Source organism: Carya illinoinensis, chromosome 1 (assembly GCF_018687715.1).
Source record: "Carya illinoinensis cultivar Pawnee chromosome 1, C.illinoinensisPawnee_v1, whole genome shotgun sequence".
NCBI lineage: Eukaryota > Viridiplantae > Streptophyta > Magnoliopsida > Fagales > Juglandaceae > Carya > Carya illinoinensis.
Window position 1 is genome coordinate 10,241,433 of NC_056752.1, and position 72,089 is coordinate 10,313,521.

Consider the following 72,089-nt stretch of genomic DNA (forward strand, 5'->3'; position numbering starts at 1 on the left):
CGAAAGCAAAACACTACAACTGGATCGTCAACATCTATGAGATCACCATCTGAGGAGACAACTACTAGTGTAGCACCCTCTAGTTCAGCTCAAGTTTCATTCTGCAGTGAAGGTGGAAGCAGAACAGTCATTTCTTCCTTTGATGGTACTGAAGAGCTACCAATTACAAGGAGAAGGTTTGATGAGGAAGGGAGCTCGAATGAATGCACTAAATCTTCAAGGAGGTATCCTCCTGATTTAGGTTATTCATCCTGCTCTTCTAGTCTAGCGCTTGACATAACTTGTTCTTCATCTGCTAGGTATGAGGGGAGTGTCAATGAGTGAGAGGTAAGCTCATTCCTCTGTTCAATGAGAATCTTCATCATTCATTATCATTTTTCAATGAAAAAATCTTATATTTGATACATTTCTATGTTAATGAGCATTTTACAATTTTCAAGTTACAAGTTGAGATCTTTGAAACTAATCATCTTACTGATTCAAATGTTTGTGGCAAGGTTTCTAAACTTGCATATTTGACTAATTCTAGCAGCATGGAAATATAAATGACACTCTCGATGCTCAACCTTAACAAACTATGGCTAAGACTGAAAAGGGTAGCCGAGAAGCTCTTCAAGAGGCAGAAAGGGGTGGCAAAGCCAAAAACGATGCAGTGGAGACTATGCACAGGGTAAAATTACTGTTATCTTTACAGGCTCGACCATCAGAAAGCTCAAGTGCTGAGGAGTTGAAGCAAAGCAAAGAAATTGAGGTAGCTCTTGCAAAAGAGAGAGAAGAACACAGAAAGGTGAAAAACTAGCTAAACCCAGTCATGAAAGACCTCCAGGTTGCTTTAGATAGACAATCATCACTGGGGAACCAAATTGTAGAATATGATGAGATGGTAAAGGGGTTGGAGCTAAAGATTGCCTCTTCTGTGGAACTCTTGCAAACTCTCATAAAAGAAAGGGACGAGATGCAGGTAGAGCGTGACCAAGCACTAAAAGAAGCTGAAGCGCTAGGAAATAAACAAGAAGAGGTCTATAGCACAGATATGGTTCAATTCACCTTCATAACTCAGGATTACAACTCCTGGTAAGGTGGTTGAGATTTTCTGTGTTAATATGAAATTGAGCCATTCCATTAGTATTATCGCGATAAAGGAAGATTATTCATCATTTTCAAAATTTATTGGGTATTTCATTTTTCACAACAATGAAAGGAATCATAGGAGAAAAAAAATATATCCAAAGCTGAGCTTGAAATGAATCTAACATTGAGCACTAAGTTCTATTTCAGGTTGATGCATTGAGTTAGTTGAAGCATCCCAATCTTGTCATGCTTGTTGGATCTTGCCTAGAAGCTCAAGCTCTTATCTTTGAGTATCTTCCTAATGGAACCCTTGAAGATCGACTCAGCTCTAAGGACAACACTCCCTCATTATCATGGCAAACTCGACTATGTATTGCAATAGGATTGTGTTCTGCCCTTTCTTCACTCCTCTACACCTGTCAGCATTTTATATGGTGATTTGACACCTGCCAAAGTTCTCCTTGGTGCCAACCTTGTTGGCAAACTCTGCGGCTGGTGTCCACTATCTCAGGCAAAAGTTTAAACAAGAACATAACAAGGTTTTGGAGTACTGAGCGGAAAGGCATTACTTTCCCATATCTTGATCCCGAGTTCCTCTCTACGGGAGAGCTTACTTTAAAGTCAGATGTCTATTCATTTGGAATAATATTATTACAGTTGCTAACTAGACGGCCACCACTGGGGATAACAAAGGAAGTGCAATATGCATTAGACGTTGGAATGTTACAAAGCCTCTTGGATCCTTTGGCTAGAGATTGGCCATTTGATCAAGCTTAACAGTGGGCTCACTTAGCATTAAGGTATTGTGATATGAACCGGAAGAACTGACCACACCTTAGGTCAAATGTCTGGACAGTACTTAAACAAATGAAGGTTTTCAATGGATGTCCACACTCATCCTAGCTGGGTTATGAAGTGTACTCCGAACCTCCTCCATATATTCTCTGTCCCATCTCCCAGGTAAGTTCTCGGCTTTGCATTTGTTTTCCATTGTCTTAGATTCACAGTTACTACATCCCAATTGTTGTCATTACGACAATGTTTCCTGGGTATCTCTGATGGTCAGAGATCTTAATTTTCTGAAATTGCTTATCGGATTAAAATAGTTTTGCTCTGTTTCATCTTTGAAACTCCTCCTGCCACAAGCCTACTTTGCTGGATCCCTATCATCAAAGAAACTGAATCAAACAAAAATACATTCTACTTTTTCTTTTCTTCTTTTCTGTGAATGTTCTATCCACAAACTTGCAAGAAGTCATGCAAGATCCTCACGTGGCAGCAGACAGTTTTACTTATGAAGCGAAGTCTTTAAGAGAATGGTTCGACCGTGGACATGACACTTCACCCATGACAAATCTAAAGTTTGAGCATTGCCATCTTGTACCTAACCACGGTCTTCATTCCACCATACAGGAATGGCGGCAAAGCCATTGAAATCTGAATGTTTTCTTTTTCCAGTTTTGAATATTGTATTTTTACACTTTTTTCGTTCTGATCCGCAAGATTGGACCAAATCCCAACCCCCACAAACAATACCAGCTAAGTAGCATAAGCCAACTTATAAACACATATTAATGTACCTCATTGCTTATGAAGGAAAAAGAATTAAGCACGAAATGGGTTTTTCTTTTTGTTTTGCATGAGGTTTCTTTCCTTGTTGAACTTCTTGATTATATATCCTGTAGCATAATCAAGCATGATGTTGAAGCAAGATGCTCATCAATTGCGTGTCATGTGCCAAGATCAAACGATGACGAACAAAATGAAATATAGTTTCTTCAACCCTCAACTAATTTAATAAAGAGAAATTATATATGCAATTTTAGAATATACAAGTCTCGCGTACTTCTTTTGAAAAAAATAGGTAAATATGGGACTCACATAAAAAAATTATTTTTTTAATGGTCCATTATATATTTTTTTAATATGAGTACACGAAGCTTGCATATCCTAAAAATGTATATAGTATTACTCTATACTAAAAAGAATTATAAAATTTGAACATCATGCATAGTATGTTTGTTAAGCATTACCAAGAGGCAAGAAAGGTATGAATGTTTGTTGACAATGACAAGTGTTTATGGATGAATTGGAATAGGGAGGGCCCTATTTATTGGCAAAAATAAATATTTTTGTTGTTGTTGAAATCCCCATTCTTTGCATAAAGGCATGTCATCTACGGCATGCTTCATCCACCCGAAGTTCCCATTGGTAAATGGCTTTGTTAGTTGTAGCTTATTTTACTGAAGAATAAGTCAGCAACATCATATATATATATATATATATATATATATATATTATAACGCCATCAACTTTTGCTTGGGATGGAACGGAAACTTGGAGTGTCGGGACATGCGACACAAGATTATATACATCCGTTCATGATAGTTAATATGCAATGTATCCTAATATGTAACTAGCAATATACAATAATCGCAACGAAAATAAGTATAATAAAAATAATTGATGCTAGAATAAACTAAACATCCCAATGATTTATAAACCATGAATAGGTACGTTCTTACTTGAGAGATCCACTTGAGTTTAATATAATGTGGGAGATAGAATTTCCATAAAACAAAATCTACATAATCAGTCTAACTCTCACATCCGCTCTATACCATATAGAGTTATTGCTACGAAAGTTAAAATCATGTTCAACCTCATTTTCAAATTAGGCTCCTCCTCAACCATCTAAAGCCAACTGTTCATGTTGTTCATCGAATGCTAGTCTTTACACAATTTCTACCATTCCGATGGGGGAATGATAATGGGTCTACAAATGTGAGATTTACTTGAATCTTAGTTAGTTAAACAACCAACTTGTATAGAGATAAAATATGCATTATTAATTATAAACATGATATGCATGCTATGCAAAAAATAAAAAATAAACATATTTGTCTCCATCCAGATTCTTCAACATTTCTCAAAAAAACTTTAATGCACTTTTTCTTCTAGAGAACAATTTTCACTTTCTCTTTAAAAAAAAAAAATTGACATTTTGAAAGAGAACATTTCATACTTCATTGATTTAAAAAAACATAACATTTCATCGTTATTAACCATCATTAATATAACATAACGTATGATATCATCACAAATCTTCATTATGCACTGTGAGTACCTACCGATAACCGTAGAACAACTCATGATGAAACTACATCTTTGGTTGTAGACATTGTAACCCAATGCATTGGTCATAACCTTTTATCATAACATAACATCATAATGTATGCACCCACCAGCTTTATGTGCCATATATGACTTCACTCCGATATTCTTTAAAATGAATCCGTTTAAAACCTGTTGACTGTTCTTTGTCAATTCAGAGATTATTACTCTATTTTTAGTTACTCTAGAGTGGATAGAGGAGTTCCACTAGGATAATTCTCAATACTAGCCTTGGGGATTGTGACAAAATTTATTTTCATGCTATACTTGAAAAATATATTTCATGACATATGCATATGTAGTAAGAAAATGACATTTATATATATAATATGCTAAAATGGTAAAAATTTCACGTCATGTAAGCAAGCAATCAAATTCTCATTGATGTATCATATGATATTTCATGCTCAAAATGACATTTATAATATGAATATAGCATCTATACAAGAATCATAAATAAATTATCTAAGACTATAATAAATTAGAAGCTAACTTACAAACTTTCCGGGTGCTTAGAATATTAATGCAGCTATAATAAGAGTTATTCTAAGTTAAGAATTGCATAACTAGGAAGATGTTCATAATCAAAGTGTTCAAAAACTCAGTATTTACAAAACTAGCCCTACAATTTTTCAAAATTGCCACTAAGACCCTAAACTTTCACTATTTGTAATTTGGTCCCAAAATTCACCAAAGTCCACGACTCATATTTTCTACGTTCTAAATCCATATATGATCTTAGAATATCAAAAATCAAACAACTATCATATCAAAACCATCCAACCCATGGCAAGCAATTTGGTGACCCTTTTGTGATTTCAAACCTATGGCTTCTTTGCATACATGTGTGATCCAATTCCATTAAGCATAAATCCATAAAACTGATCTTGGAACATGTTTACAACTTTGAATAATGCCACACAAGTTCATCCCAACACAGGCATTGAACAACACTAAATCATCCAAAAACCTTCAAAGTTCAAACCGTGTGTATGCATGATGTTTCTAACTTCTCTTTATCAATGCAAGTTTTAAAGCCTAAAGAAAACATGAATCTCAATGCCTAACATGATGATAATTGGCTCCTTAAGGTTCATAAGGCCACCCTTGAGGCAATAGAACATGATATGCCAAGATCATTCTCATACAAGTGCAAACCGAATACTTAGATGATCAACACAAGATATTGGCTCATTTTTTATCATGACATGTTGTTTTCCTCAAATTTAAAATTCCAATCAATTACCCAAGATATTAGTAAAACATATAGGATCATATCAAGACATGTCATGGCTAAAATTCTATCCCAAAACAATTTATTCAAGAAAAAATCCAAATCTGAACTGATATACAACACCTTGAGTAAAACCTTTTATAAGTCAATAACATCCTCACTCTCATACCATAAATCAAAGTCTAACATGCTAATCTAACACCCAATAAGAAATAAGGCAAGATTACTTACAAAATTCATGGCCCTTGAGCTCTAAAAACTCAACTCACTCCAAGACCTCACTCAAGCTACTCGGTTTGCACCTTTTATCATACTTTGAATGCTTTGCTCTCAAAAACACTAAAGGAAAGCTAGAGAGTGTAGTGTGAAGGAGTTAGGGATGAAGGAAGGTATTTATAGGACTTAATAGAGGGTGAGAGGCAAGGGGGCGTCAATTTTGGCTCCAAGGAAGTGAATGTGATTGGTGTGTGTGGAAGGTGGTGTGTTGATTGCATTTTTAGCTTTGGGTTGTGGCTTGGTCAGCTGAATAATGACCTGAACCTTCATGATTGAACCTTGGAAAGGAGGTAGAAGAAGCCAATAGTGTAGTGGGCTACATTGGTGCAGAAAAATAAAACAAAAATTCACAAAGAAATCAAACCATGGCCTACGGTTTTGGGCTCCTACAAAGCTATCAAGATTTTTTATCCTCTTTTGTCCCATCCTCTTGGCCTTAATTACCATTATTGAGTGTCTTTCTCTAGTGAGTAAAGAGACATGAGTGGTGGCGTGGGGAAGGTGGCCAATTTGATGCAGAAAATCTTTGAAGATCCAAGCGTATCTTGTTTAAATCCAACTAGACTTCCTAGGGGAATAGTTGAGTTTATCGCTTTTGTTTCTTGGAACCATTTCGCTCCTTGCTAGGCCCAATTCTTAGGTGATGTGGTGAGGTGTGAATGGTGAAGCTGCCCTTGAAAAAAAATGGTGAAAAAGACATGGGCTAGAGGCTGATTTGGTACAATACACATGAAGGTGCACCTAGGTGCCAATTGGTGGTGATTTGGACACTGACATGGCCATGCTTCTATTGACATGTGTTGGGTCAAGTCTAAACTTCCAAATTAGTCTAAGAAGAATACAAATCAATAATAAAATCAACAAATTTCAGATTATAAGTGTGGGAAATAAATTAAAGAAAAATTAAGCTAAAATCATGGTTTAGATATTATTAATCATGTATAAGATGATTAATGCTTCTTAACTCAAGTTAAAAACTTAATCATGGTTGGGTGGGAACCCTAGAGGCGTGTGGCACATCTTGGACTGTAGGAAAATCAATAGTATGGTGTATGTAGCCTTCAATTAGAAGGATAAAAGGACCTTGTTGGTTGGGCTAGTTGTGCCATTTGTGTATGCCTTGGATGCGGCGTTGGTGTGAGGTATTGAATAGACCTTATTTCCAGATTTGAGGGCTCATCTAAAGTCTCAAATGCCTACTAAATTTGGGTCCAAATGACAAGCCATTCCAAGGTTGGGCCAAAGGCCTTACTCTATCCAAGTTAGACCCAAAGACTTTATGTCTATTATATTGGGCCTCATTTCTAGTGTCCTTTATGAAGGGCTGAGAACCTTTATCTCTCCCAAGTTGAGCCTAAAGCTTTTCACACTTATCATTAGCTCATCACATCCTTAGTGAATTAGGGCCTAAAATCCTTCTCCTACAAATGCAGACTCGCCAATTTCACCACCTGGCATCTCTACACCAACTAATTACTAGCATTTTGTTTCCAAGTGTCACCTGCAAAATTATTATTTTTTTTTTATTTTTTGCAAGTAAGATTAAAGGGCGTGACACATTGAAAGGAATTGTATAATTTCTCAAACTTGTAACCTTAAATTCATGGCTATTTAAAACTATACTTACAATTTGAGCAGTGCTACATTCACAAAAGGATGTAACCTGAAAACTCACCGAATAAGCTAAATCTTTTTTCATTCATTCTTTTATATTCTTAAATATTTAAAAAAAAATATTCTATCCTTTCTTTTATCTAATAGATGCTTCCCAAACCAATTCTTAGACAGACACAAAAACACATGTAGTAAAATTCTGTGTATGTCCATATTTTGGGCATGTACGATCATTGTCAAGTTTAAAAGTTGAGGTTTTGGCTAAAACTAAAATCAATGGAGATATTAATCTATATTGAACTATCCATCCCAAAGTTAAAATAATAATATAATATTATATATTTTAATCATAATTTTTTTTAATATTTTACAAATACATTTTATATATTAATAATTTATTTTTACTTAAAATTATTGTTTCCCAAATTTTCTTTCTATCAACCTAATTATTCAACAAACACATTTAGAAATACTTTTAGAATAGAATATTATTTTAGAGATGAATAGTGGCCGACTAAATTTAAAAAATATTTTGAAATTGCTATAACTCAAAACTCAAACTATAGAGTTTTGGCTCCTCTAATGCATATCACTTTTATTCAAATTAGTCAAAATTTAACTAAGCACAGTGCTCAGTATCATCATGCAGTACTAACTTCGAATTCAATTTTTCAACCCTTTTGCATGAGTATTAATTATCATCATCCAATCTCTTGTCACATGGCTATATAGTCTAATTTTGGATCTACATGGATTCCAACGTACATTTTGATTGCTACATGGATTGTCAATGGAAAATGCATGTGGGAGACGTTAAAGCGAAGCTTCCTGGAAGTTCTGCTACATGAGATTAGATAGATAAGCATAGCTATAGTATAGCTCTGCACAATCCTTGGATTGAATATATATTGGAATCTCATCACCAGAAAACTGAGGGAAATTAACAATCCGTGTATCCCTAATTTGCACAGAAGAAGATATTTTTTGACTAAAACCTTAATTTATTGGTCAGGCTCCCCATAATTTCCAAGATATTTGTAGAATAGCAGAAGTTTACAAATCATTTACGTTCAAAAATCAAAACAGTTGATGATATTGTTCAACAGTCCAAACCGCGTCCAGGTACATAATAAATTAAGAAAATATATTTATAATTTTGAAATGCACATGCAAATATCGTATAGTTATTTAAAATAAAAAAAAAAAGACTTACTCATAGAGAAAAAAATAATAAATTTTACTCTTTTTTAAAATAATTACACGATATTTGTATATTCTATAATTATATTTAGCGTTACTCATAAATTAATATGAGTAATTATGAATGGTTGATTCTATTAGATACAAATAATTACACGATATTTATATACTTTATGATTATATTTATATACGAATATATTTATATACAAATTGGTGATTCTATCTATCTAATTATGTTATAGTTTTTCTTAACCAAGAATTTAAGAGAAAAATAATATGAAGATCTTCGTCAACAATTCCGAAACATATGATTGTAGTGCTACTTTCACGGATGCGGATCTTAACTGCATTCAACAAATCCACCAATTAAATTTTATAATCGCTATTGCATTGATCTTCAAGGTTTGGGTCCAATTTACTGGTCTTGTTGCCTTTTTTTGTACTCTTTTTTGATTTTCAACTATATGCACTGTAATTTTTGTCACATCCTCCACCCTCTCTTCTTTTATCATCCTCTCTTTTAATTTATTGCTAGTTTGATTAAAAAAAAAATACCATCACTCATCTTCAAACTAAAACTTTTCAATCTAATTTATGCAGTATCATCATCATGAGATCTCTTCAATCTCACGAGGCTATATAGTCTAGTTTTGAATCTATATGCATTCCAACAATCATGTAACCCATATTTTTCCTTACATTTTGATTGCTAAATTCCCACGAGTGCAAACACATGGGAGACTTTAGAGTGCAACTTCGTGGAAGTTCTGCTAGCTACAAGAAAGGTAAGCCTAGCTATATATAGCCCTGCACAATCCTTGAATTAAACGTTGATTTTCAAGATATGGAGTCTCATCAACAGAAAACTGAGGAAAAAAAACAATTCGCTCGAGTATATTTCTTTCCAGAAGAAAATATTCTTTCCAAGATATAAATATCTGCAGAAGTACTGAAGTTTACTACAGCCTGGTCGTTTACGTTCAAAACAGTATGAAATTAATACTAAACTTCAACTCACAAAGACTCGATACCTCGGTACACGTGTTTCTTCTTTAATTTCGCCGACAGCATCTCCTGATATTAATCCAAACTTTCAACAGTCCAAACCGCGTCCAAGTAATTAATATAAAGTGTTTGGTCTATTTTGGGACAATTAATACAATTTAGGAATAGTTACTTTTAAAAAAAATAAATAAGATTTATTATTAAAAATAAATTTTTTATATAATTTTTATATTTATATATTTTTTTTTAAATAATTATATAACACTTATACACTCACGACTGAAATTATCATTTCTCTATTAAGACAGTCTCGCTGCTACTTATTCTCAAGAAATTACTTCATGGTTTTCTTCTACAATTATGCATGTTTCAGAACTGAAACACAATTAAAACTATATCTAACATTATCAATTAATATATTAACAAACTTGAGATACCATATACGATTCGGTATCATATTAAACTTAAAAGGCCAATTTCTCCAAATCCTCAATAAAAACTAGTTACAAATTAACGCCTATATACAATGTGCATGAAGAATTAAAATTCTTCAACAAAAATAATATATCTAAGTTAATATGATCATATTGTATAAACCTTTAATAGATTAACGTCGAGGTCAATTATCTTGATGATCTCTATTTTAGATTGAGCACTTTTGACTTTTCTGATCTACTTTCCTTGTGTTTGTATTTTAGTGAGGAGATAATAATAGTTTATAATATGGGGTACCAAAAGAAACTCTCGTGCATATCAAGAGTCATAACCTCGTGAATCTATTAATGTTTAGAAAACTGAAAACGTATGAGTTAGCATATCAAAAGATACGTTTGAAAACTTAAAAAAACTCTATTTAAGTACTTTGGAAAACTACATGCTTTATAAACGACATATGAAGAAGAAGATTGAAAAGAACAGAAATCAATAAATAGTAAAACTTCAAAAATTAAATATTATAATATATATAATAACAATATTAGATATAATCTTATTAGGATATTTATATATACTAGATGAGAGTAACGTGCAAAGCACGTTTGTCTAATTTTATGAAATGATTATTTATAAAAAATAATATATATTTTATAAAAATTATTGATGTCACTTAATAATTTAAGGCATATTGGAGAAAATAAAAAAATTAGTTCAAAGTATCATATAATCTAATACATGTTTAGAACATTTATAATTTTAGCAAAGATGTATACGAAAAATTTAATAAAAGTCTAACACAAACGGTAGTTCAAAATATGTGTCGTTTGATGTTTGTATTATAATTCATCAATTTATGTTATCCTGTAGACAATCAATAGAGACAACATTGAAATTCTTATTTTGCTGTTGGTTGAGTCGATCAGGGACAACATAAAGTTAAAACATAATCTTTTTATAAAATTTGTGGTATAATATTTTTTATATATAGCATATATATAAATCATAAAATATATTTTGAAATTGTTGGTTGAATTTACTCTTTCTTGATTAGCTCAAGGATCACAGCCTTTGTCACGTGCCTATCATAGCAAGCCCACTTATGGAATATGACTTAGCGGAAGCTACGTCCTACTACCATGGGGAAAAAAAAAACACTTTGATTAAACACACTTATATTATATATTATATGAGATTTTTAAATTTGGAATAGTCAATAATCTGAATTAATGAAACATATAATACACGTATATTATACTTAGGGATTCACGTCTTATGCACCTAATACACATGTATATGTTAAGGAGAAAGAGAAAAATATAATAACTAATCTTTAATTACTTATTATTATATAAACTATTAAGTATTATAATTATTGAGATTAATAAATCATATAACAACATTGAATGCTATCTCTCTCAACATTTATGTCTTCATTTTATATGTCAAACCATTAAAACAAACGGTGTTAACTTTAACGGAAAAACAAGAAAAACCGTTAAAACAAGATTTTCCGTTTCATACACATTTTTTATATATAGAAGATATATATATAAGAGCATCCTTAACGGCTAATGCATATTTAAAAATAAGCTCACTTTTTAACTACTAGACATAGAAGCCACCTACAATAGATTACGCATTATCAAATTTTTTGGCTTTTAGCTACAGTATTTCTAAAAATAAAATCAAATTTGATATTTACTGTTTAAAGAGCAAATCTTTATTTTATTAGTTATTCGTAACTCTCCCTCTCTCCTTTTGATAGTTGTTGGGTAGAATAAAATATAGACAAAAAAAAAAATAGTTGGATGGGAAATATAGAATTTTGATTTGTAATTAAGATATTTATATAGAATTTTAGATGGGTTTAATTAGACATTTGTGGTTATTAGCATTAAATGAAAATTAAAAAAATATAAATTTTTAACCAATTAGAATATGATTACTAATTAACATATAATAGGTAGTAAAATATGATAAAATAAAATAAATTAATAATTTAAAAAATTAAATATTTTTTAAATTATTAATTAGTCATTACTATATAATAAATAAATGGATAATCGAACGTGGAGATTTGATATGAATAGCTAAAGTCAAATTCATCTTTTATTATTTTATTTTTATATAATGAAAAAATAGATATTCTAATGTAGAGACTTATATAAATAGAATAACCAAAATTTAAATTTATCTTATATTCATCAAAAGTGTCCTTTACATGTACATAATTCATTAACAATGCTCTAAGGTTCTCTTTGAATAATGAGTTGAGATGAAAGTTGAAAATTGAATAAAATATTATTAGAATATTAATTTTTTAATATTATTATTGCTTTAAAATTTAAAAAGTTGAATTGTTTATCACATTTTATGTGAAAATTTGAAAAATTGATAATGATATAATGAAATGAAACATTTCTTGTATCCAAGCTAGGCTTCACGAACTTCTTTTAAAACAAGTAGTCTATCATGAAAATATTAATTTTTCTATCGTGATTGTTAGAATAAGAGTCTTTATTCTGTTCTAATAAGCAGAATTCAAAATAAAGATATTAAGCAAGATTTAATAAGAATATATTCACGAACAAGAACCAAACAGATTCAAACTAATCAACAGATTAGATCTAACAGCAGAATCAGATTATATATAGATTCAGACTAGCAACAGATTCAGTCTAACAAGATATTCAACCTGACAGATAGATTCAGATTATCTACAAATTATAACAAAACAATATTAACAAGAAATTAAACGTAGCAACATCAATAATCAAAAGATTAATAGAAATAAGCAAAAAATAGGCAAGAAAAGAACAACACAACTGATTTACGTGGTTCGACCCTAATGGTCTACGTCGACGGCAGGAATGGCCTCAGATCTTTATTGATAATCAGTGTCCTTCACAGAGAAGCCTCAGAAACCACTCAAAGATTTACAAATCTCTCATCTCACTGTAAAATCATAAAGATTTCCTTCACAACAGTGAAACCCTAGTTTCTCCCTCTCAGATCTCTCTCTAAGACTCTCTCTCTCAATCGACTGAAGTAAACACAAATGAAGAGATTAGGTTTTCAGAAAACCCATAGCGATACATATATAGGGTAACACAGATGGCTCCACGTGTACAGATCCTGCGGCTGAAGTTTAACTTCACTTGATGCTGCTTACGAGTCACGTGCTGGTCACGTGATCACCAACTCAGACTCTTAAACTTCACAGCTCCAGAATCTTCTGAGTATTTAATCCATTCAATGTCATAAAGAGAAGGGTCAGATCACATATAACAATGAGAAATAAATTAATTGCCATAATACATTACAGTGATCAATCCTAAATTTTTCATACTTTTTCTAAAAGAGTTACGCAAAATTATTTTAAACATTCTAAAATTGTATAAATGTTTTTTCATATAATAGACTTGCCAGTCAGGCAATTCGTGTCTTTGGGTCTCATTTGGATTAAAAATAGATAGATAATACAAGTGGGTGCTTCTCTCTCTCTCTCTCTCTCAATTATCTTAACATTCAAATTCACATATCTATTGTTGAGTTGCTTCACAACTAGCATTCTTCGGGTTACGTCGAACCTCTAGTTTTTCATCTCTATTTATCCTGTTGCTTTCCAGTCTCCCTTGAACGAGAACATTGAGGGAGCAAAAATAGAAATCTCCAATTAAACGTGTCAATTTAAAGGGTTGCAGTACTGTTGTTTTATTAATTACGCAGCTTCTAACTTCAACTAATCATTCAGTTGTTTGGATTAATACAGCAAGCTGCTTCCTCGCCCCTTCCAAGCGTTGTTATTATTGTAAAAAATAAAAATGCTTAGCGTTGTTACTGCTCAACTTGTAATCACCCGCGAACTCTTTTAAAACATAATAATAACAATGTTATGTATAATCATAAAGTGCGTAAGTGTTATGTATTTATTTTAAAAAAAGAATAGAGTTTATAATTAAAAATTAATTTTTTTCATATATATTCTATATTTATTTACTTTTTTTAAAAAGATTATGTAGCACTTATATATTATATAACTGTAAATATCATTTCTAGCAAAAAAAAAAAGGGCAATATTTCCCCTTTTCCTGTACAAGGGACAAATTAAAATTCTCCTCTAAAACCCTCTAAAACAAAATATCGAGTTCATTTAATAATTTTTCTATATAAAGAATAAAATATAATTATTTTTCAAAAAGAAACTTATTAAAAATTATTTTCTAACATTCATTTTCAATTTTTCAAAAACAAAATATTTTTTTCCGAAAAAACATTTCTAAAGGTTTAAAAAAAAACAATGAAAGAAATTATATGATATTTTTATAATATATATACAAATAAATTATCAAGAAACGAATATTTATCAAATGATGAAATATCATTTTAATTAATATTGAAATTGACTTAAAAATTTAATTATATGATATGTTATGATCATAGGATAAAAATATATGATTTAATAATATTTTTAAGGGAGTAGATTTTATTCTACCCAAACCCTAACTTGTCTTTATTATTGGAAAGGTTGTCTGTGTAATCCAACATATTTAACAGACAAAATACACCATTGACAGGCGTAACGCTTACGCAGAACGACCTCTAATATTAGAAAATAAGTAAATAAATAAATCAGATTGCTTACGTAGGCAAATAGAGATTGCATAAAATACTTTATCTGATAAATTAATCTTAATTTGTAAAATAATTAAAAATTATGATATCGACTTTGAAGACAAAACCTTAGACGGATACCAAAATAATTAATTTAATAGCCACGTGGAAATAGTGGCGGTGCGTTTTGTCTGGTGAAGTGTTGCGCGAAGAGAGGATCAAAAAGGTGTTTAAGAGTATATTCCTTATGCAGCGCCAATTCGTCATATTTGACTTTTACATCAATTTTTAATAAATTTAAGTAATTATAATTATATAAAGAGGAAGGATACGGACATGTCCCAAATCAATAAAATTTAGGCAAGTTTTATTTTTTATTTTTTAAAAAGTTGATTTCCCAAAAATAATGATCTTTTATATATTTTTCATGGTGGGATTTATATAAATATATATATATATATCATTATTTTTATATAAATAAATAATTCTTCGGATTGGTTCAAGCAATAAGATTTTTTTTTTTTAAGAGATATATTGGGAGAGTGGGTCGAACTCGAAACCTTTATTTTTAAGATTTGGGTATTATGCCATCAGGCCATAAACTTTTGGCAGGTGATAAGAACTTTAATCTTAGGTCTTGTTTGGTTAACCAAAATTAAAAATCTCATCTTATCTCATCTCAACTCATTATTACATTTTTTTCAAATCTCAATATAAAATATAATAAATAATCTAACTTTTTCAAATTTTAATATAAAATTAATATTTAAAAATTATATTATAACAATATTTTATTTATTACTATTTAAAACATCTTATATCATCTCATCTGTATAACTAAGTGGGGCGTGAGATTATCTTTTCAGGTTCAAAGTTTAAACTCTTAGGTTTAAAAATTTCTGGAGATCACGTCTTGTTGATAAAAGATATGATGATTTACATGATTCATATAATAAAAATGCATACACAAGTCTAGAGTTTAATCGAATTAAAGACATGTCGTATTTGTATATACTGTCTCCAAAATTCTTCGTCATATAAAAAAAAATTATATTAGTATGCAATTTTTATTTTGGCAACCAGGTAACAAAAGTTACAATGGATTTATTGGGATTATCTTTTTCATTCTACGAGACATTTATAAAGAGATAGGTTAAGAGATAAGGACAACAAAATGAAGCATTTTGTATGAGTATACGAGTAAAAATGACAAAGATGGGTAATTTAGTATTTTTCTTTTTTTAAGATATAAAGGTATTATAAGAATTTTGAACTATGGTTCTGGTCCTTCTTATTTTTATTAGAGAAATATTTTAACTACAAATTTTTTTTTATAAAAGAAAATTTATAAATTGATGTGTTTGACATGATACGTTAAATTGTAAAATTATTTTTATTGTAAATTATATATCATGTATTATATAAAATCATATCAATTTATAGATTTATTTTTATACAATCTCTTTATGGCTATGACACTCACTTCCCTCTTAATTAAGCATCCAAATATGAAAATATCCATTCCATTCCGGAATACTTTAAAATCAAAATGCAATGTAAAATGTGATGTAAATAGGAGTGTAGAAAAAAAAACGATACACCGGTAAACCAAACCAAACCGGTGAGATCGGTCCAATCTGGTTTCGAGTTTGGTTCAGTCTGATACAGATTTTATTTTTCTTAAAATCGGTAGAAATCGGTTCAGTTCCAATTTTTCTTTTTCTAAAATCGGACTGGACCGGTTTATATATATTTTTTAATTTTTTATATTATATATAATATTTATATATAATATATAATTATATATAAAATAGTTTTGTATTATATGATACATTACTAATTAATATAATATTAAATTTTAAAATCTTATATCATTTTGTTTATTGTATTAATAGTTATACTAATATTATATAGTGCATATTAATAGTTACTAATACTATATTACTATATATTATAATATACTATAATATATTATTATATTATATATTATATTATAACATTATAGTCTATAATACAATTATAATATATATTATAATATACTACAATATATTATCACTATAATATTATATATATTATATATTACATAATATATAATATAGTACATTAAAACCTATAAAACTGAACCGAATCGGACCGAAAACCGGAGTACCGGTTTATAAAAATAAACGGTATATAATCAATTTTGAAAAATACAGAACCGGTGCATACCGGCTCGGTTCTAAATTTTGTCTAAAATTAAACTTAAGCAGACCAATTATACTCCTAAGTGTAAAAGCAAACGTATAAACCCTCCAATAAGAAGTATTCACATCAGCTTCTTCATCAAAACTAAAACAAAAATTCTATGTGCAGTCCTTTTTGTGCACTCTTTTGTGCACTCTTTTGTGCACTCCAGTGATATGATTGGTTGGATATTAAAAAAAAATTAATCCAGCCAATCATATCAGTGGAGTGCGCAGGGAGTACGCAAAAGTGACTGTATGTAGCATTGCTCAAACTAAAATATACTCATCCATATGCAGTCGTCAAGACTTATAATTTTTTTATTTAAAAAAAAAAAAAAAAAAAAAGCAATACTATATATACTTATATTTTTATTTATAATTTTATTTATAAGATTTATTTTGTTCTAATGTAGTATCCGATACATTATATATTCTCGTTCGGTTTGACTTTTTTTGATCTACTTTCCTTGTGTTTGTATTTTAGTGAGGAGACAATAATAGTTTATAATATGGGGCACCAAAGAAACTCTTGTGCATATCAAGACTCATAACCTCATGAATCTATTGTTTAGAAAACTGAAAACGTATGAGTTAGCGTATCAAAAGATACGAGTTTGAAAAATTAAAAAACTCTATTTTAGTACTTTGGAAATCTACATGCTCTATAAACGACATATCACGAAGAGGATTGAAAAGAATAAAAATCATTAAATAGTAAAACTTCAAAAATTAAATATTATAATATATATATAATAATATTAGATATAACTTTATTAGGATATATATAAGATGCTCTTTAAATAATGAGTTGAGATGAAAATTAGATATAATATTATTAGAATATTATTTTTTAATATTATTATAACTTTAAAATTTAAAAAATTGTATTTTTTTATTATATTTTGTGTAAAAATTTAAAAAATTTATAATAATGAGATGAGATGAAACAGTTCTTATATCCAAACTAAGTCTCACAGACTTCTTTTTAAAAAAATAGTCTATCATGAAAATATTTATTTTCTTATCATGATCGGTCTTAAATTTTTCATACTTTTTTTTAAAAGAGTTATGCAAAATTACTTTAAACATTCTAAAATTACATAAATAATTTTTCTTATAATAGACTTACGAGTCATGCAATTCGTGTCTTTTGGGTCTCATTTGGATTAAAAATAGATACATAATACAAGTGGGTGCTTCTCTCTCTATAAGAATAGTCTTTTCGTTACTATAAATTAGTCGCAAAAGTCCGTTTTTCTTGTAGTGGATCTCTTAACCTATCTGGTGTTGAGTTGCTTCACAACTAGCATTCCTTGGGTTCCATCGAACCTCTAGTTTTTCATCTCTATATATCCCGTTGCTTTCAAGTCTCCCTTAAACGAGAACATTGAGGCAGTAAAAATAGAAATCTCTAATGAAACCTGTTGCAGTACTATTGTTTTATTAATTGCGGCTTCTAAGTGCAACTAATCATTCGGTTGTTTGGATTAACACAGCAAGCTGCTTTCTCACGATTACCTCATTGACTTCACCAAGTAAGATGGGATCTTATTTTTCATTGTTCCTTTGTTTCTTGGCCCCTTCTGAGCGTTGTTATCGTTGTAAAAAGTAAAAACGGTTAGCGTTGTTACCAAAATTTTGAATATTATTTTAGTACATGGCACTGAAACGAAATATTTTGATATCAGTATCATTTCGGAATAGTCTATATTTAAATAAATTATATATATAAACTACATTCTAAAATAACAATAAAATAAATCATAAACTCAATAATATTTTTCAATACAAATTTTAAGTTTTAACAACACACATATAATAATCAAACCTATATTATATATATATATATATATATATATTAGGAGCCCATTAATTTTAGGAAATGAAATACAAATTCATATGAGATGTAAAGGGAATGCAAGTAACATTCTAATGAAATGCAGCCTCTAGAACACATCTTTATTTAAATGTTGGTGCAATCCGGGCCCTTAATCTCATCAACGGCCCAAAGCCTTCCCCCCTTTTACCTCCCTTAATCAAACCGAAGTCCATTTCTTCTCAGACACTTCGGCCAAATCTAGAGATTTTAATTTCTTTCTAATTTCTTAATCCTTTGGGTCGTAGATTTCCTTTCTTGATCAGAAATTCCTCATTGTCTGTTTCAACACTTTCCTCGTATAAGTGGTTCTTCCATTGCAGCCATTGTGTGGTTCGATCTCGAATATCAAAACTTTGAATCACTCAAATCTCGGATGATTTACAAGTATCCTCAATTCCTCTATGATGCTGACAACAAAATGGGAAGGAAAAGTGTGTTTGTCTAATGAAATTTGAAGTTTAAACAATGAAGAAAAGAAAGTTATATCTGGAAATTGAAATGAAAAGAAACGATTTCGGAAACTTGCTATCATTTCTACGAAAATGTCTCTCAGATTTCAGTTTAATTACAAACCTATCCAACCAGCTGCTAGCCCATGTATATTTCGAAATATGCATATCGGTCAAAATCTAAAGAGTACTTCTATACGCAGGCATGGTGCGGACGAATAAGCGGATGAAAATGACGTGGCAAGCTAAAAAAAAAAAGCAAAACAGTGTTAGGAGGGAAAAAGCTGAAACGTGTTTGAGAAGATTTCTCTCTCTCCCGTCCACCATCCACGTCCATTCGCTGCAGCTCTGCAAGAACGTTTCATGCGACCCAGCCCGCGACCCAGCCCTCCGAGTTCAGCTCACAGATTTTCTCCACCATTTTCACTATCGTGAGCAACTCTTGTTTCACTTTCTCCACTTTCATTTTTGAGTTTCTCGTTTTTTATCTCTCATTTATCTGTTCCGGTCCATTTTCTGCCATTAGAGGACATAGTAGAACTCAGAAGGAGAAACATTCGGCTTTCACACGTAAAGATCATCATCCGAAAAGGTATTGGCTTCCATAGTTTTAGTTTTTTTTCTTGTTTATTTGAACACAAGCATGTAAATTTTCTGCATTTTTTTGCTCTTGTATAACGAGATACCAGATGGTGCTTTCCTTTACCTCACAAAGTATTATTTATTTTCATTTACAACCAAACATAGTGTACATACGTAAGAATGGAGGGAAGGAGTTGAAGATGGGGTGGTTGAGGCTGTGTTGGTTGGTTTCTTGAAAGCAGGGGAAGGCACGGCCAGAGTGAAGTTGTGTTGGTTGGTTTCCTAGAATAGAAAGTAATTTTTATCATGATTTAAGAAGTAGTTCGAAATTTTTATTTGGCCAATTTGAAAGAGTATATCATGATTTCCCTTGTAAGTAGTTCATAAATTATGAAGTTAAATTATGTCTACAACTAAAAAGAGAAGCATTATAGGAACAGAAGCTACGGTTTGAGTAAGCACATTTCGGCTGGTAATTTATTTGCAAGTGGGCTGGTAATTTATCTGCAAATGTAAATAGAGAAGTTAGTTAAGGTCTGTTCATTGATACAAATTGTATGTGGATTTGCAAGAGAGGATGAGTTCTAATTCTGTAATGTGCTTTATAGGGAAAGGAAATGTGAATCGTGCTTATGGATATATAGGAACCGTGAGTACTTTGTTGAAATCACCAGAGAAATATACTAATATGTAATGTTTTAGAAGGATATGTCTTTTGGCAAGTCAAGGATTTTCACATTATGTGTATCGTATTAGAAAAATGTTGCTCTTGTCATTTTTTAATTATATTCATATAATCCTTATTGATGTGGTATCAAAATTAGATTAGTACAGGATACACATAATTCCCGTCGTATAAATTGATGACAAATATGAGGTGATCAAAGGAAGACAAACTAAAAATATCATAAATATCATTTTTCATTGGATTAAGTTTCAATCCCTGAAAAGCCTAATAAAACATTATTACAGCAAATAAAATCATATTCATTGTATTGTTTTCTTGCATTTGTTAAGTAAAACATTATATTTTGGATAACTAAACTTGTTATCCAAAAACTCAACACTCCAATGCAAGGTGCATTCTAGATTCAAGTATCAGATTCTGCTCTAGAATCAACTAGATTCACTTCTATGTGAAGTGAATACCATATTTAAATTTCTATAAGACTTTATTAATTTTGAATAAATTTATATTCATGGAGTTTTAATGTTCTAAAATATTCCCTAGATGGAGAAAGGGAAGGAGAAAATATCTTCCTCTACACCTCCTACCATAGAGGAAGCAACAAATCCTCTGTCTCATGTAGGAATTTGAGCTGTAGCAGATATTCAGCTTTTAAACCATTATGTTGACTGGTTTTGTTTCATAATCATTACTATTTTATGTGCTAGGCTATACCAATTTCTTTTTATCCGGAATTTCCCAACTATATGCATGGTTTCCATCCACCAATGCCACATGCGTGGTTACCTATGCCATTTGTGGAGCGTCCTGATGCCAACCCATCTACTAATACTAATCAGGTGATAGATTCGTTTGATAAGTACTACGCTTATTTTTATCCATGTTTGTACTCAAACAAATTTTTTTGTGGGTGTAAACTACAGGGAAATGAAGTGCCCCCATTTCTCTCATCAATTGCCTCTTCGATTGGTTTACACTCCACAAGTTCAAGCCATGTGGATGAACTCCAAAATATATCGCCCGACTCTACTGGAAAAAGTATGTCTACGCCCTATATTGATGATACTGTTGAACCCAGAGATGTTGGACAGTCCGGGCTACAAAATACTTTCCATACTGAGGGGGCCAATATTGTTAAGGAGCCGAAGTTGGGAATGATGTTTAAATCTGAAGAGGAGTTACTTTCTTATTATAAAAGATATGGGCAACAATGTGGTTTTGGGATTATGACACAAAGGAGTCATAAGTTTGAGGATGGGAGCATTAGATATGTCACATTAGGGTGTGCTCGTGGTGGGAAGGCACGGAACCGTATGACAAATGTTGCGAGGCCACGTCCGACATCGAAGACAGACTGTAAGGCAAGGATAAATGTCATATACGAAAAAGGGGTGTTGACGGTGTCGAGTGTTAACAATTCTCATAATCACGGCCTAAGTCCACAAAAGTCGAGATTCTTCCGCTGCAATAGAGAAGTGAGCGAGTCTGTTAAGAGAGTCTTAGATATTAATGATCAGGCTGGGATCAGAATGAACAAGAGTTTTGCCTCCCTTGTGCAAGAAGCGGGTGGATTTGAAAACTTGCCATTTAATGAAAAAGACTGTCGAAATTATATTGACAAGGCACGCCACCTTCGACTTGGGAAATGTGGTGCTGGAGCCCTCCGTGAGTACTTTGCTCGGATGCAATACAAGAATGATGGGTTCTTTTCACTAATGGATATGGATGATGACGGACGGTTGAGGAATGTATTCTGGGCGGATGCACGAAGTAGGGCAGCCTACAAATATTTTGGGGATGTCATCACATTCGACATGACATATTTGACAAATAGATATGGGATGCCGTTTGCACCGTTTGTTGGTGTAAACCACCATGGCCAGTCAATTCTGTTGGGGGCAGGATTAGTATCTAGTGAGGATACGGAAACATTTTCATGGTTATTTCAGACTTGGTTGACCTGTATGGATGGTGAAGCTCCCAAGGCTATTATCACAGATCAAGATAGAGCCATGAAAAATGCAATAAGTCTCGTATTTCCAAACAGCCGACACAGATATTGCTTATGGCATATATTGAAAAAATTGCCAGAGAAGCTAGGTTCACATGGTGCATACAAAACTGGGTTAAAAAGTCAGTTACTAAATTGTGTGTATGACGCTCACACAAAGGAAGAGTTTGAGGGCTCTTGGGAACTGTTAATTACGAAGTACAACTTGGAGGAGAATGCTTGGTTGAAGAGTTTATACGCTGAGCGTATGTATTGGGCACCTGTGTACATGAAAGAAGTTTTTTGGGCAGGAATGAGTACAACCCAACGAAGTGAGAGCATGAATGCTTTTTTTGACGGGTATGTTCATGCTAAGACAAACTTAAAAGAGTTCGTCGATCAGTTCGATAATGCAGTGAGGAAGAAGATTGAGAATGAAAGTGAGGCGGACTTCCACTCATTCAACGTCACAATTCCCGTCGTCTCTCCCTCTCCACTTGAGAAGACTTTTCAAGACATATACACTTGCAATAAATTTAGAGAAGTGCAAAAAGAAGTAATAGGGATGCTTGCAACTCTTCCAACTCTACACCGGAAAGATGGTGTAATTGCAACGTACCATGTAGAAGATGAAGTTAATGTTGATGATTTCATCAAGGAGGTGACCCATATAGTGTACTTTAATGAGGCCGAATGTGAAGTGAAGTGTTCATGTGCCTTGTTTGAGATGAGAGGGATATTGTGTAGGCATGTATTAGGCATTATGAGAGTTAACAAAGTCTGTTCGGTTCCAGAAAAGTACATACTAGATCGATGGAGGAAAGACATAAAAAGAACATACACTCTTATACGAAGTAGTTATGACATGGTTGATCAGAGGCCTGAAGTTAGCAGATATTCACGCATCATCAAGAAATGCTACGAAGTAGCCACGAATGCATCTTCATGTGATGAGCACACTGAGGATATGCTAGCTAAGTTAGATGCAATGAACTTAGGCTACCACACCAACAACCCACCCTCGAAGGTTATAATTTATAATGCCGATGCAACGATAGATGCGAGCTCTAAGAAAGTATTGAGTCCTCATGTAGTGAGAGGAAAAGGCAGACCGCCATCTCTTAGAAAAAAGTCAATGATTGAGAGAGGGAAACCCATGACGAAGAAGTCTAGCCAAAAAGGAAAACGTAAACAGGTTAACGAAAAAATCCAGCTCATATATGTTCTCCCTAATTTACCGTAATAAAATACATATATAAAATTAGCTCTGTTTATTAATAAATATATATATGACTGGATTTTTTTTTTAACTTTGTAGCCGCATGGAATAGAAGGCGAAGTTGTTGGAACGTGCAGGAATTTATTTGGCCAAGCAGATGTTGGGACACAACAAAATGTTCCAGTTCAGGTAGGCAGTACGGGTCTTTAATGATAGCAGAAAATATATTGTGTTGTTAATACATGTTGAAAATTTAAACACTACATATATATAATGTGTTACTATCTTCACTAATATTCTGCTTATTGGATTGGTAGCCCTCACAAAACTTAAGGGAGATGTTGGACTTTAGTGCCACCGAGTTAGGCTTTGCAGTGAATGAGACTCAAGAAAGTGTAAATCGTCTTCTTTATGTTTGACCAATTCCGTGTAAATGTTCCATAATAAATTTACAAGTTGGTTTGATTTTTAACTAATTCTTTATGTTCACAGATGCATATGGGGTTGGATGGAACCCAGCCGGAATGGTTGCGTGAGTCACAACCGTCGCAATAAAAGATATTATAGGGTTTGGGAGCTATCCCATTACTTATGCAGTAATATTCTACCTAAATTTTACACATATAGGATGTACATACCAGATCTGACTTTATGGGAAAGGTTGTAAATCTAGGTTGGTTATGCCCAGATTGAGTCTACGAATATTGTGTAAATCTAAAGGTTGCTTATGTCAGGACGTGGTAACAAAAATATTAACTAATTATAGAGGTTGCTTATGCCCATATTAAGCTAACTGCAATATTCTGTTCCATAAAGGTTGCTTATGCCCAAATTTAGCTAATCCTAAGAATGTGTATATGTTAAGTATGCTAGCTAGGTTTGATATTCATTTATGGGAGTTTGATAAGTGTCTTCATTTTGAGTGGATTTGGTGTGCTGTGCTTTGCAATTGTATAAGGGTAGATTCATGAAAGTTTTGTACAAAAAAAGCTGTACATGTCTTATGAGAGTTGTCTTCATTTCCCAGATATGATATGCAAAATTCAGCTCATTAATAGACACAAAAGCTGTACATGTCTTGGAGTTACTTTTCAACTTTAATGAGCTTGAATGACCAAATATTAACTTTTCGAATTGAGTCCTAATAATCGTGCATGAAATAGTGGTTGTTATTATAAAACAGGGCAATTTGCAATCGGTATTATCACAAGTAAGAAGCACATATTATCTTCACAAAATAGGACTATCTTCACAACACAACACAAGCATACTTTCCAAATGTCCCATAATAAATTTGCTGCAATGAACTAATGCTAAAAAAACAACACAAGCATACTTTCCAAATGTTCCATAATAAATTAGCTTCAATGAACTAATGCCCAAAGACACAATCAACAGTTTCCAAGATCAGTTGTAACTTGTAAGTCAGCTGCCTACTTTTTCAAAACAACTGAGCAGACACTAAATACAGAATAAAGACTTGTTCAAGTTAATTTTGTAGACTGTCGGACTACAGCTACTCTAAAGCACATATTATCACAAGTGATCAACTTTATACATGAAGTTGCCCAGATTATTGGGTATTCACTACGATTGTGAGAAGTACAAATAAAGTAGGATACAAATTATACAATAGAGCCAAACACTTGGGCATTGACGCTGGACTCCCAAGTCCCTCTTGAAAAGTTCGCCCTCTCTTTCTCGAATCTCTTCCATCCAATTTCGAATCTCTTCCATCCAACTTTGAACCTCTTCCTCTCTTCTTCGAACCTCTTCCTCTCTTCTTTGAACCTCTTCCTCTCTTCTTCGAACCTCTTTAATATGTTGTTGAACCTCTAACTGTGTTTTCTGAAGTTTTTCCTCCTTCCTTAACATCTCAATTTCTTTTTCTTTTTCATGGCAGCTATCGCTATCTGCCCATTTGAAATAGTTGCAGTGTGGTAACCCCTGTATAAACAAACAAACAAACAAACAAAAGGCATAGTAAAAACTCACGGCAATTCTGACTCACACCCAAATATTGCAAGTTAAAGCACGGAAAATACTTTTTACCTGAGAATTGTACTTTGAACACCCAAAGAATGATCGACCTGGATTTCTTGGCGTATTCGATGTTCTAAGTGAAGCGGGTGACCCACAAGTACACATTGGATTGTTTCTCAAAGTATGAGTAACAAGTGAAGAAGAAGAATCTTCACTCGATACCTTTTCTCCAGACAACATTTTGCCAAAATAGGCAATGGAGTATACTGTTGAACTGTTGATAAGGTGCAAATTAAGTGTCTTCATTTTTAGTTTATGTATAAGGGTTTAGAAGTATTTTTTTAGAGAAGAGAGGTGGACCAACTTACTTACTGTTAGGGGAGTGTTAACGAAAAACAGATAAATCATGTTAGTGTTAGGGCAATAAGAGAGGTAATGTCATGAACACAAACAGAAACAAAAATTTATTATTATCCATAAATAATAGACCCACCCCCGCAATGAACAAAACTGCACAACACAAAACTGCACAACACAAAACGAGCTAACTGCTCCTCTTATTTCATTATTTTTCAATTTGTCTTCAATACTTTTTCTGTGTTCAAACCTTTACTTACTTCTCCCATTTCCTTTGGTGTAAGAAAGAGGGAGATGGACTTTTGTTGTACATTCTATTTCTTAATACTCCACAAATTCTTTAATTATATAGCGCTGATCACTAATATAAGATCTTAAGCGATTTTCTTTTAGCATTAAACCAAGGACATCTTTATTGCCTCTATCATGTTTCAAGATGTCAGAGAAAGGACTAAAGAGACTATAGGTCTATCATGACAGGAGTCACTTAGGATCAGGCCAGGCTAGGAGACTAGCCCCTCCATATTATAAGGAAAAACGCAAAAAGTAAGATGCATTCATATATGTCCACCACATCCATATGAATCTGCAATGTCATCTCTTGATGGCTAGCATCTTGGAAAAAGCTCCCATGTAGAGAGAGCTAAGAAGAAAATGGACACTGGACATTGGGTAGTACAAGTTTGTCCTCCAAAATCTCCACAATGGTTGCTGATAAGAAACAAGCAAAGAGAACCTTTTTTTTTTTTTTTTTGAGATAAGTAACAAGCAAACAGAACTCTAACAACTTTCTTTCTAATAGAACACATTCTGCACAAACATTTTACACATTCTACTTGAAGGGCGTCAAGCATGCAATTGAATAATAATATTAGAGTTCGATATAATCGGGTTCAGGTCGATGTGGGTCAATCTAAATCTGAATCAATTATAATCCGGTTGAAGAGCCGGTGGCTGCTTGACATGTTGAAACCAAATAGTTTTACCAAAAAAAAAAACTGAAGAAACAATATGACTGACTCTAAAGCAACGATCAAGCATCTTTGATATCCAGGTTGGGTGGATTGACCCAAACACATCAAAACCCAAAACTATATATTAATTTTTGAACACAAACCCTACCAAAATGTGTTCCTACAGAAACCAAAACTATAAACCCTAAAAAAAAAATTCTTCATACAGATTTGGAGCTTCTAGTTTATTCATCATATTAAATAACAGACCAAATCACCAAAAGCACGATTGAGAGAGAGAGACCTGTTGGCTTGATTTAGGGTTTCCAGAAGCCGGATCTACATCGATTTAACCTGTTGAAAACAAAAAATCGCAATATATCATAAATAATAGACCAAATAACTAAAACCATGAGAGAGAGAGAGAGAGAGAGAGAGAGAGAGAGAGAGAGAGAGCTTTCAATCTCGATTTAGGGTTTCTCAAAGTCTACGAATCTACGACGAGGAGTCCACGAAATACAATCATTTTCAGTGAAGAATAAGCCGCGGAGGGGAAAGCATCAAAACTCTAGTTGGGGAGAGATCGATAGAGGAGAAGAGAGGAGAAGAGTTTCATACGGGGGGGAGAGATTGATAGAGGAGAAGAGAGGAGAAGAGTTTCATACGGGGGGAGAGATTGATAGGGGGGAAGCTGAAGGGGGGAGGGGAAAGCAAATGGCTACTGGAAACGCAGTGCATATTTTTTTTTCGAGTCCTGCTATATGCAGGCACACGGCGGACGAAAATGCGGACGAAAGATGATGTGGCAAGTGAAAAAAAAAAGAAAGAAGATCGAAAAACAGGAAAAAGAGGAAAACGCGAAAGAAGCTTTCAGCGTTTCGTCCCGCGTTGCAGAGCTTCTTCCCCGAGCCTGCAAATCCAGCAAACCTCCCACCTAGGTTTTTGATCATAAAATCTTAACTCAGAAACGAACCCCCTTCCTTCCCATCACTAAGGCCACCAAAAAAGGTTCTTTCTTTCTTTTTTTTATTTTTTTCTTCCTGAAAGGATTTTCCGGATGTCTGCGAGTTTGGACGACGCCGAGTTTTGGCTACCACCTGAGTTTCTCACCGACGACGACTTGGCCGTTCTGTACAAAATCAAAACGAGGCGACGAGGCGACGAGGTATTTGTTCCCCTTCGAGTTTCCCTACGGGTTTGGCTCTTTCGGCACTTCGTCGGATCTCGATTCTCCGGTTGAGTCCGTTGTCAGTTCGAGTGAGACTGAGAGCGACGAGGAGGACTATGTCGCTGGGCTGACCCGCCGATTGGCACACTCGACCCTGGCGTTGTGCCTGCATTCAGACTTGTCCAAAATGAAGAGACTCATTCCCGTTCTGTACAAAATCAAAACGAGGCGTTTCATTTACAATGAAGATGGAAACAGATCAAAACGTTTCGTTTTATTAATCCACGTCAGCTGCAGTGCGCAAATGGGTGCGCATTGTGCCTGCATTCAGACTTTTCCTTTTTTTTCCTGCTGAACTTAAAACGCACCGTTTCATTTATTAACTGACGTCAGCAATTGGTGCGCGATTCGTCCCCTCCGCGCCTGCAAGTAGAGTTTTCCAGATTTATATCGACTAAAACAGGCCGGTACAGTCAGTATTTGATCAGGTATGAAGCAGAACCCTCTCCTATACCAATTATTATTCAGGCACAGCAAATACAGGCCGGTATGGTAGAAATTGAAAACTTTGGTTGTTACCTCTCAACTTGTGATCACCCACAAACTATTCTAAAAAAGATGATAATAATAATAATAATACTATGTATAGTTATAGAGTGCATAAATATTACGTATTCGTTCGAGTAAAGTCTAATTTTTTTTTATATAGATCCCATATTTCCAATACAACAAATATCATTTCATAAAAAAAAAAAAAAAAAAAAAAAAAAAAAAAAAAAAAAAAAAAAAACCGCAACGTTTCCTCCATTCCTTTAAAAATAACAAATTCCCCTCTAAAACCCCTCAAAGACAAAATATGAGTTCAATTAATAATGTTTCTATATAAAGAATAAAATATAATTATTTTTCAAAAAGAAACTTCTTAAAAATATTTTCAAATATTCATTTTCATTTTTTCAAAAACAAAATGTTTTTTTCCTAAAAAACATTTCTAAAAATAAAAAAATAAAATAAAATAAACAATGAAAGAAATTATATGTAGGATTGTAATCGGTCCGGTTTGGATTTGAATAAAATTTTAGACTGAATCGATATGCACCAGTTTTGTATTTTTCAAAACTAGTTACGCACCAGTTACTCTCTTAAACCGATACTCAAATTTTACCAGTTTTTGACCTATTTTCTGGTTTTAATTTACTATATTATATATTATACATATAATATATAATATATTATAGTATATAATACTATAGTGATAATATATTGTAGTATATTATAATATATAGTGATATAGTATTAATATAACTATTAATATACACCATATAATATTAGTACAACTACTAATACAATAAATAAAATTATATAAAATTTTAAATTTTAATATTATATTAATTAGTAATTTATCATACAATATAAAAGTATTGTATATATAATTATATATTATATATAAAAATTATGCCCAATAGAAAAATTAAAAAATATATATAAACTGGTCCGATCCAGTTTTAGAAAAAAAAAATGAACCAGACCAATTTTGACCGGTTTTAAAAAAAATAAAACGGGTACCAAACCGAACCAAACTCTGGACCAGACTGATCCCACCAATTTGGTCTAGTTCGGTCCGGTTTACCGGTTCATCGATTTTTTTTTTTACGCCCCTAATTATATGGTATTATCATACTCTCAGGATGGCACGTCTGTCACAATCACTTTATTTGTAATTTTTTTCCTCCAATGTTAAAAATGCGGATCTATGTCTTTCCAAAATATAATTCATTTTTTTCATGTATCTTTAATTTATGCTGTCTTTTGTTTTAGAAAAAAATTGTCTTTTAGACTTTTATCTATAAAGTGTGTCTCTCAAACTTTTATCCATAGAATGTGTTATCTACTCCATTTTAGATAGCGTATGAGGCTTGCTAATTTTGTTTTGTACATAGTTGTATTGTCTCTCAGACTGTGGTCTATAAAGATTTGTAGCATGAACTAGACTATATTAATCATAATTGTGGAACAGAGAACTATTAATATTATAGTTCACTTGTAATATATGTTTTAAGTTAAAGTTATAATACCTGTTATTAATAAATGTAGTATAATTTATTTAAAAAAATGTAATTATACGATAAGTTAAGAAAGGATAAAAATATCTGATGTAGTTAATAATATTTTTGATGGAGTAGATTTTATTCTACCCAAACCCAACCCTGTATTTATTATTGGAAGAAAAAATCTAATTGTAAGTATAATTATGTATTAATATGTGTATCAATTTATTATGATTAGTCAGAAAATAGATTTTATTGAAAACAGTACTAATTTAAATTTTAAGTATGAAAGAATCAGTATTGGTATATAGATTAATGCGTAATTTTATTTATATATAACAAAACTTTTATTAGAAAAGCTGTCCGTATAATCCAACATATTTAGCTGACTAAATACACCGTTGAGAGGCGTAACACTTACGCAGAACGACCTGTAGTACTTAGAAAATAAGTAAATAAATAAATCAGATTGTTTTGTCTGGTGAAGTGTTGCGCGAAGAGAGGATCAAAAAGGTTGTTACGAGTATATTCCTCCAAAAGCTGGGCCACCAATTCGTCATATTTGACTTTTTGTTAAAAATTTATGTATTTATAATTATATAAATAGTAATATTAGGAACAGATTTTATATGCATAAATTTTTAAAAAATTTATATCACGTGAAGAAAAAGTGAATTTTTTATTTTTTTTATTATAAGATCTAATTTTTTTTTCCTTCTAATAAAAGACCGACGTGAATCTTGCATATTTAAGACTTTAATATATAATTATTTTTATATAAATAAATAACTCTTGGAGTTGGTTGAAGAGGCAAGAACTTTGATCTTAGTGATGTGATCTTTTTGGGTTTAAGGTTTAAAAATTTCTAGAGGTCACGCCATAAAAGATATGATAATTTACATGATCTCTATAATAAAAACGCATTAAATGATCTAATCGAGACGTTTATAAAAGAATAATAGGTCAAGAAAGGAGAACAACATGAAGGTTTTTCTATGTGCATACGAGTAAAAATGACAAAGATAGATAATTTAGTATTTTAGTAAGATATTAAGGTATTAATATTATAAGAATTTTGGTCAATATTTTATTAACCATCATTCCGGTCTTTCTTATTTTTATAGAAAAATATTTTGATTACAAAAAAAATTTATAAAAATAAATTTATAAATTGACGTATTTTGATGTGATATATTAAATTATAGAATTAATTATATCATAAAATAGATTTAACATATCATATTAAACTATATCAGTTTATAAATTTATTTTTATACAATCTCTTTATAACTATAACACTTCACTTTCCTCTTAATTAAGCATCCAAATATGGGAATATCCGTTCCATTCCCGAAAAGCTTTAAAAATCACAATGCAGTGTAAAATGTGACCACATTTTAATAAAAATTAAATGCTCCTTCACACGTAGTCAAGACTTATAATTAAAATTAATTAATTTAAATAAATAAATAAATAATAATAATAATAATAATAATAAATAAAACACGCCTAACTAATGATGGCTGCCAACAATCGGACTCGGGTGGTCGGGGACCGGTCTCCAAGTGTCGGTCAACTCCAGTGACCGATTAGATTGGTGGCCAGAATAGTAACTCTTCCAAGTTATAAGTATTAAGGTTTTTAAGGTTGATATTTTGAGGTTTTAAAATTTTCCTTTTAACAAATATTAATTTGGTATGATTTAATTCATGGTGGAATTGATAGAATTATCAAGAGGTGTTAATACCATAGTTTTAAATTTTGCTATACTCTGGTCGAATTTTCTATTTCAATGTAGTATCCGGTATATTATATCTTTTCATTTTATTTTACTTCAAATTCTAGTACGTTTCGGTATCGTTCTGGTCAAATTTCAACTATTTCGGACCTTATTTCATTTCGAACTGTTTTTATAATCTTTTTGTATTTAGATTGTATTTTTATGAATTTTAAATATAGATGGTACTTAATTAATTCTATAATATAAACTATATTTAACTAATTTTATTTTTTTATAACTTTAAATAATGTCTCATTATTCTCTCATTTTTAAATATAATTATTTTTATAATTTCTCTATTTTAATTTTTATTTTCTTTGGTTTTTGTGTCTCAACTCAAGTGTATATTTTTTCAAGGTATATTTATTTTATAAATCATAAATTCTTTCATATATATATATATATACATACATGATACACAATACTTATATATACATATATTTATTGTATTAATTATTAATTTATATATATAATTAAATATTTATGTATAATATATAGTTAGAAGTAATTCTATATACAACCGTGAAGTGCATAAATATCGCATAATCGCTCTGAAAAAAAAATAGGGTCTATTATTAACAAATTAATTTTTTTATATGGATCACATGTTTTATTCACTTTTTTTTATATAGCGATTGCATAATTTATAATTGTAAATATCACTTATCTATAATTTATTTCAAAACAGTTTCCCATAGGAAGGATAATTGATAAGGAATTTAAAACATTAGACTAATGAAAAATTTTAGTTGCAAGTATAATTGTGTACTAATCTGTACATCAATTTAATATGATTAGTTAAAAAGTAGATTTTATTGAAAATAATATTAATTTAAATTTTAAATATAAAAAAATTAATATTAATATATAAATTAATATACGACTTTGTTTATACGTAACAAAACTCTTAGCTAATACATGATTGAAATAGCCACTTTGCGCTGCGTCATCGTAAACAAAGGTGCACCCAATTCCATTTCCTTCGTATTAAACGAGAAAAAAATGAGATATTCTATTTATAATCTCCAACATCATACGATATGTAATTTATTATTATTTTTATTTAAATACATATATATTAATATATATTTAAATAAAAAAATAAAAATAATAAATCACAATATGTAAGAATTGATAAAAGAATTTATATCCTTAAAAAGTTCCGTAAAAGGTGCCTGTGAACGTATGTATGCTGCGTTTGTTCTTCAATTTTTTTTAATTTTTTTTATTTAATTATTATAATTTTTTAATTTTTTAATATAAAATATAATAAATAATTTAATTTTTTAAAAATTTTAAAATAATAATAATATTAAAAATAATATTTTATTTAATTTTTAATTTTTATTTTAACTCAATTCAAGTAAATATCCAGACCGACCAGCACGTGAAGTCTACACATGCAAGCTTCTCTCCAAATCATCGATTTCGAATAGCATCCGTTGGACCCCACTCGCTCGCCGTCGGAAACTAGCAAAGGAACGTATATGTGTATGAAAAATGCTTCTTGCAACCGGCCTGTGCAACCGGCCGGAGTCTCCACGTCATTAATGAAATGTTGTGTTTCATTTTGACATTAAAGTAGATAGAAAGAAGAAAATCTAACACTGGTGGAATTTTTTTTTTTTTTTGAGTGTGTCTTGCAAATTGGAAGCTGGTTTTAAGAGGGAGAAACTTGAAAGGGGTAGTTTAAAGCTTTGTTGGGAAAGTTTCCTAATTGGAGAGGAGAGAGTGTCTTTTGGAGAGGGGCAAAGAAGGAATACAATGGTATGAGGTGTTCTTGGTTGAGTTATCCAGTAGTTCTTATCAGTTATCATGGCTGTGGTGAGCTCTGTGACGGCAGTGACGCAACGGGCAGATTTCTTAACCGTGTATGATATTAGAGTTTCAGGAGCTATGTCCAGTACTCGAGAAATTGCAGAGGAATCGGTCGCGCCCATGATTGATGACGTAATATATGTTGCAGTGTCAAAAGACGTGAAAAAGAGCAAACCAACCTTGATGTGGGCATTACAGAACTCGGGAGGGAAGAAAGTCTGCATCATTCATGTTCATCGGCCTGCACAAATGATACCTTTTAGTAAGTCTGCAAAATACATATGTTTTGAGAGAGAGAGAGAGAGAGGATTTAGATTTTTCCGTCGGATTGAATTGGCGGAAAACTTGGACAAAAATTGATTATAAGTGAGAGAATAAATTTTGGGAAACTGAATTGGAAATTTTAGAAAAAATGGTCAATTTAATAATTTTATTGAATTGGCCCGAAGTTTTAGACTCATAATCTAGAGAATGAAATTTAGCTGAAGAGTTGATACCCTGATATGAACTTACCTAGTGGGCTGAGATTTTGGTAACAATTTTGTCTTGCCGTTACTAGCATATTTTCTAAGGGTTTAAGTTTCTTAATTTATTATATAATAATAGCATTTTTTTTTTTTTCTTGATATTTAGTGGGAACAAAATTTCCAGCAAGCTCATTGAAGGAACAGGAAGTCAGGGCATACAGGGAGGTAGAGAAGCAAAATATGCAGAAGATCTTGAATGAATATCTTCTTATTTGTCATCAAATGGCGGTATCTATACTTCTTCTGTCTCTTTCTGTAGAATTTTTTGGGTTTTATTTAATTTCTAGGCCTTTGTAAAAATTCTGCTTTAAAAAATAGATCAGGTTTATTGAGTTCTGTCATGAACTGGCTATATATGAAGACTATCAAGGTAAATGTTTGTGTATGCATGTACTATGATAGACATACATGACAGAATTTGTGGCCTTTTTTATATATATATGTGTGTGTGCATGTATACATATGTTTGTATGTCTTCATACATAGATATTGTCGTCATCGTTTTCCAATGTTAGATTGGAGTTGTGGGATTTCTAATATGTTTTGGCGTTGGTGACTTTGAATTTAGGCACGGGCTGAGAAACTGCATACAAAGAAGGATTGCATTGAGAAGGGAATTGTGGAACTCATCTCCCGTTATGGAATCAGGGACCTTGTCATGGGAGCAGCTGCAGACAAGCACTATTCAAGGTAATAAATACATTAGAACTTTTTCATGCACTTAATCATGATGTTCGCTTTCGATAACATCCACTGTGGATCAAAACAGAACAAAGAAATTGTGTGATAATGTTGGATGCTCTAAATGCTACATATTTTTGAAAATTCAGCAAGCACAAATAGAGAATAGGTCCCAACTGTATTAGCTGTGACAGGAAAGACACCATGCAACCAGACATGCCTTTCTAAATATTTTTAAACGGCATTGGTTTTTATTGGTAGGCTCTGCCAACTTGTTGTTTCAATATCCAATTCAATTAAAAAATCATACTCATCATTCTTGTTGTTTATATGTGAAATCGGGTGTCCAAGATGTTTCCTAGTTTGTGGGAAAATATAACTTGTTTCTTTGTGGCGTTTAAGATTAATTGCTTCTCTAATGGTGCTGGTGTAATCAACATATTGTTAGTCAGAGGTCAATCTCAATTAAGTAGTTTCTGAAATAAAATTTGTGTATTCACATATATACTAAGATTGTTTGCTTAACTTGCAAAAGCTGCAGGAAAACAATGGACCTGAAGTCTAAGAAAGCCATTTATGTACGCCAACAAGCACCTTTATCCTGTCACATTCAATTTGTTTGCAAGGGGGACCTGATCCACACCAGGTTTGCTTGTTGTCTTTGCTCTTACATTTGCAAAGCTAATGTGTCCTGATTTTTTTAGAAAATATGTACTAAGAATAAATGAAGTCCCGGGGGAAAAGCTTTTAAGCCTTTTAACTGCTCTGAGGTTTGATGGTGTTGTCTATGCAAGTGAACTCAAGTCAACCTAGCCTTGCTTCCCGCCATGAGTACTAATACAAATATCACACCAAAACAGGGAAGCTAGTTTACATGGAGCTGATGCAGAGGTTACTTCATTGCTACAAGCAAGTCCAGACATTGAGACTGGACAATCAAATCATTTGCCATTACAATCACCAACAAGGCATGATCTCCGGGGAGAACTTACTAATCCAGCTCAAGATCTATTTCGAAGAGTAATGTCTGTCAGAATTGAGAAATTTGAAGGTAGCCGAACAGATGTTTCTTCCCCAGTTGTCACTGAAGGGTTCTCAATTACGCGTACAAGTGAAAGGAATGCGATATCTAGAAGAAGTTCTCCTTGGTGTTGTGGTCATTCAGCATACTTTTCTAGTGATATAGCGCTGGTTGCATATGGAGAGACTGAGGAAAGTCGGAATGGATTAGAACTGTGCGCACTTCCTCAGTCTAAAGAGGATCTTCATCCCTCATCTCCACCAAGCGTACTAGTATGTGCTCAACTTCTTGTGGGATGAACATGTTTATTTTTATGGAATATGTATATGTTTTTAGGTGGGAGTCGTGAGTTTGGATAGACTAGATTTAAAACAATCACAATACCTTTCTCTTTCATCAACTGAATGCATCACTGACCAAAAAATAAAAATGAATTTTAGGATTGGACTTTTTTGCAGGACGGAAGTATAGATGATACTCTTCATAACCACCTGGATAAAGTCATGGCTGAGGCTAAAAATGCAAGACAAGAAGCATTTCAAGAGACAGTCAATTGTGGGAAAGCTGAAAAAAATGTTGTCGATGCCATACGCAAGGTAAATCCGTTTATATCCTTGAGATCATTTTGTTTAGTTGGATTGGAAACAATTACGAAAACAAAAAAGTCAGAAATTATCTATGTTATAGTGCCCATAGCTTCATGTACTCCCATGGATTAATGTTTTTTTCCCTAACATGGGCTACAGTGATTTTTATTGAGGTTAATAAGAAAGATGTAAATGTTTAGGCTTTGCATATTGTGGAGGGCGTATTGCATCAACTCCTTGTGCTTTCATTTTCTATCATCTTCTCTTTCTTTTCATGTCTGAATATCTCAGACACTCCAACATGTTGTGTCCTCCAAGATAGAAATTAACATGTCAAAGAAAGATGATATTTACATCCTACTTTTGTCTACATAGACAGCCCCTGCATGTGAAGATCACATTCACTTACCCTAACCATATTTTGGGTAAGAAGATGGAAAACTGTTAAGTGGACTGAGTGAAGGGCATTCTTCCCTTTTTTAACATTGCTTCATACTGTAAAAGTAAGTTGGATCTAATTTGAATGCTTCCAGGACGATCCATCTTAAGAGTAGAAGTATATACAATATTATCTGAACCAATGTTTTAGACTAATAATATATGAAATATCTCAGTGTAAACTTGACATTCTCATTATCTGATGCAAATTGCAACTATGCAATTTACAGGCTAAAGCAACCGAAAGCTTATATGTTGAGGAGTTGAAGCAAAGGAAAGAAATTGAGGAATCACTGGTGAAAGAAAAAGAACAACTCGGAAAGATGAAAAATCAGCATGACAAAGTTATGGAGGAGCTTCAATTTGCCATAGGTAAGAAATCATCACTGGAGATGCAAGTTGCAGCATCTGAACATATGGTAAAGGAGTTGGAGCAGAAGATTATCTGTGAGGTGGAACTCTTGCAAAATTATGAAAAAGAACGAGTTGAGTTGCAGATAGACCGTGACAACGCACTAAAACAAGTGGAGGAGCTAAGAAAGAAACAAGGAGAGACGTCAAGTGAACGCATGCCTCAGTTTTTATCTGAGTTCTCTTTCTCAGAAATTGTAGAAGCAACTCGAAACTTTGATGCATCCCTGAAGATTGGAGAAGGGGGATATGGGACCATTCATAAAGGTGTCCTCCGACACACTGAGGTGGCTGTTAAAATGCCTCACTCTCATAGCTGGCAAGGCCCACTAGAATTTTACCAGGAGGTGAGATGGCTTGAATTTTGTGTATTTATTGGGAAATAAATTGAATATTTACTTAAATCATAAATTTATTATGCTGATTGCATTTTTGGGATCTAAAATCTTCATGAGTGTAATTGGAATTTTTGCATCTGATACTAGGACACAATTGGTACCATGTATTGATTGCAATTACTACACTTGTTTCCTATGTTATGCATAGGATCAATGGTTCAGCTTAGCAAATATTACTTTTTATGGGAGGCTTCATTAATCCATTTTGTTCAAGTGCAATTGAACCCATTTCTTTTTTTATGAATGCATGCTATAGTGATCTGTTGCCCTATATTGTGTTTTATATTATATGGATTTAAATTGCACGTCTTAATTTGTATACGTTTATCCTTTTCTACTTCTCAATTATCCACTGTTATCTGTATTAGATATGTTAGTTTATGTTCAGAACTTATTATGTGTGCTTGAACATGTACCATTTTTCAGTCCTAGTCATAGATACAAACCTAGGTGGCAATCAACTGTAAGTAGTTGATGCAACATATACCACCAAGGGTGATGGCTCAATGGTCCTTAGGTTACTCCTAAATTTTTTGGCGTGCATCAGGTCCTGAGTTCAAATCCGAATATAGAGTCACCTTATACTATTGGTATAAGCCGCCTAAGGATTCTTTGAGTTCCTTACTGGGGTTGGAGTCTAAGCTATAGCTCAAACCTGACTTGAGGGAGTGCCTATAGTATCCCACCGTCTAAGCCCTTCATGTCCAGTTCCCAATAGGTAGGGTGCTCTGTGGTCACGGCCAAGTAGGCAAGTCCTCCGGTTGCCCCCTCCTACCCCTTTTTGGCCAGGGAAAAAAATATTAAATGGTCCATAGTAGTGTGTTCAATTTATTTCATTTTTATTAAAGCGTGGGGCCATTGTAAATCTAAAGAATTAGACATGAAGAAAATTATGAGTAGTTCTGAAAAGTTTGTCTGCCCTCTAGGGACCTAAATTTTCATTCTTATTCAACAGGAGGCTTTTGGTCTTTTTTTTTTTTTATTAACAATATTCCAAAGTAGTTGTTATTCCCCATTTTCACAAAGAATGGCAGTGTATGACTTTGAGAATGTAACCTAATTTGATCACAAGATTGGCAGTGTATGACTTTGGTTGTCACTTGTATTTCAGGTTGATGTGTTGAGTAAGTTGAGGCATCCGAATCTAGTTACACTCATTGGAGCTTGCCAAGAAGCATGGGCTCTTATCTATGAGTACCTCCCCAATGGAAGCCTTGAAGATCGACTTAGCTGCAAGGACAATAGTCCCCCATTATCGTGGCAAGTTCGAATATGCATTGCTGCAGAGTTGTGCTCTGCCCTCATCTTTATTCATTCGTGTGAACCTAACAGCATAATACATGGTGATTTGAAACCCGCCAATATTCTCCTTGATGCCAACTTGGTTACCAAACTTAGTGACTTTGGTATCTGTCGTTTATTCTCTCGAGATCAAAGTTCTAACAACTTGACACAGTTTTGGAGAACTGAGCCAAAGGGCACTTTTGTGTATATGGATCCCGCGTTCCTCTCCACGGGAGAGCTTACTTCAAAGTCAGATGTTTATTCGTTTGGAATTATATTACTACAGTTGTTGACAGGGAGGCCAGCCATGGGGATAGCAAAAGAAGTGCAATATGCATTGGATACAGGAAAGTTGAATGCCCTTTTGGATCCTTTGGCTGGGGATTGGCCATTTGTACAGGCTGAACGGTTGGCTCGTATAGCATTGAGGTGTTGTGATGTAAACCAAGAGAGCCGACCAGACCTACAGTCTAATGTCTGGAGGGTACTTGAACCCATGAGGATTTCATGGGGTGACTCATCCTCATTCCGAATATGTTCTGAGGAACGTTGCAGTCCTCCTACATATTTTATTTGCCCCATTTTCCATGTAGGTTCTTCAGTTCCTAACATTATGAATACATCTCTGATTTGAAATATTTCAAGAAACTCTTAATGCAGAATCCTTCTTTACTAGATTAATCTTATTTGCAAACTTGCAGGAAGTCATGCAAGACCCACATGTGGCAGCAGATGGCTTTACTTATGAAGCAGAGGCTTTGAGGGGATGGCTAGACAGTGGGCGTGATACTTCACCAACGACAAATATGAAGCTTGCACATTGCAATCTTGTCCCAAACCATGCTCTTCGCTCTGCCATACAGGAATGGCTTCAACAACAGTGAAATCTTTGTCGTTTTCCTTTCTACTGAGTAGGAGCATAAGTTTTCTTTCATTTCCTTTCTATGTTAAATATGATAGTTTGCTGAAAAGAACATATCATATTCCTATTGTATAAAGGACGCACAACTAAGTGTTGGGTTGTCCCACATTAGTTGTGGAAGGGGCTGGTAGTCAGTTTATAAGTGTGAGAAAAAACCTCACCTCTTGAGTTAGCTTTTAAGATTGAGAGACTTGAGACCATTCAACACTAAGCACATGATATTTTCGATCCTCTAGTATATAACCATGTATCCTTTATATGGTAGCATGTAATTTTCATCTATAGAATAACATACCACCACCGTTCATTCTATGAGCTTTGCTGTGGCTCAGAGAAATATTCAAAAAGTGTGGGGTTTCTCTCTTCTGGGTTTTGATTGGCGGATTTACAAGATTCCTGTCTTACTCTTTTCAGAGTGATGTGGTACTTGAATCTGAGGGGAAAGTTCTCCTCATGATATTTTCATGGAAGAACAAGAAACAACTACACCTAAACTAAACCACTCCAGTGGAATTTAACAATCACTACAATACCACACGCATGGCTTATTTAATCACATCGAACTCTTTATCAAGTATGGGAACCTCGTGAGATTAACAGTAAAAAGCTCACATTTCAATAGTTGGATATTGTAGAAAAATAGAAAAACTAAATTGGAAGGTTAACAAGATATTCACCTAAATTAGGATGCTAGCCAAAAATGCTACATAACACGTTAGTCAATCAAAAACTCTTGCATGACATATAAATGCCACGTAGATATTTTTAAAGAGAGATTGATAGAGGTATTTTGAAAAATTTTAAAAATTAAGTCTCGATTTGTATAAACATGAAAACTTAGATATAGTTTTTGCAATTAATAGTTTTTATAATTCAAAAAAATATAGACAGAAGATTTAAATTAATTAATATTTAATGTGTCCATTACAAAGAAGAGCGGTTCTACTTCCACTGATGGTTTAATATTAGATGTGTACCGAACAGTAGGGGTGAGTTCGATCTGGTCCAAGTAGGTTTGCGGACCAGACCGGACCTATTCGCTCCAGGGTTTTCGCACCTTGGACCAGACCGAACTCCCTCAGGACCGGTTCGGTCTGGTCCTATTCGGTCCGGTCCAGTCCGGTCGGTCCATTCGGTCCACAGTTGACTTTTTTTTTTTTTTAATCTAATGACATTTTGTTTAATACTTATGTAATTATATTGTGATATATTTAATATATATATAATAGTATATATATATATATATTAGTAATACGCTAATACTATTAGTCTATTAGTAATAATATTATAACTAATAACTATATGTAATAATAACTATATTATAATTAATAACTATATGTAATAATAGTAATAGTGATAACTATATATGTAACCATATGTAATACTAATAACTAATACTATTAGTCTATTAGTACTAATAACTATACTAGTACTAATACTATAACTAATAACTATATGTAATGATAGTAATACTATATGTAATACTATATTAAATAATAGTAATACTCTTATTACTAATACTCTATGTAGTTATAGTGATTTAATACTAACATATTACATATTAAGTTAACTATACTAATACTATTATAAATTTACATATATATGATATATTATAATTTATACTATAACTTTTATAATATGTTAATACATTAATATATATACTAGTATTATATATATTTTTTGATCAGTTATACAAGTACTATATATTATATTTAATAGTTATACATTAAAGACTATAGTAATACATTGATACTAAATATATATAGTTATAAACTTATAATGATTTAGTTATTATAAATTTATAATTAGTATAACTATATAATTGTATTAGTATTAGACTATTAGTAATTCAATTTGGCTATATTATATTAGTAATATTAGTTATGTTGAATCAGTTAGTTAGTATAACTATATTCTACATTATTAGTATTACTATAAATATTAGAATTAGTTATAACTATATAGCCTATATTAGAATTGAGTCTTAGACTATATAATAGACTAATAGTATTAGTACAACTATATAAGTATATTGTATAGCTATATATTAGTTTTAATTATAGTGATTAGTATAACTATATAATAGTAGACTATTAGTATAACTATATATTAGTATTAGTTATACTGTTATGGTAATTTAGTATATTATAATTTATATGTTATATTTAAACTATAACTCTTATAATATATTAATATATACTAGTACTATATATTATAGTTATATATTAAATAATATAATAATACATTCATACTAAATATATATAATTATATTTCTAGTGATTTAGTCATTAACTTATTATGATTAGTATAACTATAGAAATTATAATAGTATTAGACCATTAATATAGCTATATATTAGTAATATTAGTTATGGTGAATCAATGCTTTAGTATAACTATATAAGTTAATGATTTATATATATTAATTAAATATAAGTATAGTAATAATTAAATTATATTAATTAAAATGATAAATATACTATATAGCTATACATAGTATTAATTATAGTGATTAGTATAACTATATAAATTATATAATAGTATATTAGTATTAATAGTAGACTATTAGTATAGGTCACTGTAGCTATTGTTGAAGTATTAGTTATAGTGATTTAGTATAACTATATTAGTATAAGTATAACTATAGTCTACTATTAATATTTTTTTTTATACCATATATAATTATATACAACTATTATATAAATAATATATATAAATATATTTTTTTTAATTTTCTATTCGGTCCGGTCCGGTCCGGTCCGGGGTGATAAACTCTCGGACCGGGACCGGACCGAACCCTTTCGGTCCCTTAGAAATCGGACCGGACCGGACCGGTCCCAATTCGGTCCGGTCCGGTCCAAACATATCCCGTCCGGACCTTCCGATTCTTAACCCTACAGAACAGTGTCATTTTTAAAAAAAATATATTTTAAATCATTTTAAATATTTAAAAAAAATAAATTTATAAATGTAAAAAAAATAATTTTTTAACTATTAAATTAAAAAAATGCAATTAGATAGAAAAATTCGGTGGGAGTAGTGTACTGTGTTTCTCTACAAAGAAACATCCTATATAAACCCATTCAAACTCGTTTGGTTATTGGAGTGCACTGAGATTAATTCAGTTTAGTTTAATTTTAAATTGAATCTAACATTTAAATACACAACTCTCAAATCACTAAACTCATCTCAATTTAAAATATTTTTACATATGAGACTTAAAATATTTTTTAACTCAACACTTCTTTATGCATGACTCATAATCTTTTTTAACTTCACGTAAATAAATTTGAACTCATCTAAAATGAATTATATAAAATTTATTCAAACATCTCAACTTATTACTATTTATAAATAATTTGAATACACTCCGTGTTAAAGTCGCTTTAAAGTCAAAAAATTGTAAGGTGAGAAGTCTCCCTCATGGGCGTGGCCCCCAATGCCAGGTTCAACTTGGTTGGTTGACTTGGAATCCTTCGTTAAATGACTCCCTACTCGCCACAAATCGATTAAATCAGTAATAATACTATATATATTTATATTTATAAGAGACATAAATGTCAATTTCAATCATGAATTGTTTGAGAATTAATGGCATTATTATTATTGTAGGTCCGCTTAATTGTAATGTTTTTCTTCTCATTTTCTCCGACCTCTTCAACTCTTGATATTTATTGTGAATAATTGATTTAAAAATAAGATTAATGTTAAATATAGTTATTAATTATATAAATATAATGCACTTCTTTTGTGTAAAATTTATCATTAAAAAAATTATTTATTATATAAATTTTATATTTATTCATTTTTTTAAAAAAAATGTGCATTGTGCAATTTATTATATAAATTTTATGTACAATCATTTTTATGTACTCTATTAATATCATTAATTGCATCTCTTTTTTAATATAAAATAATTATTTTAATCGGTAAAACATGGGAAAACATAAAGCTAGTCAAGCACTAGCTTAAAAATGGTGAAACATGGGGAAACTAGGATTTGCACCCAATATTCAGATTGCTCAAGTAATAAGGTCTCAATGCCGAAAGTGATAAGAGTGGTAAAAGCAACTATACATTTATTACATCCAAAATAGCAACCCTAGTCATTAAAAGTCATTAGGACCTCTACACCTTTCACAAAATTGTGAACCAGAGAGACAAGTTATAAACCTGAGGCAGTAGGTGAGGAACTGAACATGGATTTGTAAATCCAAACAAGGCTTCCATCCGCAGGGCAACCTGCATTACAGATGTACAGTCAGGGTGGCTAAAAACGTAACCCAAAAACAGCATGAGTAACATATCAGGAGCAAAACAAAAAATTAAAAATTAAAAAAAAAAAAAATCCAGAAAAGTGCCTAGCTTATCAACTACCACAAAAGAAGGTCAAAGAATAATGAGGTGGAAACTAGACAACATATCCAAGAAGGCAATCGAAAGTGAATTCGAGAGGTCACACCAAACGATTGAGCTATGCAGTCTTAAGCTTACCCTATTTTTTGGCCTAATATTCAATCATGAAAAGTAAAAGAGTTAACATACCAAGCCTCCCCGACTTGTCCATGAAACTCCCTTCCATCTCTTGACAATATTTTTAAGATTTTCAATAGCCACCTCAACCTGGGGAAGAAAAAACCCATTAAAATTTAAAAGGCAGATACAAAAATGAAAAAGTTCAAATTTTAAATTTACACATGCCAATAACCAAGATTACAATTAACAGTAAAGGAAGCAAGAGTTACAAATTGCCGATTCCAAAAAAATAAGGGCATGGAAGTGTTTTTGCAAAAGCTCTTAGTTTCCACATTTCCTAATCCATAATTTTTCTTTTGTTTTATTCTTCCCTTTGTCATCAATCCTGAGTTCATATTGAACACCACCTCTGTTGTAACAATTAATAAGAACAATGCAATTCAGAGACAGTAGGTGAAACTTATGCTAGTTGGTTGAGGCAACATGCATAGCAAATACCCTTTTGTCTATCATTCACATAACGAGCTCCCAGGCTACAACCTCACTAATGCAAATCTAAGTTGCACATGCAATAACTACTTTGCATCAAACACCATCAAGAAAAACCTAAGTAACTGTTTCTGGCAGATCTAATGCCTGATCATCATTTAAAGCTGCCTCCATGAGAAGATTATCAGCTTCTTCTAGAATCGTTAGGGAGATGGTTCCAGCAGTATCTGGCCACATGCGCTTACGCAGAGTTTTGACCATATCATAATCTCCTCTACCAGCAAAAGTACGCATCAAGGAAAGATAGAGATGGGGCTTTGGTCGCAAGTCTGGGTTCCCACCAGCGTGCTTTAGTATTTCTCCAAATGTACAGAGAGCATCTAAACATCACAGACAGTAGGTGAACACTTGATTTGTAGAACAACACTACATATTTTTAGTTCTCAATACATTAAAACAGAATCTGGTATCTTCCTTGCAATGCATTAAGTGGAAACAAGGAGAATAATAAATTTTCATCAACAAGATTTAGGTGAAAATGTTGTTGCTACTGTATAAATTACATCTGCGCCACTTTTCCAAATTTTAAGTCATGTCAGCATAATGAACAACTGCAAAGATTTCAACTAGGATCGCTACCATATACAATCCAAATCTAGTTTCGTTGTGTAGCCTAGTCTTATTATGGAATTCTGAAGGAAAATTCAAATGCAGCATACCCTTAGTCGCACCACAATTTAGAAATGCATCAACCATTGCTGTGTATGCTGTTCGATCTATATACAAATCATGATATGATTTCATTTCCAACACAATCTTCTGAACTGAGAGCAGATCCTTGCAATGCGCAAAACCCTACCAAAGAAAGAAGGATGAAAGGTTTGTTCAGAACTTGAACTAACAAGATAAATATACAGGGCGAAGATACAGATTCTTTGTATCCATCCTTGCACAAGCTATAACATGATAATGTCTAGATACTGTACATTATGAGTACTTTTTTTTTTTATATATATATATTTGGATAATTGTTAACACTGTGCGAGGGAACAACTGACCTTGAGTAATATTGTATAAGTGACAACATCAGGGAAAAGGCCATGGCCATATTTCTGAGCTTTGTCCTGACCAGAAAAAAGTGTAATTTTAGTAATCTAGGCAATTCTCTTCAGCTATTAAAGAACAATTTGCAGGCTCTAAACTGGCCTTCTAGATACATGCTTGCGACCTTCATTTCCTTGAACACATGCTTTGCTGCATCCAACTTTTCACTCTTGACACAAGCAAAGATTAGCGTATTATAGGTGAGCTTATCGGGCCTTAATCCTAAACGCAGTATTTCTTTATACACGGTTATCGCAGCCTGTGGAAGGCCTGTGTTTATATAACCCTGAAAGTTTCAGAGAGAAAATGGTTTGAGCAACATGATGGCACTTTAAAATTAGATAATTTGCATCTCGAAAACATGAACGTTTCAATTAATATCTTACAGACAGGTAAGCGCAGAACCTTCATTAACAAGTTGTATACTGAGACTGAAGGTCTGCTGCCTTCACGGAGCAAAAAACCATATCGTGCAAGAAGACCATTAGCACGGCGTAGATCTCCTGCACTACAGTAATCCAAGTGAGGTATATCAATGAGCATGATGTCATCATGGAGCAGCAGTTTGCAGCTTGATTGGAAACACAAGTAATCAAAAGCTAACTATGAATTTGGTAAATAATTTGGAATACACTGACCAGCTTCAATCAAGGCATTTAGTAGCCCGTAGATAATTGGTGGCTGATAGCTTTGGACAACCCACAGCAGAATCTTGCTCCACGGACTCAAGTAATTGAAATGCTTCATCGGTTCTTCGAGCCAAGCCCAAGCCCTTCACCATTAGATTTTTGAGAAGGGAGGGGAGCACAAACCGCGCTTAAAAAGAGATACTTACAATGTCTGCTTACATAAATTCTTAGCCCAGAAAACTAAGGTACCTTCAAAAGTGTAGCGTATGTAACAGTGTCAACTCCACAATTGTCTGACTTTGACATTTCATCGAAAATCTGAAGAGCCGAATCAACGTCACCAAAATGAACACAGGCCTCCACATTTAAGATTAATTTCAGAACTCAATGCTGGCTATGCATGTTATTAGGTGTTCTAACTGCCTGGGGAAAAAATAAATGGTCGAGTTTCATGGCACAAAACGGCAAAAACCATATGTTATCGCCTCGAGAATTAAAAACCTTAACCAACGTAAACGACATATAATTCTCACCTGAAGTGTCAAAACTAAAATCAGCCAATATTCCCAAGCAGACTTGAAAACAGAGTCTAGACTTGTCAATATTCGCAGGAAAATCTCATCGTACATAGTTAATGGTGGACGGAAAAAGATAAGCACAGAATGCTTCACATACGTGCTTTCATTGACAAGAATTTCGTCCCACTTCTTCCACCACCTAAATCAGCTGGCGTCATTAGAAATTTAGCACTTTACATTGTGCACGGAATGCATAAAAAAGGAAACAAATTTCTTCTTCTTCTCTTTTCTTTTTTTCTTTTTTTTTTTTTTTTTTTTTTTTTTTTCCCTCTTGTTTGTTCAGTGCCCATTATAATGTTAAAAGTATCCACGATTATAAATGGAATGCTATGAAAATAATCAAAATGGAAGAATGCCATACAACAGAATGGTTACATATTCATGAGAAGTCAATCAAGCAATACTTTTCTGTCACTATTTTTATTCTGTTTGCTACTGAACGAACCATCATCGGGCTTGCATGAAAAACTCGGGCACTGATCAGCTGAAAGCAGTGTGCAAGATAACTTAAAATAATATATCCATCTTAGTTAATTTCCATCTGAAAATGATATATGGTTTTGGCCTCTCAGTCCTCATACTGCTTGCCTTACTTCCAAAAAAATATCATGGAGAAACAAATATTGAAAGAGACATTAACTAACATATGTGGGAACAACATTCGAAGAAACTGAACAGGCCCAAACTTAAGTGTTTGCAACCAACTGCTCAGGAAAATCGTGGTGCGAGCTTCCATCCCCAGTTCTTGCAGCATCCTCATCAGTCACTTGGCCTTCCACTTGTCCTCCCTCAATCTCCCTGTGTTTGTACGACAAACCGTACATCTGTCTCCTTGCTTCCCTACGAGCCGCCCTCTCTGATAGTTTCAGATCTTTAAAACCCTGTTCGAACTTTTCTTCATCCTCGGGTGAGAAGAAGACAACTTCCATTTTCCCAAGCTCTTCGTACAGCTTCTCAATCTTAGCTTTCCAGTAGAGGCCCATTTCTGTGTCCATCTTGTGGTAAGGAGTTTTCAGCAGGTACTCATCAATCCCACCTGCCTTGTCTATGCAGCGGAGGGCGTGTGTGGTGACTTTAACTCGAATATGGCGGTCTAAAATGTAACTGAAGAGCCGCTTCTCCTGGACATTCGGCTTCCAAGTTCTCCTTGACCTATCAACACAGTTTCAGAAGTTCTGAATATACAGTTCTTCTAAATTGATAAACAACAACAGAAATTCAAAATTCCAAGACAGAACAAGCATGAGACTCCATGTATGTTGCAAAATAACGGAGCCAGCAATAAAAACAGTGAACATGTAGCCCATGGACACAGTAGGGAAGACAAGGCGTAAAATAACTAATAGGATAGAGTGTCTCTTCACATATCAGAGATGGAAATATGTCTAATCTTACAAGAAAGCAAAACTCGTAACAGCCTTTAGTCTTCTAAACTCCGTAGGGAAGACAAGGCGTAAAATAACTAATAGGATGGGGTGTCTCTTCACACATCAGAGATGGTAATATGTCTAATTTACAAGAAAGCGAGACTCATAACAGCCTTTAGTCTTCTAAACTCCACTAATACCTCTGCCAATCAACTTGCTACTACCATCAAGAATTGCATGCAGTTTACGGTAGGGAATTAGAACATGCTCGAACTTGAAGCTACATATCGGGAATCATTTGATGTAGATCTGGTTATATAAAGAAAAGACTAAAGTTTGGATTCGGAAAGCATTTCATCTCATCTCATCTCGTCTCATCATTATAACTTTTTCAAATTCTCACATAAAATATAATAAATAATTTAACTTTTTCAAATCAGAACAAAATAATATTAAAAAATAATATTTTATTTAACTTTTATCTTTCATCTAAAACCATTTTACCTCATCTCTGAATTCAAACCAAAATGAAAAACAAACTTGAAAAAAGAAAACGTACTCATCATTGCTAACAACCAACAAGCACAGCGCGCAATCCCCAGCTAAAATTAAACCCTCAGAGCTACATTCTTTTTAATTAACAATTCTTCCCAAAAACAAGCCATTAAATCACGTCAACAAGTACATGAACATCACACAAGCAAAGCATTAAAAATGGCGGAATCCAAAAAGAGAAAGCTTAGTCAAAATTCCACAAATGAATCCCATTACCCGTATCACAAAATTCAGAACCAACACATATCTATATGCGTTACCACAAAATTCAATATTTGAAATTCAAATAAAGGAATTCTAGAAACAAATTTCGGCAGCGCAAAAACATTCACAAAAATAAAGACCCACTCACGGAAACAGATCAAATACCAAAACCTCTCTAATCCTGCCGAAAATAATATACAATCAAAAGAATTGAAACAAAAAGGGGTTCATTTGAAAAAAACAATAGAGAGAGAAGAAAAGGATACAGACTTGTTGCCTCCATCTTCACTGACGCGATTGCCGAACTGGATGTGGCGGCCAGCGTAAAGGCCGCGCTTGGCTCGGCCCATCACCACCTTGCTGTCCGGTATGCACTTCTTCAACGACTCCTTCAGACCCGGTGCCAAGTTCTTCTCCCCTCCCACATTCTTAAGCACTTTCTTCATCATCTCCTTCCCTCTGAACGTCATCTCTCTTTTCTTTCACTTTCTCTTCTTGTCTGAGCTCGTTGGGTGGGAAAGAACAATAGTTCTACAGACAGTCGTTGATTACAAGCGAGGTGTAGTCGGCTAACGTGGCGTCAGGGCACGTTAGATATTAAAATAAAAAAAATAAAAAAGGGCAAAAATGCAGAATGGGTTTCAGTTTTCATATTTCCCGCTTGGTTCTTACAACCATTGGTGCGAGAGGTTCCCATCGAAGCAGCTCCAGCTCACGGCATCACTGCGTGGGTCGTTCGTTAGTGTGGGTGCAGAAACGAAGTGGGTCGGGCGTTGATTGGTGTGAGTCAAGGTTGTGAATCGGGTTGGGTCAGTGTGGTGGGCTCGATTTGGGTCAGTGTAGTGGGCTCGGTTTGGGTTGGTGTGGTGGGCTCGGTCTGGGTTAGCATCGTTGCCACTGTTTGGGCCAGGTACGTGGGCTAAGATATCTGGTCATCCATCTTGTGGGTCAGGTCCGTGGGTGGGTCAGGTCCGTGGGTCATCTGCGTGGAGCATTTGCGTGAGTTTAATCCGTAAGCTCCCAAGCCATTCTTCAATCTGTAATAGTAATTACATTTGCTTAAATAAATACCGGTTATTGATAAACAATAAAGCATGTATTGATTTACTTAACAATATAAAAATTTTGCATTGCATTCAGTTAGATATGAAGAAATTTGTTGGCTAAAAATATTAATTTTGAGGTTAAATATTGTGGTTTAATTATTGTGGATTAGTTGTTGTTAAATTTATGTTTATAGTTGGATGAACAGAGGATGGCATGTATGTAGTTGGTTTAGTAATCCCTACTACCTTGGTTGTTCATGAAGATGGTATGTTTCTATTGATTTACTTAACAATAAAAAAATTTTGGAAGAAAATATAGTTAAATATGTAGAAATATTTTGGCTGAAAATATTAATTTTCTAGTTTCATATTGTGGTTTAATTATTGTGGTTTAGTTGTTAAATATTTTGGTGGTTTTTTTTTTTTTTTTGGATATATATAAGTAGATGTAAAATTGATTTTTTGTTCCAAGAGCTGGCTATGAAATGTTTAGAAATATGAAAGAGGGTGGATTTTTATTAATGTGCTATTATTTATTGCACTTTAAAACTATAGTAATCTTGTATTCTATGCTCTTTAAAAGTATATAAAGTAGTTCCCATGTAGTATTGTTTTATTTATTTTTTCATAGAAGAAGTAGCAAAGGAGATTAGTCATCACTCTTGCTCTTGGTCATTCATGATATAATTTTCCTGAAACCTTATCAAAGACTAATCTTGGATATTGAACAACTTTTATAGGGCATGGGAAAAGGAGAAGAACACCCGTCTTCCCGTACACTATCTAGCTCAAATCCTCCCACTTCAGTATGTTATTTGAGCCTATATAAAACTTATTGGTATTATAGTTTAGCATTCTAATTATCATTATTATTTTTATGTTAGGACATTCTTGAAACTGGTTTAGTAAAGTATACAAATTACATGCACGATTACTTTAGACCAGTGCCTGAATGGTCACTAACTATTATGCCATATCAAGCTGGCAACCAAATTCCAAGCAACATTCAGGTGGTTTTTCAACTTGAATCGTTATGGATTTGTAATTATTTAATAATTTTTATTTAAAGTAGTTTAAAGGTTTTCTTTTTTTCTTTTAAGCAGAATGTTGGTTACCCATTTCAATATGGGATGAGACCTCCGAGGCTAATTATCAATACAAGCTCCGCAACGAGTGCAAGAGTTGGTGACCGAGATACACCCAATTGTTTGGAAACTGAAGAGCCATCTAGTTTCGCTAAAGTTGATGAAGAGAATATCATGGATAGATCAAATGAACAGGAAATCGATGATGGCACTACCGGTACACCACAGTGTTGAGTACTGTGGAGTCTGGTCCACACCGCTCGAGCGGAGGCATTGGCCGCTCGAGCGAAATCAGGCGGAATCGAACGCTCGACGTCAGCTCGAGCGGGAGGAGTTCGCTCGAGCGGGAGGTGTGATGACCCGCTTTTGAGTGTATTTTCGCTGAAATAATTGTTTTTATTTTAATTAATATTTTAGTTATTTATTTTAATTTATTTACGTTTTAATATTTGGGTTTTAATTTATTTGATGTTGTGTTTTATTTCTTTAAGTTGTTTTGTGGTTTTTAATCTTTTTGGCGGTTTAGTTTTATTTCCCGGAATGAGGATTGGACCTCATCTCTTCCCTACATCTCTTTTCCTTTTTCTCTTCTTTTTTTCCTTTTTTTCTTTTTTTTTTCTTTTTCCTTCTTTCTTTTTCCTTCCTTTTTCTTTTTTTCTTTCTTTTCTTTTTTCTTTTTTTCTTTTTCTCTCTCCCCGATCGACTCCCCCGGTTTCTCTCTCTTCTCTCTCCTCACCCACGACCGGAACCTTCTTCAGCCCAGACCGCCGCCGTCCGGCCACCGTTTGGCTCACCGCCGGTCTCGTTCGAACCCCCTCCCTCCGGTGCACCTTCCCACCAAATATCTCCCCCTGCCGGCCAGCCGTTTGGCCGGAAAAGCTCCTCAAAGCCCGTACGGTTTTCAGCTCGATCCGCCGCCGTCGCTCCACCTCCGGCCACCATTTCTTCACCACTTCATCACCGGTCCCTTGCCGTCCTAACCCACCCATTTCCGGCCTCCAACGACCACCGAAACAGCTCCTACGAGCTAGCTTTCCTTTTTGGGAAATCCGGCCTATTTCCGGCGATTCCGCCGCCACCCACGGCCAACCACCACTTCCAATAGCTTCACAATCATCCCTAGACCATTCCCTATCAATTTCGTGTCCTAGTTTGTCCTCGTTCAAAAGTGAGTTTTTCACAACCCACGGCCACAGTGAATTTTCACTGTGACGTTGCTTTTCCGGCGCCGTTTGCAACGCCGCGTGTTTTCTAAAATTGCCATATAGCGCTGTAAGTATTTTCCAAACCCTATTTTCAGATTTAAATATATATTGCTCTTTCAATAATTTATCTGCTGTTGGTTGGTTGATTCCGGACTGAGTCCGAGGAGTTCGGGGGTCGGATGGATGGAGGACGGAGTTACTTGTTTTATTGATTTATGTTGGTTGGTTATTTTATTATGCATTGATATGGCATTTCATGGTGTATGCACGTGTGTTTTTGTTTATGTGTGAAAAGCCTATGTATTGGCGTAAGTGGTCTTACGGGTGCGTGTGTATCACGACCCCAAGCCGGGATGGGGTATTATCCGGGTGGAGCTCCTCTGGTCACTCGGGAGTGGAATAAACTGAGTGATGTCCCCTGAGTTGTCGCTAGACGACGGGAGCGGGGGCTAGGGGTTGCTTGGCTACGAACGCGCCGGGCGCGGAACCGGGCATCTCTCTACGCACCGACTCCGTGGCCCTTCGCTGGTGAGGGCTAGAGGATGCTTGGCTACGAACGTGCGGGGCACGGAACTGGGCATCGCTCGTTAGGTGTCACATGCGTGGTGGTACTCTGCGGTGTGGCACTGGAGCCAGGGTGTGCGGATGACCCCTAGGGGAGGTCATGGTGCATACGGATAAAATGTGACTTTGGCGTGTTTTCCGGAAAAGATGGGTTTTTGGGCCAAATGGGTTTTTGGCGTGTGTGGAAAACTGTGTCTTTGGGTTTTGTGCATTGGGCATGGTTCATGCATATTGTTTGAGTTCTATATGTGTTATTATCTGGTAGTGTTTGGGTTTTACTTACCTGCGATACCATTTTTGGTTCCGTAGCTTTTGGTGCAGAGTTAGAGGACGAAGAGGAGGAGGCTGAGCCCGAGGATGCGGCTCCGCCGGGTTGCTGATGCTATGCTTTATATTTGGTTTAAAACTGTATTTGTGTTTTGTAATATTTTATTTATGTATGTTTTAAACAGCTTGTATTACGTTAAGAACAATTCTGGTACTTAGTTATGACTTTCGTTATCCGCTGCGTGTTCTTTTGTGCACATTTGTTGCTTTTGCACACACTTGGCACCCGTCGATAGGATGGTGACCCGGGTTGTCACCATCCGGACGTCTCGATTTCCCCGTGTTCGGGCGTGGGGATTTGGGGGCGTCACAGGTGGTATCAGAGCGGTTTGGCTCTGGGTAAAACCACATGTCCCGTAGGCAGTACCAGAATGTTTTTTTTTTAAAAAGTTGTGTTTTAAAAAATTATGTTAAGTATAGTTGTTTTATTTGTTTTATTTGTTTGAGCTTGTTTGTTTGTTTTATTTATTTAGTTATGTTTTTGGCATGCTGGTTTCTTTTGTTTCTTGCTGTGTGGTGTTGTTTTTGTTTTGTTGGTTTTATGATGTTTTTTTTTTGTTTTCTTAAAGGAGGGTCAAGAGTGGTGTTGTGGCAGGATTATGGGGAGACCAAGGAAAAATACTCAGGAGCCACGGGATAATACCTCCAGGGATGACTCCATAGCCGAAGCAATTCGGCAGATGACAGAGTTTATGCAACAGAGTGCGAGGTCTCAACAGGCAGGGCCTTGGCCACCACAAGGGGGTCCTTGGCCACCATCAGGAGGGCCTTATCCACCGTCAGGAGAGCCTTGTCCGCAACAAGGAGGGTTTTGGCCACAACCAGGAGGTCCTTGGCCATATCAGGGAGGGCCTTGGATGTATCCAGGAGGGTCCAGTAGCATGGTGCAAGCCGGATGCACCTATGAGCGCTTCCTAGCGCATAGGACTCCACACTTCACTGGAAATGAGGATCCACTTCAAAGATCTGGAGAAAACTTTTGAGGTGTGTGGATGCACTGAGGCGCAGCAATTACTCTACGCTAGCTATCTCTTGCGAGGTACCGCTTCTGATTGGTGGGATACCAAGAGGGTGCTGCTGGAATTTGAACTGGGATCTTTCGCTGTGGTGACCTGGCAGTGTTTTAAGAAGGAGTTCAGTGACCGCTTCTTTCCCGCATCGGTAAGGAAGCAAAAGGCAAGAGAGTTCTCCAATCTGGTCCAAGGGGGCGCGACAGTGGAACAGTACGCCCGGAGGTTCATAGAACTTGAGCGGTTTGCTCCTCACCTTGTCGCCACTGAGGAGATGCGAGCAGATCGTTTCCAGGAGGGGCTGCGTCATGACATACGCCGTATGGTGGTCAGCCATCGGATATCCACTTTTCAGGAATTAGTGGATGTGGCTACCCTTGTGGAGCGGGAAAATAATCTGAGTGTGGGTTCCCCTCCAGGGCATAAAAGGCGGAGTTTTTCTGGTGAAGGAAGCAGCTCGGGTTCGCCCCAGAAGTTTGTTCAGCGGGCCGAAACTCGACCTCAAACGTCCTCAGGTGTTCGTATGGGAGGACGGGTGCCTATTTGTGGAGCTTGTAATAGAGCTCATGAGGGCGAGTGTCGGATGAGTAGCGGACCCCAGTGTTACCGGTGCGGCCAAGTGGGACATATTGCTCGGGATTGCTCCGTCAGAGTTCAAGAAAGCCGTGGAGGTAGACACGGTGGAAGAACCAACCCAAGACAAGCAGTACAAGCCCGGGTTTATGCTGTCACACCCGGAAAGGTGGATGATGAGGCACCAGCGACCCATGATGCTGGGGTAATTACAGGTATGGTTTAATTTAATTTTAAGTTGGATTTAATTTTTGGTGTTTGTGGTTTATTCGTTGCTTTTTGGATTTCATGGGTTGATGTGTTTGGTTCAGGAAGAGTCCGTTTGTATGAGTTTTATGCTTGTACTTTGTTTGATTCCGGTGCTTCACGGTCGTTTGTATCTTCCACGTTTGCTCGGGTGTGTAATTTGGTCACGGAGCCGTTGCCGAAATCTATGGTAATGGCTCTACCCGATGGTGAGATGGTGTGGTGTTCCAAGGTTGCTTTGGGATGCCCGTTAAATTTTGAGGGAAGGTTCTTGGATGCTGATTTGGTGGTGTTCAAGCTGTTGGGCTTCGATATCATTCTCGGGATGGATTGGCTATACCGATATTCTGCGAGTATTAATTGCAGAAGTCGGATAATTAGCTTTCAGCTTCCAGATGGTGATTGTCTGGAATTTGTGGGGAGTAGATTAAAAGAAAAACCGATAATTATATCGGCGATTCAGGCAAGACGAGAGATTGCATGGGGAGCGGATGCATTCTTGGTGCAGATGGTGTCCACGCCGTCTGAGAAGAAATCTTTGGCAGACATTCCAGTTGTGGAAGAGTTCCCCGATGTGTTTATGGATGACTTGCCCGGACTACCCCCTGTTCGGGAGATGGAGTTTGTTATAGACTTGGAACCTGGAGCGGCTCCTGTGCATAAAGCTCCTTATCACATGGCACCGGCTGAATTGAAAGAGTTGAAGACTCAGTTGCAAGAACTGGTAGAGAAGGGATTTATTCAGCCTAGTACGTCGCCGTGGGGTGCACCAGTTTTATTTGTTAAGAAGAAAGATGGAACCCTCCGTATGTGCACTGATTATCGGGAATTGAACAAGGTGACCATCAAAAATAAATATCCTCTCCCGCGGATAGATGATTTGTTTGACCAGCTTCAAGGAGCAGCCGTGTTCTCCAAGATTGATCTGAGGTCGGGATACTACCAGTTGAGAATCAGAGACCAGGATGTGCCTAAAACTGCTTTCAGGTCGAGGTATGGGCATTATGAATTTAAGGTGATGCCGTTTGGGTTAGCTAATGCCCCTGCAGCGTTCATGGATTTAATGAATCGAGTGTTTCGACCTTATCTGGATTCCTTTGTGGTAGTATTTATTGATGATATACTGATTTATTCCCGAGATGTTGAAGAGCATGTGTATCATCTTAGTCTGGTACTTGAGAGGTTGAGAGAACACCAGCTATACGCCAAGTTAAGCAAGTGTGAATTCTGGTTGGAAGAAGTTAAATTCCTTGGGCACGTAATTTCCCGGGGCGGAGTGGCTGTTGATCCTAGTAAGGTAGAAGCCATTTTGTCATGGCAGCGCCCGACAACAGTGCGAGAGGTCAGGAGTTTCTTGGGGCTCGCCGGTTACTACCGAAGATTTGTAGAGGGTTTTGCTCGCATATCCGGACCTCTCACAGCTTTGACTCGGAAGAATACAGAATTTGTTTGGTCAGAGAAATGTGAGAGAAGCTTCCAGGAATTAAAGAACAGGTTGACAACGGCACCAGTGTTAGCACTCCCAGAACCGCATAAGCCATTCATAGTCTTCAGTGATGCGTCTAAGTTCAGTTTGGGTTGTGTCCTTATGCAGGAAGGACGGGTTGTAGCCTATGCATCTCGTCACCTAAAGGACCATGAAAAGAATTATCCGACGCACGATCTAGAATTGGCTGCGATTGTTTTTGCCCTTAAGATCTGGCGGCACTTCTTGTATGGGGAAGCTTGCGAGGTATTTACTGATCACAAGAGTTTGAAACATTTGTTTTCCCAGAAAAATCTGAATATGAGGCAGAGGCGATGGCTGGAGCTAATCAGTGACTATCAGTGTGAGATCAAGTACCATCCGGGGAAGGCTAATATAGTTGCTGATGCTTTGAGCCGGAAGTCACATTTGGAAGATGAAGCCGAGCCGTCAGAATTGGAGTCGTTGCTTTGTGGGATGAGAAGGCTCCTTATAGAGAGTTCGCAGCAAGTAGAGATTTTGTCTTCAGTTCTTGATATTCGGGTAACTAATTTTGAAGAATTGAAAACTCTCCAAAGAAAGGATCCGAAGCTGCTGAACATCAGGAAAAGAGTCCAAAAATCTCGAGGGCCGTTGCATTATAGCATGGATAATGATGGGATACTTCGGTTCCGAGATTGCAGAGTGGTCCCGAAGGACTCAGATTTCAAAGAACGGATCATGGCGGAAGCTCATGCGGCCCCGTATTCAGTTCATCCCGGCAGTATAAAGATGTATCGAGACTTGAAGAAAAATTATTGGTGGGATGGAATGAAGAAGGACGTTGCCTTATATGTGGAGAAATGCCACACATGCCGTCAGGTGAAGGTCGAGCACCAGAGACCTGCAGGTATGCTCCAACCCCTCCCTATTCCTGAGTGGAAGTGGGATGACATCACGATGGACTTCGTAGTGGGTTTGCCGAGAACGCCTAGTGGGAAGAATTCTGTTTGGGTGATTGTGGACCGGTTAACGAAGAGTGCTCATTTTCTGCCTGTTAATAACACCGACTCTTTGGGTAAGATGACCCGTTTGTATGTCAAAGAGATAGTGCGGCTACACGGCGTACCAAAGAGTATAGTGTCGGATCGAGACCCGAGGTTTACGTCGCAGTTCTGGAAGAGTTTGCAGGCAGCTTTGGGTAATAAGTTGAAGTTCAGTACTGCTTATCACCCGCAGACAGACGGCCAGTCAGAGCGCACCATTCAGACTCTGGAAGACATGTTGCACGCATGTGTCATGGAATTCCAAGGAAGTTGGGAAAACCATTTGCCGCTCATCGAGTTTGCATACAATAACAACTTCCATGCGACCATTCAGATGGCTCCCTATGAAGCTCTTTATGGGAGAAAGTGTAGGTCGCCCTTGTGTTGGGATGAAGTTGGGGAGAGTAGGGTAATTGGACCCGAAATAATTCAAGAGATGCAAAGCCAAGTCCAGATCATCAGAGATAAAATGGCGGCAGCTCAGAGTCGCCAGAAGAGTTACGCGGATACCAGGAGGAGAGAGTTGTCGTTTGAAGTTGGTGATTGAGTTTACCTTAAAGTCTCTCCCATTAGAGGTGTTAAGCGTTTTGGTAAGAAAAGGAAGCTAGATTCGAGGTACGTCGGCCCTTTTCAGATTCTGGAGAGAGTAGGGTTCGTCGCCTATAGAGTTGCTTTGCCAGATTATTTTGGGGATGTTCATGACGTCTTCCACGTATCATCCCTGAAGAAGAGCTTTGGACAGCAAGAGCCACGCTTCGTCGACCCAGCGGGTATTCAGTTGCAACCGGATCTCACTTATGAAGTTGTTCCGTCGCAGATCATGGATTGGAAGGAGCAACAGTTAAGGTCCAAGACGATACCTTTGGTTAAGGTGGCTTGGGGAGATCCGCTAGCTCAAGACTTCTCTTGGGAGCGAGCAGCGGACATGAGGGAGCAGTACCCGTATTTGTTCGAATAAGGAAGGTATGTGTCTTAATCTTGATCACAGATGGTTTATGTGCTTTCTTGTGGCTTGTTTTGAGTTGGTGGTTGATCTGCAATTTCGAGGACGAAATTGTTTTTAAGGAGGCGAGGATGTGATGACCCGCTTTTGAGTGTATTTTCGCTGAAATAATTGTTTTTATTTTAATTAATATTTTAGTTATTTATTTTAATTTATTTACGTTTTAAGATTTGGGTTTTAATTTATTTGATGTTGTGTTTTATTTCTTTAAGTTGTTTTGTGGTTTTTAATCTTTTTAGCGGTTTAGTTTTGTTTTCCGGAATGAGGATTGGACCTTATCTCTTCCCTACATCTCTTTTCCTTTTTCTCTTCTTTTTTTTCCTTTTTTTCTGTTTTTTCTTTTTCCTTCTTTCTTTTTCCTTCCTTTTTCTTTTTTTCTTTCTTTTCTTTTTTCTTTTTCTCTTTTTCTCTCTCCCCGATCGACCCCCCCGGTTTCTCTCTCTCCTCACCCACGGCCAGAACCTTCTTCAGCCCAGACCGCCGCCGTCCGGCCACCGTTTGGCTCACCGTCGGTCTCGTTCGAACCCCCTCCCTCCGGTGCACCTTCCTACCAAATATCTCCCCCTGCCGGCCGGCCGTTTGGCCGGAAAAGCTCCTCAAAGCCCGTACGGTTTTCAGCTCGATCCACCGCCGTCGCTCCACCTCCAGCCACCATTTCTTCACCACTTCATCACCGGTCCCTTGCCGTCCTAACCCACCCATTTCCGGCCTCCAACGACCACCGGAACAGCTCCTACGAGCCAGCTTTCCTTTTTGGGAAATCCGGCCTATTTCCGGCGATTCCGCCGCCACCCACGGCCAACCACCACTTCCAATAGCTTCACAATCATCCCTAGACCATTCCCTATCAATTTCATGTCCTAGTTTGTCCCCGTTCAAAAGTGGGTTTTTCACAACCCACGGCCACAGTGAATTTTCACTGTGACGTTGCTTTTCCGGCGCCGTTTGCAACGCCGCGTGTTTTCTAAAATTGCCATATAGCGCTGTAAGTATTTCCCAAACCCTATTTTCAGATTTAAATATATATTGCTCTTTCAATAATTTATCTGCTGTTGGTTGGTTGATTCCGGACTGAGTCCGAGGAGTTCGGGGGTCGGATGGATGGAGGACGGAGTTACTTGTTTTATTGATTTATGTTGGTTGGTTATTTTATTATGCATTGATATGGCATTTCATGGTGTATGCACGTGTGTTTTTGTTTATGTGTGAAAAGCCTGTGTATTGGCGTAAGTGGTCTTACGGGTGCGTGTGTATCACGACCCCAAGCCGGGATGGGGTATTATCCCGGTGGAGCTCCTCTGGTCACTCGGGAGCGGAATAAATTGAGTGATGTCCCCTGAGTTGTCGCTAGACGACGGGAGCGGGGGCTAGGGGTTGCTTGGCTACGAACGCGCCGGGCGCGGAACCGGGCATCGCTCTACGCACCGACTCCGTGGCCCTTTGCTGGTGAGGGCTAGAGGATGCTTGGCTACGAACGTGCGGGGCACGGAACTGGGCATCGCTCGTTAGGTGTCACATGCGTGGTGGTACTCTGTGGTGTGGCACTGGAGACAGGGTGTGCGGATGACCCCTAGGGGAGGTCATGGTGCATACGGATAAAATGTGACTTTGGTGTGTTTTCCGGAAAAGATGGGTTTTTGGGCCAAATGGGTTTTTGGCGTGTATGGAAAACTGTGTCTTTGGGTTTTGTGCATTGGGCATGGTTCATGCATATTGTTTGAGTTCTATATGTGTTATTATCTGGTAGTGTTTGGGTTTTACTTACCTGCGGTACCATTTTTGGTTCCGTAGCTTTTGGTGCAGAGTTAGAGGACGAAGAGGAGGAGGCTGAGCCCGAGGATGCGGCTCCGCCGGGTTGCTGATGCTATGCTTTATATTTGGTTTAAAACTGTATTTGTGTTTTGTAATATTTTATTTATGTATGTTTTAAACAGCTTGTATTACGTTAAGAACAATTATGGTACTTAGTTATGACTTTCGTTATCCGCTGCGTGTTTTTTTGTTCACATTTGTTGCTTTTGCACACACTTGGCACCCGTCGATAGGATGGACCCGGGTTGTCACCATCCGGACGTCTCGATTTCCCCGTGTTCGGGCGTGGGGATTTGGGGGCGTCACAGGAGGAGTTCGCTCGAGCGGAGGCATTGCTCGCTCGAGCGAAGTCAGGCAGAGTCGAACGCTCGACGTCAGCTCGACAGTGAGCTCGAGCGGGACGCGGAAGGGAAGTTCGCTCGACGCGTGCTCGACACGCCGCTCGAGCGAACATGCGATTTAGGGATTCCGCCGTTTGAACTATATATATGATTTTTGACTCTTATGTCTGTGTACTGTAGACACGAAAACACTGTGGACGAACAGTGTTGAGACCCATCTTGTAGTGTGATATTCCTCAATAATAAAATCCTCTGCAGCTCCCGTGGACGTAGACAATTTGCCGAACCACGTACATCTTGTGTCGTGTGTGATTGCGTGTGTGATTGTTTTTCTCGTTCGTTGTTATTTTTCAATTCATTGTCATCGTTTTTCACAACAATTGGTATCAAGAGCCAAGGTTCGGGTCTGAGGAGAAACGATGGCTGGAGATGAATTGAAGGTATCGGGGATCGAGAAGTTTGATGGCACGGATTTTGAATACTAGAGGATGCAGATAGAGGACTACCTCTATGGGAAGAAACTTCATCTTCTACTATTGGGGCAGCAACCGGAAAAGATGGATGATGCTAGTTGGAACCTGTTGGATCGACAGGTTCTGGGGGTTATTCGATTAACCCTGTCGAGATCCGTTGCACACAACGTCATCAAGGAGAAGACGACTGCGGATCTCATGGCGGCTTTGTCAGGTATGTATGAAAAGCCGTCAGCGAATAACAAGGTACATCTGATGAAAAAGTTATTCAATTTGAAAATGGCAGATAGTACGTCTGTTGCACAATATCTGAATGATTTTAATACTATCACAAATCAATTGTCGTCTGTTGAAATTGAATTTGATGATGAAATACGTGCACTAATACTATTGGCTTCATTGCCAAATAGTTGGGAAGCCATGAGAATGGCTGTTAGTAATTCTGCCGGTAAAACTAAACTGAAATATGATGATATTCGTGATTTGATTTTGGCTGAGGAGGTGCGCAGGAAAGATTCAGGCGAGACCTCAGGTTTGAGTTCAGCCCTAAATGTTGATTCTCGAGGGAGATCACATGACAGGAACTCAAACACAGGAAGATCAAAATCAAAGTACAGGGGCAAGAGCAAGTCGAGGCCTGGTCAGCAGGCAACTTGCTGGAATTGTGGCAAAGCTGGCCACATAAAGAAAAACTGCAAAAACCCCAAGAAGACGGAGAATGATAGTGCTAATGTGGTAACTGAAGAAGTACAGGATGCACTATTGCTTGCAGTTCATAGTCCAGTTGATGACTGGATACTGGATTCAGGGGCTTCCTTCCATACATCTTCCCACCGGGAACAAATGCGGAATTATGTTGCAGGTGATTTTGGAAAGGTCTATTTGGCTGATGGTGAGGCTTTGAACGTAGTGGGGATGGGAGACATTGACATTGCACTCCTTGGCAAGAACAAATGGACCTTGCAAAAGGTCAGGCACATTCCTGAGTTGAAGAAGAACCTCATTTCTGTTGGGCAGCTTGATGAGTGTGGTCATTCAGTGGTGTTCTCAGATAGCACCTGGAAGGTCACAAAAGGGGCATTGGTACTAGCTCGGGGTAAGAAAACTGGTACACTATATATGACTACTGATTTAATTGACACTATTGCTACTACCGTTGCAGAGAGCACAGCAGATTTGTGGCATTGTAGGCTTGGCCATATGAGTCAGAAGGGCATGACGGAACTTCTGTCTAGAGGCAAGCTACCAGAACTGAAGACAGTTGATCTCGGTATGTGTGAGAGTTGTGTTATGGAGAAACAAAAGAAGGTCAGCTTCTTGAAAAGTGGCAGGACGCCAAAGATAGGAAGACTTGATCTTGTGCACATAGATGTGTGGGGTCCTTCCCCAGTTGCATCTCTTGGAGGTTCTCGCTACTATGTTACGTTCATTGATGACCATAGTAGGAAGGTATGGATTTATTTTTTGAAACATAAATCTGAAGTATTTAATATTTTCAAAATTTGGAAATCCATGGTTGAGACAGAGACAGGCTTGAAACTGAAGTGTTTGAGGTCTGACAATGGTGGTGAGTATGTTGATGGCGGGTTCAAGGAGTATTGTGCAGCTCTGGGTATCAGAATGGAGAAGACCATTCCTGAGACACCACAGGAAAATGGAGTTGCTAAGCGTATGAACAGGACTATTAATGAGCGTGCTAGAAGCATGAGGTTGCACGCTGGACTACCACCCACTTTCTGGGCAGATGCAGTCGGCACTGCCGTTTATTTGATAAACAGAGGGCCATCAGTTCTACTGGATTGTGGATTGCCTGAGGAGGTTTGGAGCGGGAAAGAGGTTAAGTTTTCTCACCTTAAAACCTTTGGTTGTCTTTCTTATGTGCTTGTTGATTCTGATGCTCGTAGTAAGCTTGAGGCTAAGTCAAAGAAATGCTATTTCATTGGCTATGGAGATGAGGCATTTGGCTATCGTTTCTGGGATGATCAGGGTCGGAAAATCATAAGAAGCAGGAATGTGATTTTCAATGAGAAAATGATGTACAAGGATAAGTCGAGTACAGTTTCTGCAGTAGCTCAGGAGTCCGAGTTTGTAGGATTGGATGACCTACCAGAGGTCACAGTGCAGTGTAGAGATGTGAGTGACGGGGAGAGTGGGTTTAGTGCACCCATTCCTATTATTCCGCAGGCAGTTTCAGAACCGTCTACTCCTACAGTTGCAGTTCGCAGGTCAGTTAGGACTATACGTCCTCCACAGCGTTTCCCACCTACTTTGAATTACATTCTGTTGACAGATGGTGGAGAACCGCAGAGTTATGAAGAAACCTTGCAAGATGAGAATTCTAGCAAGTGGGAGCTGGCCATGAAAGACGAGATGGATTCCTTGCTAGGGAATCAGACATGGGAGTTGACGGAACTTCCATCAGGGAAGAAGGCATTACACAACAAGTGGGTGTACCGGGTGAAAACTGAGCATGACGGAAGTAAGAGGTACAAGGCTAGACTTGTTGTAAAAGGCTTTTAGCAAAAGCAGGGTATTGATTACTCTGAGATCTTTTCTCCTGTGGTAAAGATCACAACTATCAGGATGGTACTGGCTATGGTTGCTACTGAAGATCTATTTCTTGAGCAGTTAGATGTAAAGACAGCTTTTCTTCATGGAGACCTTGAAGAAGACATCTACATGCACCAGCCTGAGGGCTTTGTGGAACAGGGAAAGGAAGGTTCAGTTTGCAGACTGAAGAAGAGCTTGTATGGCCTGAAGCAAGCTCCTAGACAGTGGTACAAGAAATTTGACAACTTCATGCACAGTGCAGGATATATTAGATGTCAGGCAGATCACTGTTACTATGTCAGGCATTTTGACAATTCTTACATTATTTTGCTGTTGTATGTGGATGACATGCTTATTGCAGGGGCTAGTATTGATGAGATCAATAATCTAAAGAAGCAGATGTCAGAGCACTTTGCAATGAAGGATTTGGGAGCTGCAAAGCAAATCCTTGGCATGGGAATTGTCAGAGACAGAGTCAGAGGTACGTTGAGACTCTCACAGACTGAGTATTTGAAAAAGGTACTCAGCAGGTTCAATATGGACAAGGCCAAACCAGTTGGCACACCCTTGGGAAGTCACTTCAGATTCAGCAAGAATCAGTCACCAGAGTCAGAGGAGGAACAAGATTACATGAATAAGGTTCCTTATGCCTCAGCTATTGGTTCACTTATGTATGCTATGGTTTGCACAAGACCGGATATTGCCCATGCAGTGGGAGTTGTGAGTAGATACATGAGTAACCCAGGAAAGCAACATTGGGAAGCAATGAAGTGGATTTTGAGGTACCTAAAGGGTTCCTCAGAAACCTGTTTATGTTTCTCTGGAGAGAGCTTGGAGGTGCAGGGCTATGTTGATGCTGATTTAGCTGGAGATATTGACAGCAGAAAGAGTACCACGGGCTTTGTTTATACACTTGGTGGTACTGCAGTGTCATGGGGTTCTAATCTACAGAAAACAGTTTCTTTGTCTACAACAGAAGCTGAGTATATTGCAGTGTCAGAGGCTGCAAAGGAGATGGTATGGCTACAAGGCTTCTTGGAAGAATTGGGTAAGAAGAATCAGAAAGGCACTCTCTACAGTGACAGTCAGAGTGTCATATTCCTTGCCAAGAATCCAGCATTCCATTCCAGGACCAAGCACATTCAGATCAGGTATCACTTCATACGGTCATTGTTAGATGACGGACAGTTGTTACTTGAGAAGATTTGTGGAAGCAAGAACCCTGTTGATATGTTGACAAAGGGTGTTATGCTTGAGAAACTAAAGTTGTGCGCAACTTTAGTTGGTCTTCTAGAATGAAGACAGGAGCAGTGAGTTGCAGAGGTGGAGGATATCATGTTTGAGGAAGACGGCGATACAGCGAGTGTACCAGTCTCCAAGTGGGAGAATTGTTGAGTACTGTGGAGTCTGGTCCACACCGCTCGAGCGGAGGCATTGGCCGCTCGAGCGAAGTCAGGCAGAGTCGAACGCTCGATGTCAGCTCGACAGTGAGCTCAAGCGGGAGGAGTTCGCTCGAGCGGAGGCATTGGTTGCTCGAGCGAAGTCAGGCAGAGTCGAACGCTCGACGTCAGCTCGTCAGTGAGCTCGAGCGGGACGCGGAAGGGAAGTTCGCTCGACGCGCGCTCGACACGCCGCTCGAGCGAACATGCGATTTAGGGATTCCGCCGTTTGAACTATATATATGATTTTTGACTCTTATGTCTGTGTACTGTAGACACGAAAACACTGTGGACGAACAGTGTTGAGACCCACCTTGTAGTGTGATATTCCTCAATAATAAAATCCTCTGCAGCTCCCGTGGACGTAGGCAATTTGTCGAACCACGTACATCTTGTGTCGTGTGTGATTGCGTGTGTGATTGTTTTTCTCGTTCGTTGTTATTTTTCAATTCATTGTCATCGTTTTTCACAACACACAGGTAGATCCATCATCAGATGGTGATGATATCATCGAGGAGCCCAAGTCGGGGATGGAGTTTAATTCGTTTGATGATTTGTTGAGCTATTATAAGCATTATGCTAAAAAGAACGGGTTTGGGGTGATGACCCAAAGGAGCGAGAGGTCAGAAGATCAATGTGTCAGATATGTCACCCTTGTGTGTGCACGGGGAGGAAAGGCCCGAAATAAGAGTTTAAATGTAGCCAACCCTCGGCCAACAGGAAAGACGGACTGTAAGGCAAGGATTAATGCCTTAAGAGTCGAGGGGAAGATGCGGTTGACAATAGTCTATAATACACATAATCACAGACTAAGCCCAAAAAAGAGTCGCTTCTTTCGATGTAATAGAGATGTGAGTGAGACCGTTAAAAGGGTCCTAGACACAAACGACGTAACTGGTATCCGACTAAATAAGAGTTATGGATCTCTTGTCGTAGGGGTAGGCGGGTTTGAGAACCTCCCATTTTTGGAGAAGGATTGTCGCAATTACATCCATAAAGCACGACATCTACGACTTGGTGCAGGGGGTGCTAGAGCACTTTGAGATTATTTTATAAGGATGCAGTTCAAAAATAACGGATTTTTTGCATTGATGGATTTGGACGATGACGGTAGGTTGAAAAATATTTTTTGGGCAGATCCACGTAGTCAGGCAACCTACCAATATTTTGGTGATGTGGTGACATTCGACACCACATACCTGACAAATAGGTATGGGATGCCCTTTGCATCATTTGTTGGTGTAAATTACCACAGGCAGTCGATTTTTTTAGGAGCTGGGTTGATTTCTAGTGAGGCCACAGAGACATTTACATGGTTATTCAGAACTTGGTTGCAGTGTATGGACGATATAGCTCCAAAGGCCATTATTACTGATCAAGATAGAGTAATGAAAAATGTAATTGCTCTTGTCTTTCTGGAAACACGACATAGGTTTTGCTTATGGCATATACTGAAAAAAGTCCATGAGAAGCTTGGGTCATATGCTGCGTACAAAAGTGGGCTGAAAACTGGGTTAATAAAATGTATGTACGACACACAATCTATTGAGGACTTTGAAAAGTATTGGGCCGAGTTTATTAACACATTTGAGTTACATGAGAATGCGTGGTTGAATAGTTTATATGCAGAGCGTGATCATTGGGTACCGATTTTCCTAAAAGAGACCTTTTGGGCTGGAATGAGTACAACCCAACGCAGCGAGAGTATGAATGCCTTTTTTGATGGTTATGTCCATTCGAAAAAAAACTTGAAGGAGTTTGTTGACCAGTTTGACAGTGCTCTTAAGAAGAAAATTGAGAATGAAAATTAGGCAGAATTCCAATCTTTTAGTGTCACTATCCCCTGCGTATCTAGATCTCCAATAGAAAAGAAATTTCAAGAGTTATACACCAACGCTAAATTCAAGAAAGTTCAGCAACAAGTAATTGGTGTGCTTGATCTGGAGACATCTCTACTGACGTCATATGGTGTTTTGAAGAGTTATTTGGTAGAAGATGAAATTCGTATTCAGGAGTTCACAAAAAGCTTGACATATTCAATGGAATTTAATGTGGATGATTGCAATGCCAAATGTTCATGTGAGTTATTTCAAATGAGGGGGATACTGTGTAGACATATTTTGGCGATATTCAAATCAAACGGCATAAAATCATTGCCAGACCGGTACATTTTAGACCGGTGGAGGAAGGACATCAAAAGGAGATACACAGTAATCTGAAGAAGCTACGACGAAGGGGATCAGAGGCCAAATGGTAATAGATATTCTATCCTTTTGAATATATGTTATACGATGATAGATTATGCGGTGGATTGTAATGAACACTTTGAAGATGCAAAGAAGATGATACATGAGATGACTGAATGTTATCGTTAGAACCAGTGCCCCATATCTTTCACCGAATCAGGTTCGTTCGCAGGTGACGACTTGTTTAGTATATCATCCCCTTTGGTTAGTTCATTATAACCAAAACTAACCAAACTACAAATAATATCGTTATTTAATTTTGTATATATAATTTTCTAAGGGGGTTTGGAGACGCTAGATACAACTGCCGTTGGTAGCTCACAACAAGTCAAGAGTCCAAATGTTGTCAGAGGGAAAGGAAGACCCCCATCTTTGAGGAGAGCATCCAGGATGGAGACAGAGATGCTCAAGGTTAAAGCCAAACAAAGTAAAACAAAAGTGTGAGGAAAGCGCAAACATATTCATGTATTAACCAAAACCATCTAATACATTTATTCTAATGTTTATAAAGTTTCACACATCAAAGTTAGTATCTAATGAGTATTTTTACTTTTTACTTTATTATTAGCAAGATGAAGGAGATACAACAGCAAAGGAGACGCGCATGAATTTATTTGGCCCAGCAGAGACCCCATCTTCAATGTTGGAAATTTTCAGGTATATTAGAAGATTAAATTTATATTTTAGAAGAAATTAGGTGGAATTCATATGTTACATAATTGGTGTGCACTAAAAGCAATTAATCATCGTTGGTAGCTAACTTTTTTAATGCTCACTAGATTGTGGCAGACAGCTCAGCTACTGACATTTGTGGTACCCAGTTTCAATATACAGTATTTGGGACTCAAGAAACAGTAAGGCTTGTTGGTAACATTCAAATAAAAATAGGATTCAACAAATAAGGATAATATTTGTTTTTTCTTCATTACAGCTGCAATTTGGGTTGGATGGATCACAACCGGAGTGTATGGATGGGACACAACCAGATCAAATAGTGAGGTTAACTGATTTTTAAAAACATGAATATTTTGTTTAGAAGCTGTAAGTCCTAGAGAAATTGTAGGGGATATGGTGTATTGAATGTTTTGCAAGTCTATGATTACAGTCGATGTCACTGAGAATTGTTGTGAGGGGTTGTAATCATTAGATTTGGAATTTTGTGAGTATTCATGTAACCTGTGAAACCTCCAGGTTGAAATTGTAAAGCATAATATTGAGACTCTATTAATGGGACTTAGCTTTGGTCATGAAATGAAGAGAAATGTTAGATTGATTTAGAGCATTATACCAACGCAGGAGCATATTCGTGTATATGGAATCAAGAGATTGCATGACTTTAGCTGGCATGAGTATATTCGTGTATATGCTGTGTGTATACAGAATCAAGAGATTGCATGACTTTAGCTGCCATGAGTTATATTGGTTTATTTAAGCAACATGGACAATATATTACAGCCTGAAGAAATAAGCGTGATGCGTTGGTTCCTGTAATCCAAACTCAATTTGGAGTTATTTGGTAGAATCCAATTCGTGTCTATATAAGAAATTCCTGTAATCATGTAAACCATATTGCTCAATGCAAAGTTCAGACGGGCTCAGCCCTTCCTCTTAGAATGCATAACAGTAAAAGAATTCAAAGTACAAATAGCTTCTATTTCAGAGTATATCCACCATCAAGCACACAAACTGAAACATAGTTTAAGAGTCTCAAACATAGAATTCGAACCCCATAGTACATAATCCATCAAGACAGAACACTTGAAATAACAAGGATCAATCTCATTACAAACATCCTTGTGTTGTTCAGACTAACTTAAAATAGATACACAAAATAAAGTTATACACCAGGATGAAATCACTTAGACAGCAGAAAGTAACACGAGACAACAATGGCAACAACCCAATACAGATTGAGCAGTGTGTGTTTCCGCCTGTTTTGAGCATCTTGCTTCCGAACCTCCTCGAGTATATTAATCAACATCTTCTCCATCGCATCGGCTCGCTTTCAGAACTCAATTTTATCCATTCTGAGCTCTTCCTCCTTCCAAAGCACCATTTCTTGCTCTACGTCCAAAGCACCATCCGCCCACTTGAAGAACTTGCAATACGGTAAGCCATATTCATTAATTTCAAGATGCAAAAATGTTAGATGTACCCGAATCAAAATAAGTGACTATAAAAACTTGATGAACAAATGTTTTACCTCATTGTTGTACTTTGGACAGCCCAAGAAGGATCGTCCTGGATTTCTGGGAATATTTGAGTATCTCAGTATTGCCTCAACCTCACAGAAACAGGAAGGTTGACTCGAAGTACGTTTACCAATGGATGAAGAAGATGAAGGTGATGACAACATAATTTTCTTGAACCAGAACAAATAAACATTTAAACATATTCAAATCCATCCAACTAAGCTTATAAACAGAACAAATAAACAAATAAAGTTATGTTTAGAAGAGAATATCATGCAAATAATATCACTTCAGCCTCATTTAAACATACGAATATCGATCAAAGTAAGCTTAAAAACAGAACAAATATAGTGAAAGGGATCAAGAGAATTTCATGCAAATAATATCACTTTAGCCTCATTTAAACATACTCATATCGATCAAAGTAAGCTACAAACAGAACAAATAAAGTTATGAAATCAAGAGAATATCATGCAAATAATATCACTTCAGCCTCATTTAAACATATTCATATCGATCAAAGTAAGCTACAAACAGAACAAATAAAGTTATAAAATCAAGAGAATATCATGCAAATAATATCACTTCAGCCTCATTTAATCTATTCAAATCTATCTAAGTAAGCTTAAAAACAGAACAAATAAAGTTATGAAATCAAGATAATAACATGCAAATAATATCATTCAGCCTCATTTAAACATACTCATATCGATCAAAGTAAGCTACAAACAAAACAAATAAAGTTATGAAATCAAGAGAATATCATGCAAATAATATCACTTCAGCCTCATTTAATCATATTCAAATCCATCCAAATAAGCTTAAAAACAAAACAAATAAAGTTATGAAATCAAGAAAATATCATGCAAATAATATCACTTTAGCCTCATTTAATCATATTCAAATTCATCCAAGTAAGCTTAAAAACAGAACTAATAAAGTTATGAAGTCAAGAGAATATCATGATTTTAATATCACTTCAGTCTTATTTAATCATATTCAAATCCATCCAAGTAAGCTTAAAAACAGAAAAAATAAAGTTATGAAATCAAGAGAATATCATGCAAATAATATAACTTCAGCCTCATTTAAACATACTCATATCGATCAAAGTAAGCTACAAACAGAACAAATAGAGTTATGTTTAGAAGAGAATATCATGCAAATAATATCACTTCAGCCTCATTTAATCATATTAAAATCCATCCAAGTAAGCTTAAAAACAGAACTAATAAAGTTATGAAATCAAAAGAATATGATGCAAATAATATCACTTCAGCCTCATTTAAACATATTCATATCGATCAAAGTAAGCTACAAACAGAACAAATAAAGTTATGTTTAGAAGAGAAATTGCAAATAATATCACTTCAATCTCATTTAAACATATTCAAATCCATCCAAGTAAGCCTACAAACATAACAAATAAAGTTATGAAATCAAAAGAATATCATGCAAATAATATCACTTCAGCCTCATTTAAACATATTCATATCGATCAAAGTAAGCTACAAACAGAACAAATTAACTTATGAACCAAAGAGAATATCATGTAAAACTCAACTTCGGTTGGACACTTTGAACTGCATTCATTCTCAATGCTGCATAAATAATAACCTACAGACGAAACAATGGAAGAATCATATTCATTGCCCAAAATAAACATAACAAATACATGCAAATAAATAAATAATATCTTTCCCCACATATCAAAGGGGGAGCTTACGTAGCTTGACTGGGTTCTCTGGCCAATTGCCCAGTGCCCAAATCCGAGGTCCAAAAGTTAGGGTTAGGTTTAGGGTTAGGGTTTCGGGAGTTAGGGTTAGGTTTAGGGTTTCGGGAGTTAGGGTTAGGGTTAGGGTTTCGATTTCGGGATCAAAATGAGAACCCAGACAAATCTCAAGAAATCGAAGTGACTGAAACCGAAGAACTGAAATCCTGGATCTGCGAAAGAAATGACAAAAAAATACAAGGATGAAGCCACATTCCAACTCAGACTAAGGAATCAAGTAAATAAAAGTGGGGATCCAACAGTTAGGGTTAGGGTTCTTCGCA

At 35.8% G+C, this 72,089-nt stretch overlaps 4 protein-coding genes and 2 pseudogenes across 6 annotated transcripts; 3 read left to right on the forward strand and 3 right to left on the reverse strand.

Moving 5' to 3' along the window:
* The first annotated feature begins 811 nt into the window (after positions 1 to 811).
* Positions 812 to 2,505, forward strand: LOC122305270 (annotated as a pseudogene).
* Positions 2,506 to 20,989: 18,484 nt separating this feature from the next.
* Positions 20,990 to 24,210, forward strand: LOC122305336 (protein FAR1-RELATED SEQUENCE 5-like). Its single transcript, XM_043117806.1, has 6 exons — positions 20,990 to 21,064; positions 21,154 to 21,285; positions 21,370 to 23,631; positions 23,755 to 23,844; positions 23,973 to 24,050; positions 24,148 to 24,210. Exons 1-6 carry the CDS (start codon positions 20,990 to 20,992, stop codon positions 24,208 to 24,210), a joined length of 2,700 nt encoding a protein of 899 aa, XP_042973740.1.
* Positions 24,211 to 25,046: 836 nt separating this feature from the next.
* LOC122305388 lies at positions 25,047 to 26,040 on the reverse strand. Its single transcript, XM_043117937.1, has 3 exons — positions 25,708 to 26,040; positions 25,447 to 25,602; positions 25,047 to 25,088 (listed from the first exon to the last, which is right to left on the reverse strand). The coding sequence occupies exons 1-3, from the start codon at positions 25,942 to 25,944 to the stop codon at positions 25,047 to 25,049; spliced, it is 435 nt and encodes a 144-aa protein (XP_042973871.1). The 5' UTR covers positions 25,945 to 26,040.
* A 7,366-nt stretch (positions 26,041 to 33,406) lies between these two features.
* On the forward strand, positions 33,407 to 40,295 carry LOC122310070 (U-box domain-containing protein 33-like). Of its 3 annotated transcripts, none has more exons than XM_043123963.1 (9): positions 33,407 to 34,024; positions 34,396 to 34,517; positions 34,858 to 34,979; positions 35,512 to 35,616; positions 35,831 to 36,263; positions 36,432 to 36,587; positions 37,247 to 37,774; positions 38,937 to 39,698; positions 39,811 to 40,295. In XM_043123963.1, exons 1-9 carry the CDS (start codon positions 33,760 to 33,762, stop codon positions 39,991 to 39,993), a joined length of 2,676 nt encoding a protein of 891 aa, XP_042979897.1. In that variant the 5' UTR covers positions 33,407 to 33,759; the 3' UTR covers positions 39,994 to 40,295. The 3 variants fall into 3 exon arrangements, with proteins under 3 accessions (XP_042979897.1, XP_042979890.1, XP_042979901.1); XM_043123956.1 differs by having other exon boundaries at positions 33,409 to 34,024; positions 35,506 to 35,616; XM_043123967.1 differs by having other exon boundaries at positions 33,411 to 34,024; positions 35,506 to 35,616; positions 36,450 to 36,587.
* Positions 40,296 to 44,021: 3,726 nt separating this feature from the next.
* LOC122305461 lies at positions 44,022 to 47,464 on the reverse strand (annotated as a pseudogene).
* Positions 47,465 to 47,813: 349 nt separating this feature from the next.
* LOC122310100 (54S ribosomal protein L24, mitochondrial-like) lies at positions 47,814 to 50,082 on the reverse strand. The gene is made up of 2 exons (XM_043123989.1): positions 49,703 to 50,082; positions 47,814 to 48,458 (listed from the first exon to the last, which is right to left on the reverse strand). Exons 1-2 carry the CDS (start codon positions 49,900 to 49,902, stop codon positions 47,993 to 47,995), a joined length of 666 nt encoding a protein of 221 aa, XP_042979923.1. The 5' UTR covers positions 49,903 to 50,082; the 3' UTR covers positions 47,814 to 47,992.
* Positions 50,083 to 72,089: the final 22,007 nt, after the last annotated feature.

What these genes read in the sequence shown, in the direction of transcription:
- LOC122305336 (XM_043117806.1), top strand. Translation starts at nt 20,990, where the DNA reads ATGGAGAAAGGGAAGGAGAAAATATCTTCCTCTACACCTCCTACCATA. An exon ending in CAACAAATCCTCTGTCTCAT is followed by an intron (nt 21,065 to 21,153) that starts GTAGGAATTTGA and finishes TTTATGTGCTAG; the next exon opens with GCTATACCAATTTCTTTTTA. An exon ending in CATCTACTAATACTAATCAG is followed by an intron (nt 21,286 to 21,369) that starts GTGATAGATTCG and finishes TGTAAACTACAG; the next exon opens with GGAAATGAAGTGCCCCCATT.
- LOC122305388 (XM_043117937.1), bottom strand. Translation starts at nt 25,944, where the DNA reads ATGAAGACACTTAATTTGCACCTTATCAACAGTTCAACAGTATACTCC. An exon ending in GTTCAAAGTACAATTCTCAG is followed by an intron (nt 25,603 to 25,707) that starts GTAAAAAGTATT and finishes TTGTTTATACAG; the next exon opens with GGGTTACCACACTGCAACTA. An exon ending in TTCGAAGAAGAGAGGAAGAG is followed by an intron (nt 25,089 to 25,446) that starts GTTCAAAGAAGA and finishes TTGAAAAAGTAG; the next exon opens with GCAGCTGACTTACAAGTTAC.
- LOC122310070 (XM_043123956.1), top strand. Translation starts at nt 33,760, where the DNA reads ATGGCTGTGGTGAGCTCTGTGACGGCAGTGACGCAACGGGCAGATTTC. An exon ending in TGCACAAATGATACCTTTTA is followed by an intron (nt 34,025 to 34,395) that starts GTAAGTCTGCAA and finishes CTTGATATTTAG; the next exon opens with TGGGAACAAAATTTCCAGCA. An exon ending in TTGTCGATGCCATACGCAAG is followed by an intron (nt 36,588 to 37,246) that starts GTAAATCCGTTT and finishes TGCAATTTACAG; the next exon opens with GCTAAAGCAACCGAAAGCTT.
- LOC122310100 (XM_043123989.1), bottom strand. Translation starts at nt 49,902, where the DNA reads ATGACGTTCAGAGGGAAGGAGATGATGAAGAAAGTGCTTAAGAATGTG. An exon ending in AGTGAAGATGGAGGCAACAA is followed by an intron (nt 48,459 to 49,702) that starts GTCTGTATCCTT and finishes CTGTGTTGATAG; the next exon opens with GTCAAGGAGAACTTGGAAGC.